Here is a 72089-nt window from a genome sequence, read left to right as displayed (position 1 = left end):
GTTTATGACATCCTAATTGTGTCCCACTTAACACAACGCTCCGCTATACAGGCAGCTCTGCCCTTGCTTTAAGCCACTTGTCAGTAGTAATGGCAGCCTCATCAGGAAGCCTTCAGGAAGAAATGGGTAGTTTGACCAGTGTCTGATGATGAAGCTAATAGCTTCTTGTTCTGCAAGTCAGAAGGAAGGACAGAAGCTTCTGATCTAATGAGGTTACCCATTAACTGATAATACTGGGCCTTGGAATATAGCTGTTACGCATACAGGTTAGCTGATCAAACCACAGAACAAAAGCCACTCGGAGGTTGAGCGTGAAGTCAAGGCTCAGCTTGTTAACTTCATACTAACTAAAAAACAAATCGTGAAGCTGAGGTGGTTCTCCACAAACTTTAGGAGAATCTGAGTTTAGAGTAGAGAATCAGCAGACTACACTATTTTTCAGACACAAACTCAAGTGGCTCTAGTCCATTACATCCAGAAAAGCACAGGAGATATTTGTAATGCAGCAGTTACAGCCATTTAATTATACAGCCCTAAATATTTAGGGCTGTTTCCAATCCTATTTCTCTTTTTTATAAATGTATTATTGTAATACTCATGCCCAAAGACACTCTAATCTTTGAACTGCTCCTCCTCTTGAGACATTTAATATAAAGAGAATAAAAACTCTATCTTTTTGTACCACAGAAGAGTCTGGAAAATACATACAAAATAACAGTGTTATCTTGAGATTAGAGTTTATTTATTCTCTTTAAAGTCCCAAAAACTTTTACTAACCTCCTCTTTTTCTTTAGAGGGAGAAGAAGGAAAACAACATAAAATATCCACATATGGACCTGTCCACAGGTATCTGCATGACATACATTATATATAAAGAGTCTCTATATAACTGTAAACCTTTGCTGTCTTATTCTCTCCCTTTCCGTTTGTTCAACTGAGAACGCAACATTTTCACATGCTGAAGTAGTAAAGAATGACAGAGTTACACATAGTAATCAATTGCATGGTTCATTGCTCATCCATCCACTTACTGGGGCAAGAAGGAATCCTTCCCCGTGAAAGGGGGAACCAACTACCTAAATTATACAAGGTTTTCTTCCCCTCCTAAATCTTTCCTTTACAACATCCATCAGCAAAATCTCAGTAATCCAAAAATCCACTCCAAGTATGACACACAAACTGAAATCAAACACTGCTGCAACAGGCGGCGATAGGTGTAGCATCAGTTCTCGCAGCATCTCAACTGAACACATTACCAGAGCTGTATGGAAAAAAAACAGCCAACAAGAGTTCATACAGATAATTTAATTTGAAGCTCCATACTTCATTTTCCACGTGCAAAAAAGCAGCACATACGGGCCTTGGAGTGTAGATAGCTTCTTTTAAAGAAAAAAAAAAAAAAAACCACGAGTTTTCTTCAGCAGGTATAGGATAGGTGAGATGCTGATCCATTTCTGCCCTCACAATATGCTGGTTCACTTCAGCAGTCAAAAAACAACTAGGAACAAAGAGATAGAACTTGAAATAAAAGTGAACACTAATCATTACAAAACTGAAATTGGAGGAACTTATAACGACAAGCTTCAGTTACATCTCCAGCAAGTTTGAAAGATCAGTTTTAAATAAGACAGCAAGCCTTACCAACAGTTAGTCTGCAATGTTTTATATAAAAATTACACATTCATCTGTTCTTCAGTTCCAAGTCAGAAAAGCATGCTTTTTCAAAATAAAATTCTTTTCACACCTGAATTGCTCAGAATTCAAAAGTGAAAACAAAGTTACCAAAGGAAGTCGGCCACATCTGGACTAAAAGAAAAAGAGTAAAAGTAAAGAAAAAGCATAGAACCACAAAAGCATAAACTGTTCCCTATGTCTTTAATACAAATACTTCCCAGTCCCAGAAGTGAGATAAAGACACTTCAAATATATTTAGAGACTGAAGTGTATAAGTCTCTGAATCATTACAAAACCAGCTATTATTCCGACCTAGTGAGGCAGATTACGCATAAAGATGCTACACGTTATTTACTGTACTGAAGTTAATTTTGCCCTGCATTTACTTTCTTTGTGGTGTTTACCTAGAGATTTAAATAGCCTTATTATTAAACTATCTGAATACCACTCCACGAGGAGGTTCTTGTTCAGCAAAGAAGGGATGCATTACTAATGCCATTTCACAGTTGAGCAATGAAAGTCTTGACAGATTAAGGCAAGACTTCTCAAAAAGTGGGCTGTGAAGCAGAAAAGCTTTTCCTTTTGTTTTTTGGGTTACTAAGTAGCAAAACCCTCGCTGAAGCTTCCAGTACCAGGCAATCTTTAACAGCAGTAGCATTCCAGGTGTTTTAAGACACTCAAGATCCGCTTGATAAGTATAATCGACAATGGAAACCTCTCAGAAAATGCCAGACTTTCAGAACGTTAGGTGAGGTTAACTGGGGATCCCTTCCTCTCTGCCCAGCGATTTCCTGATGCCACGAACACCGTGAACGCCAGTAAAAGCATCACCAAGCCCTGTGTCCCGTCGTCCCCCCGGCCCGGCCGCCGCCGCCCCCGCTCCCCGGGCAGCCCGCAGCCGGCGGCGCAGCGCCACCTAGCGGCCACCCGCCGCTCCCGACCGCTCCCAGCGGGGCCGGGGGCTTCACCCTTCCCGAGGCGGGGCGGGGGAGAGGGGGGTGCAGGAGAGCATCTGGAAAAACCTGTGCTACACATAAATATAACAGAAAACACCTTCAAATCGTGTTCGCGGTGTCCAGCTTTCGCAGCTGTCATGAGCTTTGAGGTACCTGGAATTGCATATTTTAGGTTATATTTAACAGAAAATGAGAAGATCAGTAGGGAGGACCCCCCTATAATTCAGGATAAATCCGATTTACACCCCACAGCGAGTTTCTTTAAATTGTTAATATTTTACTTCAATGTTTAGAACAGGCACTCCTGAGGAAAGATGCCCAATTATTAATCTTAAAGTGGCCCGTCCGGCAGAAGCGGCAGTAAAGACAGGTTTCTGCTGAAGTGAAAATTGCTCTTAAACCTAAACCCTACTGCTCCTCCTGCACCCCAGCTGGGCAGCTGGATCTCTAATCCCGTCACTTTACAGCTGAGCACCCTGAAGTTTGTGACATGAACACCGAGCTCCATCAGAACTGTTTACACGCGGCGGGTTACAGAGCAGCTCCGCAGACAAAAACCAGCATCAGGAGAGGAGTAAAGCCATCACCGGTGCAACCGTCCCGAGGGAACGCTGTCGAGTCAGAAAAGATGTAGCAAACATCTAAAACTCACAATCCCACCAGAAGAGAAGAAAAAATCCAAAGTGCAGATTGTACTCCTTCCCACTGTGAGGATCATCTCTCCGTCCACTGCGGGAACGGATGGATGCTTGCCCTGCTCCATCTGTCGGCAAACTCAAACTCCTGGAGCCAGAGACGAATAATCCATCTTAAATCATCTCTGACTGGGGATACCTTCACCTGAGCTCCATAACTCTAAAGCTATTTGTGACACCTGTATGTCCTTTAACAAGGCCCAAAATGTTATGAGGTGGCACGCAACAATAAGCAAAATTAATTTCAATTTATTTCCCCGCTCTTACAGACATAGCATCTAACTCCATTGTTGAAAAACAGAAATATGAGCCACTTACAAGCCAACAGCTGTGTCACCATATTGGAACGACCTCACTAAAGGCCATGCCTATGAAGCCGAATGCAGTGTTATAATGGTACAGTTATGTGTCTTCCAGATCTCAGTTGGCTTTGTCTCCTTAGAACACGCGGAATATACAAAATGAGCCTGAACCACTGGCGCAACTCTCTGTCTCTGTCAAAAGGAACACGACTGGTACAGAAATTGCAGCCCATTAAAATGGACCAGCAACATGTACACATGAACGTTGTCACTCATTCACGTGGTAGGAGATGCAGTTATGATTCTCTAGTAGACAAAAGCATTGTGTATTATTTACTCTATTCAGACACCAATGGAAGCCCATTAAGTTAATTTCTTTCTCATATTCCCCTCCTTTATCCAGAGACACTGGATTTCTTCACCGAGGCAGGAATTTGTAAATTCTCCAGATTATGTGGGGTGGCAGACCGGGCACTTAGCCTGAATGAGCTAACACGTACCTTAGAATGATCTGCTCTGGGCCTAATCCAACTTTTTTTACACCGAGACGTAGGAAGACCTACATTAGAATATATTAGAACAAGAAAAAAAATCCCTGCAAAACGTAGGGAAAATCATGAGCACCGGAGATCCTGCTGAACTTAATCAGGCAATTGACAGGTGTAAGAACTGTTACTGATAACAGAGGAAGATTAATTCCCCTTCCTCCAATTAAATATGCTTTACCAGTTAAGGTCATATATATCTTCTACAAGACTATGCAGGGCATCATTATTCCCCAGTATTAGTAATCTGACAACTTTTATTGCCTTCACTAGGAAAAAAATATAAATAGTGTCAGAAACACAAGCTAGGATTCCAGCTCATTCCTAAATATCAGAATCTGAAGAGATTAATTGTGTATCATAAATCTCCAGCTGCTGGAAGCCTCTGACATTAGCATCCTGAATTTATTTTAATTTTTTGAAGTTTCTAACCACAGCAGCTGTAGAGCAAAGCTTGAAAACATTATGAATCATTCCACAGGGCCAAAAAGCAAATAGAGATGATGCCACAATTACGTTTTTAAAGTTCCATTAATTTCAAGCTATGTTCATGCATTTTTTGCAGCTTGTCTCGCCAAAAGCCAGTTTGAGCATTCCGTACAGGATCTGAGCATCGCCCCCCCCAAAAAAAAAACCAAACCAAACAGAAACAACAAAAAAAATTAAAAGAACTCAACTCTTAAGTGTCTATACTCCAACGAATGCAAAACCAAAAACGTACATACCCAGCTTTCGTTATGCTTGGGATCCATAGGTTACAAAAACTTTCTCTACTGCAATAATCTGAAATAGAAGCTTTGTACCCGTGGCACGGCCCACAGCATGGATGAGCACCAACTACTATATCCCACTTCTAAGTTACTCTTTCAGCTTTTCTCATTCAGGAAGTCGTTATAATGCTGATCCCAGCTACCATTTGCAGAGTCACTGAAGCTCTGCATCAGCACATCACTATCAAACTCAGAAAAATTGCCAACTCAAAATCATTAAGACCAATATTTACTGAGAAATACGGTCATTATTGCACTACCTGACTACAAACAAAGAGGGATTACTGAAGGTCTTCATCATCCTCAGGTGATCCTAATTCTTTTTCAGACAGTTTATACCCTACCTGTGACTACTTTCAGCCCCTCCCTGCCCCATCCCCACCTAGTGTTTCACCAAGACATTTAGTGTTTTTCTCTCTTTTAAGGCCATCATAGAAATTGTGGTGTGTGAAAATACCCTAAAATACTGATGCATTTCAATGGGGAAAAATCATCCCTGTAGCCAATGACATACTTAATTTTTTACTTAAATCACACTTACAGGATCCAAGGAAACTGTAGGATAGGAAAAAAATACATAAAATAGTTATCAGAGCCCAAATTTCTTTCATTTAATATACTTATTTCCCTGCTTCCACTGCTATGTCATCCTAAAGGTTTGTGAGTTAGAGTTGACCCAATCAACTACAGAAAGTTCATGTTGTAGCCAGCTGAAATTACGGAAAGCATCTCTTCCTTCATCTTTTTATAACAGACTTATCATGAAATAAATGGTCATAAATCATAAGCAGGCTTTACTTCCTGATTTGACACTCGCACCTTGAATGGTCTCCCTTTTCAATTACTGATTTCTCTTTTGTCCTTGAGCCTTCTATTTCTGTCCCATGAGACTTTTTTGGTTAAAAAAGTATGTAAAATTGTCTCTCAAGCATACAAACAGCATGCAGTGAAAATGAAGTCACTTAGTCCTGTATTAGATCATAGGAATTCATGAATGTTAAATTCAGTATAAACTCAACCACAGTTCACTCACACACTGCGTACAAGACCCTCTCACTTTGCAGCTGACACTTGTAACTACAGCTACACCATAAACAGGAGCAGCTAGACCATCAGAGAAAAGCCTTTACAACAAAGCAAATATATTTAAAATAGAAAAGATCTGATACTCTTCCATTATTCTCTCGCTAGACACCTGACCACCATTTCATCAGGACAACAGTCCAGCTTTCCTTCAAGTCTCAGATGTTTGATCAGAGAAATGCCTTTTTAATGGCTTTTAGTAAACTGAACATTGATTTTCACAGCCAAACCAAAGATTAAAAAGCACAACATTCTGCCTGGATTTTACTCCCCTGCTCCCTCCCACATGCTTTTACCACCAGAATCATGTCTGAACACTGCAAGGAGGCCAGCTTGTTAGTGCATCAGGGGTCTGACGCAAGAGAGAAATCTGACAATGAAACCGATGGCAGGAGGAACTTTGTGTAAATCAATAGGACAATATCATTTGGTGGCAAGGTAAGACCGGTGCGGGCTTTGCTGGAAGCAATGAAATACAGCTGCACATCTAGTCAGCAAGCAATGACTTTCACCTTGCCTTCTCCAAAGTCCAGTGGCCCATTCTGCCCTGGGGAAGCAGAACCAGTTACACCACCTCACTCGTAGCAGCTACAGAATCCAGGCATGACCACAGCCTACTCCTGCAACAGGGAAGCTCTCCTCAAAACTCCTCCAAATATCCCTTGGCAAAACTTGTGCTGCCATTCCACTCCTAAGGAGCAGAGCCCAACTCGTACACCTCATTCCCAACCTCCTACTAGTCCCATTTTCTACACCCTAAGTTAGCTCTCCAATGATGCACTTCAAACAATATTGGGTGGGCTGACATCTGTCCTCAATATTGACCTCTTATTCTGTCAAGTGTCAGGTTCTTTCAGATGCAAGTTATTTCTACATACTTGTTTTTAAATACATACAGCTGATCAGTTTTTACCATTTCCTGTTTCTGAATACCCTCAGAAAAAAATTACTCCTCCAAGCATGTTCATTATTTGCAAGTGTTTATTGCATCATATTTCTGAATAAATTACACCCTGCACAAGCACTAAGATTGTTTATTTATGATTGATAGTTTAAACCTTGTGATTGCTTTCTGTTTTTCCAGCTGAATGACTCAAATTTTCTAAGCAAAGCATTATGAATACTAAATAACCATACTTATGAGATAGCTCTGAAAAAGCCCCAGAAATAACAGTGTTGCCACAACGTAAACCAATCAGGTACCCAAAAGTTCACAGAAAGCCAGAGGACAGTCAATATAGCAAAATACGACCTTCTCAGAGATGCTCTCTTCTTCCTCTGGCTGTATGTTCCCCCGACAGTCACAGCTCTGGGGAAGTTTCCCAGTTAATTCCCAACCCTATTCCCATAATGACTATCCTGCATGCGTCTTTGCCTGCTCACCTGATCACCAAGCAGAGCTCTCGCTTTGGTCCTGGACCCTCCGCCAGCACAGGAAGTTTCAGGAAAAGGACTCGCAAGCTGGAAAGGAAAACATCATATTCAGGTCCCACTTACCCCTGAACCCATCTCCATGCTGTACTAGTTATCTTGTCCTATTTTACCTTGAAGGCTTTCAGTCCCTTTGAGCTCTTCAAATTTTTCAATTCAGGTTACACTAGAAATTGTCATTAATATAACTGAAAACACTGCACCCACAAGTGCTAGTAAAGTGCAGTGTATATGAAATTTTTAGGTTAGAGACAGCATTAGTTTTAATTTCCTTCTGCATCTGCACTGTAACTCATGAGACACCTCTGAGGAGTGGAAATCATGTCAAAGACACTCTAATACACCTAAATTCACATGTTTGTGCAGCAGTACAGAAAGAGAACAGACTATCTCTTGCGATTTCCAATTATAGACCCTTAACTGTTAGACTGTGTTTCTTCTAAATAAAACTATTTTCCTCATTTTGTTCAGTTTCTGAAATTTTGGGGCCAGAACAGAACTCTACTGATTTTACACCGCATTACTTCAATAATTAAAATGCCTTTTTAATATATAAATACTATGTTTTCACCAGACTTGTACACAGATCAGCCCGATGTCACTACACTTTCTCTCTAGAGCAGGCTGGCGTTTGTGATGCTGTAACACACTGCAAACTCATTTGTGTTTGCTATTCATTGTCATCTAAAGACAGGACCTTTATCACACAGGCAGACTGGATAAACATTATTTTCAGTGCAAGCCCACCAGCTGTCCTTGCCAGAAGGTTTCCACACTAGGCAGAAAGCTGGAGTTCTTAGCACAATTCAGAGATGTAAGAAATCTATACAAGCAAGCAACTCGTGCCCCTGGGACTGTAACATTACAACTCTGGTAATATGTAATACCCAGGTTTCATTAAATCCTACAGGAAATCTCACTGAGGATAACTGGTGCTCTTCCCTTGAGAAAATGAGCAGTAGAAAAAGCAAGTGATAGCAGTGACTCAATAGCAGAGGTAAAACCAGAATCAATACAAAAAGCAGCACGATTCCAGGGCCTTAACCAAACGAGTATTTTTCTCTATGCGACTGTGAGAGCATCTGGTTCATTAACCAATCTGGCTAAGGACTATTCAGCGTGACAGAAACAGCAAGCAACAAGGAAGGCAATAAAACAATAAAGGAAACAGACACACAAACATTAATGCGCAGGTAATAAGGTAGACAAATATGACAACTCTTCAGTCAGTGATTGACGGGCTGTTAAATGGAACTACCCAGGCATAGCTGGGGGGACGGAGGGGGAAATAAAGAGGAAATCAAGATTTTTGTATGATGGGATATTTGAGGGGGTTTGTGGGAGTGCACCAAAAGCATGGAATAATAGAAGAACTTGCAGGGTTATGTGAAAATTATGGGATCTTTATGGGAAGTGACAAAGGCAAGGAAACTGAGGGATAAGGATGGATAGCAGAAGGAAAAACACGGGACACTTGTCTGAGCCCTGCACTTGATCAACACAGTATATCCTATCTTCTTATTGAATCCTATTACTGACTTTGCCTTTTTAATCTCACTCTATCCCATGTGAGTGCTACAATGTGCAATTGCCAGCAGCTGGAGAACTCACCATAGGTCACCAGGCATGCAGATCCAGGTGCCAACAACCAGAGACCAGAATACAACAACGACCTGGGTGCCAGCAACTGGGAAAGGGATCATGCACCACTGGGAGCAGAGGGTGTGTTGCTGGGGTCTGAGCTTCAGCAACTGGAGCAGGGACTGTGGCTCACAGGGCCCATAGGTCTAACTGCCAGCAGCTGGAGAAAGCAGACTGTTTATATTTCCCTAGGGAATTTAATTGTGTGTGCACACACATAGTTTGGTAGCAAACCTTAAGATGGATTAGCCAGGAAGTAGATCTTTATCCGGAAGACTCCAGGTCTGAGTCAGTAACCAGGTAAGGGACACAAGGCCTATGCATGGCCATTAGATCACTACCTGGTGACCTAATATTCAGGGGATGCAAGAGGAAGAGGTGCACATGAGAACAAGCACATGAGCATGTGCCTCTGTTTTGCTACTAAAGATCAAGCCAGGCTACCTGGTAAATAGGGGAGGCCCCACACACTGCATAGGGGCCAAGGGTCTGGGCACGGATATTAAGAGCCCACAGCGATATTGGAGAGATCTGTGAATGTGGATGTATTTGGGAAGCTAGAGAGCAAGTGCTGATGTCTGCATTAATGAGCTTCAACCCTTACCAGCTGGACAGGAGAAACAGGACTGGGCTATCAGCATTTCATGTGCAAATGCTGATAGCTCACGATGTAGGCTAATTAACCTCTACAGTTTGTTACTGGTCTGGACTGGCTGACAGCTCTTAGAGGTATATCTTTCTTGTTCCTCTCGAGTGGAGTTTTCACAAAAGCCATGCCAACAACTTCTTTTCTAACATAAAATAGAAGACTGTTCCTTCCTCTCTCCATCACTGCTTTACTCTCCCTCATTCCCTGCAACTGGGCACTTGATTATCACAGATCAGGTGATATTAAGCTTGGTACTTTTCACCTTTGCTTGCTCAGGTTGCTTAATTAACATTTGTATTGGGTCTCTTACTTTGCATATGGGCTTTCCTGGAATCATAACTCTCCTACAGCCATTAACGCTGGAGACTTAGGAATATTAGACTCCTATTAATTCTTTCCTCAGAAATATGTGTCCAAAAACTTTAAAAATAAATAGTAAAACAAAGAAAAGCAAAAAAAAAAAAAATCATTAAAAACCTATGGAAATTAGTCTGTCTACAATGATATATTTTGCACTCTAATAAAAATAAAAAGTAAACAAAACATGCCTTTTTTTGTCAGAAAAATCTGTCAGAAAGCCAGTGTATTTTGGGACAGAAATCTTCCCTGAGAGGTGGCTGAAGCTTGCTCCTTTTTACTTTTTTTTAAGCAAGCTGAAAAAATCTTTATGAGAATATTCTGCAAGGATGATTCTTGGGAAAATGTTCTTCAAAATGTACCAAGCTTCATACCTCTCCCAATTCTGCAGTTTTACATCAAAAAAAGAGCAAAGTCATACAAGAAAATTTCCCCAATCAAAATAAGAAACAGTGTTGCTACAAAGGAGAAAGTTCTGTGATCAAACTATAGAGAGAGAAGACAAGCAAGAGAGTATGAGAAACACCCAGAAAATTATCATGCCTATCACTAAACTACTCAAAACTTATCTCACACGCTTCCGTTTTCTTACCTGGAGAATGACTATCACGTCATGCCATACAAGTACTAGGCAGTAATTTAAATAAGTCCAAGTGAAAAAACTTTTGAAAATTTAGATTAGATAACACTCTGAGAAATTAAACTTAAGCGTACCTAAAACACAAAGGATGCGATTTGAGCCCTTACTATTTGTCTGGCCACTTGGACTGGTGCATAAAAGACCACCACATTTTGGCACAGAATAGAGAAGGAACACAGCAAAAATACGTAAGTTTCCATTCAAAGCTTCATAGAAGAAAATGCAAAACTGATTAAGAAAAGTAATGAGAATTTTATGGCTGCTGCACACATAAATGGAAAGGCAGCAATAAATTTACCACACTCTTAGAATACAGCATAGACTAAATTAATTGGAACTAACTCCATCTGCGTTATTATCTGATTTTTTTTATTTAGGTGATTAATTATTTCAGAAAAAAATTATCTCCTTCCCTCATTATATTTTTCCTCATGTTCTTCCATTTCCCTTAACCACACACACAGAACTTTAGATGTACAATAAATTTGTTTAGAAGCAACGCCCAGAGATCACCTAGTCCAACCCCTGCTTGCAGGAGGGCTGATGAGGGCTGACTGGGGAGGGATTTGCTGCCTCAAGTCTTGAGCACCTCCAGGGCTGGGAAGAACACAAGGGCTCCGGGCACTCCACCCTGGCACCTGACACCCTTTGGTTGAAGGAACATGGGCATCACCCTTGCGGGTTTCCCCTGCCCCAGCACCACCGAACTGCTCCGCTCTGCTCTGGCCAGTGACATTCACAACCAGGTGGGCTTTAACATGGTTCTGTTTAGCACAGAGGTTAAACTCGAGCCTGATCCAAGCATAGGGAAGCACCCTGGCTAAACCCCCTCAGGCCCATACTGGAACAATAGCGCTCCCACACCACTGTGCACTTGGTTTTGCCTAAGTGGATGGACACGCTTATAGCTGTACTGTAGATAGAAAGGAAATTGACGAATACTTAGCATTCTCCTAATTAGAATCAGAAGTACTTACTAGATATGTGCAAAATGCTCACACGCTACTCAGAAGCCTCCTACTTGAAGCAGTACAGGAGTCCACCTGCCTTCAGGACCAATCCCAGTAGGCAGAAAAACCCTCAGCCAGGCCCAGCCAGCATGTTCCACTGCTCTCTCCCATGGGAAAAAAAACCATGGCCACTGGTGGCTACTCTTTGCCCTGCAGAGACCGCAACCGTAGAGCTGTAAGGATGAGAGAGGTTAACACTATTGAGGCTGGACTGTGTAATAGCACAGTCCTGTGACGCTGTGACATTTGCTACCCAGTGGTGTTTCAGGCCACTGCAGGTTGGACGCTGGTTCCCTTTCCTCATTTGTTGTTGCTTTTTAACTGACCCTACGGGAAGATGCAATTCTTACAAGAATCAAAGAGTTCTGTCCCACAGTCCACCATCCCTTCCTGGGGCCAACACCCTTCTGAAGGGAAAGTTCAACTAATTACATTATTTTTGAGTTCCACGTGCTTCAGCCACACAGGTTTAGGTGGGTTTCTCATTTACTGCTGCTTCCCCTACAGCTGGTCAAGAAAGTCTCCTCAGCTACCTGCAATTCCGTGGTCTGAAGTGGGGCTCCCCGATGCTTTTAGAAGCAAATTAAAGTCATAAACCCTGCATTTTTCCACTGGGAAAAAAAAAAAAAAAAAAAAGGTTGACATAGAAACCTACTGACAGAGAATAAAGAAGTTGTAAGAAAAGAAAAATAAGGCTGAGTAAATTAAGCTAAACCTTTAACTTCCTTGCCCAGGTGCCCGCTAAGAGAGGCTGGCGCTACGGCTCTGACTAGTGTCGGGCGGCCTGGGGCGGCTGCCGCCCGCGGCCCCTCACGGCCGGGCGGTACCGCCGCTCCCTGCGCAGCTCCCGTGGCCGTGGGTCCCACACCATCCCCACACCGCTGGCGGCGCCATAGCTGCCGCAAGGCACCCTGGGCTTTGTAGGCACGGGCGCGCCAGCCAATCGACGCCGTAACTTCGTAAGAGCTCCCTCGCGCGGCCAGCACCCGCTGAGGCACATCCTTCCCCTCTTGTAATGTCATTGGCTAAGAAGAGGGTGTGACCGACGAGCCGTACGTCCCCTGAGCCAATCGGAGCGGGCCATGTAGAGCAAGCCGTTCCCTGAAGGGAGGGTTGCGTGTGCGGCGGCCAGCGGTCGGCAGTTGGTCGTCAGCGCGTCCGGCGGATTGGTTGGGCGGCGGGGCGGTGGGCGGGGAGAGGCAGCCGGACCTGGAGCCCCTCAGTGGCGGCGGCGGCCCCTCAGGATCCCGGCGGGATGGGGCGACGGGCGCGCCTCGGGCTGGTGCTGTGCCTTGCGGTGCTCTGGGCTGGAGGTCTGGCCGCGGCTGGTTAGTACTGGGCCTCCGCGTCCCGTTGGGCCTGAGCCCTGCGGCGCCCTCGCTCCCCGCTATGGCCTGCTGCGGGGGAAGGGGGCCTTCTACGGGGGAAGGGGGCCCGCTGCGGCCGCCGTGGGGTGGGGTGGGGGTGGGGATGGGATGGGATCCTGTGCCCTCCGCTGGGGCTTTGGAGTGCGTGCGGGCAGCGCCGTTCTCGTCCGGGGGCTGAGGCGGTGGAGGGGAAGGGAGCTGGGCGGCTGTCAGCTGTGTGGCCGGGGGTAGTGGGGGTTGGCGGAGCCGGGCTTGAAGAGGGGCGGGGGGCCCACTGCTCATCCTGTGCCTAGTTGGCTTTGCATCACCGGGAGCGGTTCGGTAGGCCTGATGGGGGTGAGTACATTGCTTAGTCTGGCTTCGGCCTTTAAACAGCTCGTTACGAGCCTACTTTGCAATGTTTGCTCTGCTCAAAACCGAAATGAGACGGGTTTTCCTCCCTAGTACGCATTTTCTTGCTGAGGAGCTGATAATGCTGACGTTAGCGTTATCAGAACAGTTTTCTCATGCAAATACATAGACAGCCTTTCTGGGGCCTGCGTTATGTCACTGTAATACACTTATTTTTTTCTGCTGCTTTTGTTGTTGTGTAGTTTGGGCTTTATGTGCTTCTCATATGTTGTCATCTACTTCCTTTCCTGGGGTTTCTGCCTCCCACACCCTTCTTTGCACCATGGGCGGGTGGGGGAAATATGCAATGCGTTTATTTATATAGTGTTTCTAAAGCCAGAAAGCACTCCTTTAATAGACAGCCTTATCCAGTGCTACTGAGGATGTGCTTTTAGGCTACCAATGATATTTCAGGAAAGTAGTATAATTCAAAAACTGGGTACCTTTCTCTGGCTTCACAGAACTTGTATGTATCTCTTCTACACCTTGGGAAGTGCCCTGCTGGCTTATAACATTACCTACAAAGTTCATAGGCCCGTGCTTGATATCTAATCTGAACTCCAGTAGCATAACTTTAAATCGTAACTTCCTACTACATACATGAAAACGAATCCCAAACCATATGTTTAAAGTCAATTGAACTAATACAATTAGTAGGTCCAAGAAAGCCCACAGTATAGTACATGAAGAATTAAAAGCTGTTGCCAAAGTTAAATTGCTACTGGGAGGTAAAACTGTTCATTAATATCCAGAATTAATTAGGAGAGGGTGCTCAGAGTCCAGCTGTTGGCAGCAGACTATAACCAGAAGACCTTTCTTGTTCCAATTTTTGTCAAGAATCATTCTGAAAGAAAATAAGATGTCGTCACTTCATTGATGTATTGATTTCCTACAGTAAGAGTACCACTTGCTCTAGTAGAGTCTGGTGCAAGCCTAGAGACTGTTAAATGCCTCCTTTAATACTGTTCACTCCTTATGTCTGGTCTGGAAACAGTCATCTGGAATGTGAGTACATTTAAGGGAGAGGTTTTAAGAAGGATGAGTAAAAATAGTTCGCGTATTACATTTCCTGAGTTAAGAAGAGATTTTTAATGAGGATTTTTTTTTTAGTAGTCTTTTAACTATAGCTTTAAACACTAACTCTATAGTCATAAACTTTTGCTTAAATCAATTTATTGAAAACTTCTGCTGAATGCAGGAAAACTAAGGCCTGAAGAAACGGGTGCTGTTTTTTTGAAGATATAATATTAATACAGATTATGAAGAAGTTGAACACTGAGGGCTGGGGAAAGAATATTGGGGAGTCCATGTGGAATTGGCAAAAGCAGCTAAAAAAAATGGAAACTGTGTATTCCAGCCAAAACTGCGTATCACAGCAGCGACAGCCTTCTGCTTCTTCTGTTGATTATTCATTAAGAATGGTGAAAAAACTTATCTTTTTTTTTTTAATGATTATTGATACTATTTGATTCTTGGGTTTTTTTTCCCCTCTTGTTTGCAGACTAAGAGGTAGAAATTGTCTCATTCTGCCTCAAGAAAGGAAGTGATTCTTCCTCTGACTGTCCTGCACCTTCTATGGCTAACTTCAGTGATAGGCAGAGGTTTTGATACTGTCTCATTAAGTGACAGGACAAGTGAACAGAGTCATATACTTCTAGGAAACTTCTGTGCCTGTTCTCTCAAAAGACGGAGCTCACTGGCTTTCCCTGACCCTTCTGTTGTCCCAACACTTCTGATTTTACCTACCTAACTGAAAAACATTCCCTAAACTCTTTGCCTTGTTGCCTGATAGGGAATCTCAGTTCCTAGAGAGGGACTGCTGGAGAGTAGGTTTGGTAAACAGTTACCCAGCAATTGTAAGGAGACTGGAAAAACAATTTGTATTCAGGGTAAGGGTTGGCCTATATCTTAATCTTGTAGTTGCACTAAAGTGAATGCAGTACACAGATTGTAGCTGGGAACAATTTATTTGCTTTGCAAAGGATACTTCGAAACTAGCCTTGCTGAATAGATGCCACTTAAGGTTTTTGCTTAACTCACTGCAGGTTTTAGAAGTTCATGTAATAGGAACAGCATCTATGCTATGGAGTCTGTTTCTGTGCTGAATTTAACAGTTGAAAAATCGATGAGAAGCAATCTGAGGTACTTTTCTTAAGATTTCCTGTTTTCCTGCAAGAATAGGATAAACATGGTTTGCACTCTCTTTCAAAGTCTAACTAGTCAATTGCACAAAAAGAACACTGAAAGAAATAACTAAAAATACCACAGAAAATCTCTGATGGATGCTCTAAAGCAGTCATTGCCAAACCTTTTTTGTTCATGCACCCCTCTCAGTAAAAAAAATTTGAGCATGCATCTTCAATGTTTAACTTATTAAAAAAAAATACCTATTTGTGCTACTGTAGCAAGATATTATGTACATCATAAACATACACAAAAACAGAAATGAAAAAAGAATGAGATAAAGGTGAAATAAACACTGTATTAAGAAAAGTTTTATTTATTAATGGTACAAGAAGTATTTTCTTCCTGCACCCCCAGTGGGTTGGCTAGCGCACCCCCTGGGGTGTACATACCCTGCTTTGGAGATCACTGCTCCCGGGCATGCAAACTCTTACTTAGTTGCTTTGTTGTGATAGTGTTTGAAGAACTTGGTAAAAAATGGAAGGAAACTGACTACAGTGATCAGTCAGGGCATTCCTCAGAGCTTTGGGAGGTTGCCAACTGCTTGGGCTTCTTGGATTTTTGGCTATTTCCTGAACTGAGTGACCATTCTAAAGTTTAAACTAATAGTATTTCTTGACTGGTAGTAGCAGTCCTTTAGCCTTATAGGCTGTCGGTTGATTTCTTTGGAACTGTTGGGCTCCCTCCAGCTAAGGACATTCTTCTTGCTGAATCACATGGCATTAGCTCTTCTTGTTTCTATCCCTCGCTGTGTTCTCTTGAAAAGAGTAATTCTCACAAAATGGTAGGATCTTTATCCAGCATATGGTAGGATCTTTTTATCTAGCATAGGCTGCCAGAGTACTTTTGCTATATTTAAATAGACTGATAGAACACTGGTCTTTCTAATTGAGGGAGGAAAAATTAATACATTTTAAAGCTGAGTTTAATTATATATGAAGTGGTGGATGGTCAAGACAAGTGTTGAGTTGTATGAAGTCTTCTAGAGTCCTGTCTGGGTGTGAGAGCACCCAGCAGTGTCTACAGCTCAGTATTTTAAGTGAAGTGTTCTGTATGTTGTCAGCTGCCCGTTTCAGCCGCAAGTATTTTTGCTTACTTCTTGCTTTTAATACATCATTGCATCTCCCTAATTTGTTTAACGAATGGTAGGGTTAATTTCCAATTGGCCTTTTCAGAAGGGGTTTATAGAATTAGGCAGCCTTGGTAACATATCCAAATTTGAAAACAAAAAAAAAAAAAGTCAGTTACTTTTTTTAATTTAACTGTGGAAAAACAAACTAAACTATCAGCTTTAATCTTGGAAGCAGGTGCACAAACATAACATCTGTGACTTTGTTCAGTAGTAGTTGAGCCTTGACTCACCAGCTGTTCTTAGATCAAACTGTGACCTTCCATAGATCTTTGATTGACACTTTCAGAGTAGTTTTCTTAACTGTTTCTTAGAAGTAGACACACTTCTATGAGTAGTGGGTGCATATTAGTCAGCAGTTCTGTGAAATAACACGGCTGTAAGTGATCCTTCCTCTAGTCACATTATCGGTATCTCTGCAACCTCACCTACTTAACTTGGAAGGAAGTCCCTGAGCTAAGAACAGTTAAACTAATATTTTGTTGTTGCTTTAGTGCTGTTTTGGAACCACTATTTTGAAAACAATTATTCAGCTACAACTTCTTAATAACAAAGCTGCTTCCTTCAGAGAGAATTCAAGTGATGCAATAGAAATGAAATAGATTTATTTACTTTCAAAGAGCAGCAAACATTTAATGAGCTCTGCCTTATGTTGCGCAGATGCCTCTCACCTTTCATTTTATTAAACCTTTTGCTCTGCGTGTGAAGTTACAATAAAATTGTTCTTTGATATGTGTGCATAGAGGGTATACCCTATTTATATTTGACCTTTGGTGGTATTTTGTTGTAAAGTCAACCTTTCACAAGTTGAAATCAGTTAGTAAAGCCTTTACCAAAAAGCTAGAATGGTCTAGTGCTGTAAGGCATATAGGCTGATTTTGAACAGCCAAAACGGAACACCCTCGCTGGTATAGCTGTTAAAAATAACGTTTGTTACTGCAGTAACAGGTACTGTATAAGTGCTTTGTATATATTAATAGCAGCATACAGGCTACTGGGTAGGTTAACTCTTAATTTTCCCCCACTGCAGAAGCACTTCTGAATCTCGTGACATGCTCTGGAGTTTGAAGTTGTAGGGGTAGCATTTAGTTTTAGATAAAAATTAATTGGGATAGTACAATGTAATTTGTCAGAAACATGGTAACTTCAAATGTGTTTCACAGTTTCAAAATAGAAAGGACCGGGAAGTATCCTAAATGCATATGTACTTTTACTATATTTAAAAACCAACTGTTGCATGGTGATCTGAAGTGTTGAAGTTCAGTGGTAGAACTTCTTATGACTTGCCACAATCAGCCTTATCTGTTAGATTCCTCAAGCTGATAAGCACTGTGGTCTCTGACGAAAATGCAGCTAGCCTTTTTTTTCTTATGGCTCTTTTGATGTTTTTTTCCAAATGATGCTGTCTTGATTGCTACTTGCAGGTACTGTTTCATCTGGACTGTTCTTTTCTTTCACCACTAGTCTTTCTGAAGGGCTCATTTTTGGCCCTGTAGGGTACAGCTGCTTACCCACACCCACTGGTATAGATCATTTTTAGTCCTGTGTCAGCTGGCAGTCAAACTTTTTGAGCTTTCCAACCTCTTCAGTCCACTCAACAGACTATTATCTATTTGTCTCCATTTCAGTCAAACTTCTTGTCACCTTAGTTTTTCAGCTTCACTTACACGCTTTAGCATTTTTTTCTTGATTTTCATTATACTGTTACAGCTTAAAGTTGATCCTCATCTTTTTACTTATTTGTTCCAATCAAAGGTTATACTGCAAATAACAATGTAGAAATCGCTTTCTGGAATCTGGCTTCCAAGAATAGTCCCTTCATTGCAAATACCTGCATTTGCTTTATTATAATAATAGTTTTCAAAACGTGGAGTGATAATGTGTCGTGTTTGTGGTTTGTTACTTCAGAGATGATTTGTCGCTGGTAAGGCACTTTATTTGCATGAGGATGAAAAATGCAAGTTTTGTTTGCTGCCAAATGCTTACAGAAAGTCACCAAAGCTCTATAAACTTTTGGAGTTTTGTTGGCATTCAGTATTTGTGCAGGGAGTCTTTAGTAGCTGACCGTAGCATACTGAATGGTGTGTCTCATGTACAGGGCACTAACTTACATCAGTTTAGGTACCGCTTGTAGTCATAGTGCTGGTCTCTCCAGCCTGACAGTGCCCTACCGCTGCTATAGGGCATTACACACCCCAGAATCTCAGAAGGGGGGAATTGCTAAATCTAGCAGGAGTTAGTGGCAGCTTTGCTTAGTCATCTGGTTATATTTTGAGCTTTTATTTTGGTTTAAGTGAGTTGTGTACCACAGAGAGGGAGGCCTGTAGCATCTTCTTGCAAATGCGTGGGGAGTTTGTTTACCTGAACAAGGTGGTATTGGATACTGATGACTGGGAACAGTCACCTTTTGGCTGTGAGAATTTTAGAGGCTTTCAATTGGCATGATAGTGCAAACCAAGTTGTTTGAAGCACAGTGATTAGGCCATTTAAGTTACGGAAAGAAAGAAAATAGGAGGCACAATTCTGCAAAACAATAGTAAAACTGTCATAAAAAAAAAAAAGCTTTTCTGATTATCTTCTCCCTCCTTTTCATCTCTGTTCCTATAGGTTTCTGCCTAGTAGCCTTTCCTCTTTACCATTTCTTCTCTTTTTAATCTTTTTAATCACAGAATGGGTAGAGTGATAATCAAATATCATATCGTAGCTCATTCAGATAAGAAAGATGACAGTTAAACAAGGCTTGCAGCTTTTGAACAGTATCTCAAAGACAAAATAAGTTCTGAAGAGAGATCTCTATATAAAGGTTTGAATATACTGGTCAGGCAAAATTAATTGGCTTTCTGTAAAGAACAATGTTTAAGTGAGGTGGTAGTAACGTCGCTACTGAAGCTGTTTATACTAAAACTGATTTGGTGATTAAAACCTTAGGTTCCAGAAGCCCTTTTCACTTGATGCATACCTTTTAAGTAGTTTAGTTGGACTGGAACAATTCAGACTGTGTAGTAATCTAGAGGATTGATTTGGGTTTAAAAAAAAAAAAAATCCACACTTTTTTCCCAATATTGGTCACACAGTTGTGTTGGTATAATTTAAGGATGAAGAGGATCATCTGTGAAACATTTGATTCTTCCTGAGTACACTAACAAGGTCTTTCTGAAGTGCATTAGTCAACTTAGTACACTAGAATGTCTCAGACCCATGGTGCAATATTATAGTTAAACTTATATTTATTTTTGAGAAAATTACTCATGGAAAAACTTTTCACTGTCTTATCTATTCTAGATGAAGAGGGGAATCAAGATGAATCACTGGAGTCAAAGGTGAGGAAATAAATTTCTAGTCATTCTGTTTTTCTTGTGGAGTGAGAGCAAAGCTATGAAATTCAGAACTATGGTTTGATTCTTGTTTAAAACTCTTCTGTAGCTCTTGCTGTCTCATTAATTCTTCTGATGCACAGAAGAAATTCATGTTGTGCTATATGTTTGGAAAATATTTTTTTTTTTTCAAAGAATTAAAAGGGGTAGAGTCAATTTTGAGCTGAGAGAGGTAGCTTAACTTGCTTTTGATACCACTGGTTAAACTTAGTATGTTAATTGATCATATTGTTAAAAAGCAATGTTGTTTTTGCCAGCTGGTGCTCTTTAGTTTCTAATCTTCTAAATCATGTGTCTGCTTTCCTTCAGGCTTTATCTGCAGAGGACCAGGTAAAGGACCATTCCACAGGAACTCGAGTGGTAGCAGGTCAGATCTTCCTTGAATCAGAGAAAACGGACTCTCAATCGGAAGATGAAGAGAACTTTCCCAATCAAGAGGAGGAGAAAGAGAATTCGCTGGAAGAGTTGAACTCTCTAGAAATGTCAAATCTATTAAATAAGGATTTGGAAGAAGCAGAAATACAGAGTCCAGGTAACAGCTCACAGACTTTTGAACAAGTGGCAAGAAAGATGCATCCCAGTAACTTTAGCATGTGGATGAACACAAATAGTAATTTTGAACGTATGAAATAACTACTGGCTTAAGCTCTCTGGAATAGAATGGTAACTGCTGCCTTTTCCACTAGAAAGTAACATCAAAAAGTTTTCAACTACATTGTCACTGAAATTTGAGTGGTTGTTGTTAGATTCATTTGAAAGGGTTTTCTATAATTACTCTTGTTTTCATCATCTTGGAAAGCTTTAACTAGGCAAATGGAGAAAGCCCTGGTTTCTTCAAATAGGACTCAAATCCACACGCTCTGCTGTATGTATATGTACCAACCATAGAAGGAGAAATCGCGTGAGTGTTTCGGCCTCCTGGCTGTTTGCCTGCAGGGTCACTTGACAGAGAAGGAACAAATTGTGATGTAAAGCAAGCCTCCTAGGACAGCATTGGAAGCCTTAAGGCAACATCTAAATTGCATGTGAACTTCAGTAAGTTTTTAAATATAAGTAAAAACTTATGTGCTTGTGCCTAAATTCCCAGGAAGTTTTAGTGTTTCTTTTTTGCTACTAATAAAAATATAAATTTAATATGATTTTTCAACTTGCAATTAGTAGCGGATGATAACTAGATGGCACAGCTGAGTACACTAGCCTGCGCAGCAAAGACTTTTCCTTTTCACTTGTCCATAAAAAGTACATCTTCAACTTTACTGAAAAAAATATAGTTACAGGGTAATACTAGTATTTGTCTACCTTCTGAACTCCAATTGAAATGTCAAAAGAAAGCAGGAGTTATGAAATGAGCTCTGTTATATACTGACTTTCAGTGTTTTCTAGTAAGCCTTCCTTACTAATGCAGAACTAGTTTACAGTTCATAAAAGCTTAATAATAGGATTAAGTATTGCTGCCAATAGGTGTGGTGTTATACAGGGAAAAGGTATATAAAAGCTGCTAAATAGCTTGCTGACACAAAACAGCGAGCTAAGCACCATATTTAGTGCAGTCTATTTCAAAAGTAAACTTTAAGATACTTTTTATCTCACATCAGACAGGTGTAACCAGATGGCTTGCTCCTTGGCAACTAAGATTTTTAAGTACACATGTCAAAGTACTCCAAGTGAATTTCAAAAACCATAAATTTAAGTCTTGTGCAGTTTTTGGCACCTCTTATGAAGTAAGCGATGTGGATGGAAGGATTACTGGGTTTGTCTAAAAAGCAATTCTGAAGGAAAAGTATTATGGCAGGAAAAAAACCTGCTAAGGGACAGCTTTACTGGCAAACTTTTTAACTGAGCAGGAATTGACCTCGGGTACAGGTGTTACATCTCTTGAATGAGCTACTGGTGACAGGACTGCATTAAGGGAGATTAAAGCTTTTCTAAATACAGTTTGGCTCCTGCGTATGGTCATGAGATTGCATGGAAAAAATAATATTCTACAAGTTTCCACATGTATCTTTCAGGATATTGAGCAGAAAAAAAAATTGTCTTCAGTAATTTAGAATTAATACTACTAAGGCTGTTGACCTTCTAAGAAAGAAGTTGTCCTGCTCTCTTCTGATTAGCGAGGAGGCCCTGTGTGTAAAGAAAATGGGTTTTTTTTAGTTATCTTTTATGTTGTATGTTTTTGTAACAGTCAAGTTCCATACTAAAAGTTTTTGCTGAAAACTGCCTGTGAGTTGTTACAAAGTTGGCAATTCCTGCAGCGTTTGTTTTCCTATTTGGAGGAATCTTACAGTAATGTAACCAATATTTAAAAGTGATCTATATTTGGGTTTCCTGCAGCATAAAGTGAGATGAGATATAAGTAAATAAGGACAAAATATAATGATAAAAGACCATATACTTTACCTGTTTTACTATGTCTGAATAAATTGCTGCTTGCACACTCAATTTGACAAAAAGTAATTTATCCTTGAGTAAATTATTTGCCTCGGTTTGTATTTATCACTCTTTAAGTACCTGATAAATTAACTGTGGTGAGCATTTTATCCTGTGATCGCCTTGCTGTGTTGCTTTAGGGGTTAGTATTTGTTACTGTACAATTAAAGTTGAATTTAGAATGAAAAAAGGCAAGGGGGGGGCTGGGGCAGAGTAATTTCATAACTTTAGTGTTCATAACAGCTAACTCTCAGGCAGAGCACTATGTAAATGGTTTGTGCCCAGTTGCTTTCAGTGCAGGAGACAAGGTACTAAACAATACAAATAAAACTTCAAGTTCTCAGTTAGTGTTAGTATGCTGGACCTGGAGTTTGTTCAAATGATAGGAGATCCCATCAGTTGCAGTTATATGTACCTTTAGCCAGAGTTTGTGTATTACTCTGTGGTTAACAGATGTCTAAAATTATTCCAGGCTAATTGCATCTGCACACGTTATTTTTGAATGCAGTTTCTGAAAATAACGTTTTTCCTTGTGTGTTACGGGATAATTAACTTGGAGTGGGATGGTGGAACGTCTGCCAAGGAATCAAATTATGAAAAGCTATTTGAACAAGCTAACTAATCCTGGAGACTTCCTTGTGCTTCAGAAAATCAACATGAAATTTTTAGATTGGTATGGTCCCTAGGCCTCACAATTATAGACCCTAGAAAAAAAGAACTAGCTTTCTCTATACCCACAAGAATTACAAACTTAACTTGAAAAAACACCATCTAATTGACACTCTCAGTTGCGTGACTTCACAAGTGTTTTCAAATGAAGCTGAACCCAACTGCTTAGTGAAAGAGAAACACCTTTATAAAAGACTAATTGAAATAGTAATTTCAAAAAATCAAGATAATTCTTAGTCTTCATAACAGGTTGATTTTATTTAAGAATATTGCAATATTGGAATTAGTAACCTTTGAAGTTCTAGTGCATGAGAAATTATAAATCCTGCTATTCAAAGTAACTTTGAATGCATCTTAAATATATTGGCGAAGTGAAATAAAGTTTTCAATATGAGTATATGCAACAAGAGAAAATGACTGGACTCATAGTGATTTTATTTAAGTCTTTTCATACAGTTGTATATTCTAAGCATACTCTCTCCTAATATTCAAGGACTTTCAGTATCACATTTGGTGATGTGAGTGGTTCTGTGATGAATATGTCTAACCCTGGGGCTAAAATGCATATGTGTGCTGGAATGCACTTTGAGGGTAGTATTTTGCATAAGGGAGTGCAGAGAAGAGAAAGTGAAAGGAAGGGCTGTTTGTTTTGGTAGGCAATAAAAATGTAACTGTGATTTTGCCTTCTCCAATCTAAACAAAAATATTTTCTTTGCTTAGAACTAAACAATACAAGAAACCATGTACCCTCTGTTTCATCTCCTAATTAAAAATAATACTTTTTCAAGTGCCATTTAGAAAAATAATTGATTTTTCAGGCTTTTGTAAAATAGAAATTTTACTGAAAACTTCATTAAATGCACTACACAGAAATTAAAACCAACACAGGAGTGCTTTCCTATATGTAGTAGGTGACTTTAATTTGTGGAATAAAGGAAAGCAGGCTAATTCCTGGGTGTGTATTTTCAGTCTTGACAGCTATCGGAGGCACCGCGGACGGTGAACCCTGCCACTTCCCCTTTTTGTTTATGGAGAAGGAGTACGCAGAGTGCACTGCGGATGGGAGGGAAGATGGCAGGCTTTGGTGTGCCACAACCTATGATTACAAGAAAGATCAAAAGTGGGGCTTCTGTGAAAGTAAGTAACCTGATGTCTTGTTCTTGTCTGAGGCATGCTTTCTTAAGCTAACGTTTTCAGTCCTCTTAATGCCTTTTATTTCAGGGTCTAGAAGTCTCTGTCTTATATTAATGGCCACTTTATACTGTGATATACAATTATAAAGGCAAAGTTCTCTTGATGGAAAAGATTATAATGAAAATGCCACTTCCCAAAGCTATTTGGGGAAATCTTGCAGTGGAAGCATCTATAAAACTCTTAGTTTCTGAGGCTGTAGGAGCATAGGGGTTTGACAGTGTTTTCCATTATACTCGCTGATTTGTTGCACAAAGGCAACCTTTCTCTAGGAAACGTCCTTCTTTGCACAGCCTGCTTTGGAATAATGAAAAGAATGTTTTAACAGCAGACTTGTACATGAGAAACATCACATGAGAAGAAACTGCCTACCAAGATATCCAGCAGCTCCTTTAGACAGCTTTTTGTAATCACTTGGGTTGTTTCTTGGTCTTCAGAAACGTATTTCTGGCAGCATTTTCCCTTTAGAATGAATAGGAATTTTGAGAGAATAGTCTTGAGCTGTATAAATGTGGCTGTTAACATACTCCTTTTTTTTCTTCAGCTGAAGAGCAGTCTAATAAGAGAAGGCAGATGCAAGAAGCTGAGGATGTATATCAGACTGGAATGAAAATCCTTAATGAAAGTAGTAAAAAGGCTCAGAAGAAAGAGTAAGTCTACCTCTTCCACCCCCACAAGAGAAGGATGACATGACTGATCACTCTGGCTTAACTGAAAAATAACTTAAATGAGTTGCCCTGGGACTTTGTACTTTATTGGACTTAGCATCAAACTATGCAGTGATAGTACTGAAAACTAATAGGAATTTCATGGTATTTAGAAAAAAAAAAAAAATTATGCCTGCTTTCCTCTGAATCTACTAAAAAATGTATAAGATTTTTTCTGAAGAGTGGATGTCACCAAAACATTGACTTGATGCATGGTGGTGCTGCAGTTGTGTAGCCACAATTTATATGTGGCAACTGCCCAGAAAAAAACTGAGAATGTGATAGAAGATAATTGTCCTTTTCAAATGTTTCTTACAGCCTGGTTCTGTTTCTGTTTCAAAGATTGAATGGGAAAAAATCAGCATTTCTTGTCCTGCTCTGTTTCTGTTCCTGCTTCCTGATGTTTTCAGTCACCATAAAAATAGTATTATACTTAATCTCAACAAATTGTTAAAACTTCAGTAGTGAGCATTGTTTGAGAGAAGAGTAATGCTTGTAGGTGAAGCAAGAAAAAAAGAAAAGAATGAAATGAGTGTTTTGTTCATTCTGGTCTGTTTACTTTCTATTCGGTATATGTCCAATTACTGATGAAATAGTTGTCAGCTTACACTATAATTAATAGTAGCTATGATCATTTAGAACTCGCTGGTACTCGTGTTGACAACTTCATCAGGAAGTGGTGACTTCAGTCTGCTGATTATTATGTGAGCGCTATTACCATGTTAAACTTGTTTGTGGAGATAAGGGAGCATGTTTCTACTTTACATATCAGGGAAATTGAAGCACAGCTAGAGGTTGTCCATTGCACCTTGGCAAAGACAAAGGGAGACAGGAACTGTTAGAATCTGACTGGAGTTCTTTTGTATTAAAGAGTGTAGAAATTGTAAAACTGTTTAGATCTTGGTTCTCTTGAACACCTTACACATTCTTAGAAGATTAAATTGTGTGAGGAACCAGGTGTGCCTGAGCCTGTCCTAAAGAAAACAAGTCTGAGAATAGAAAGGAGGAGAGGGAATGAAAAATCTTGGAATGCTATCAAAGGTCCATGAGTAATCAAGCTGAAGCATGCTTGACAGTACTGTATTATGATATTTAAGGTTACAGTTTTTTAAATTGCTGTGAAACCAGCTGCTGTGAAATTACTTTGGCGGAATACCATAAGTTCTGAGGCTGAAATAGAAAGGGGAGTTTACAGAGAAGTTTCTCATTGTTAGCATGATTCTTATATCAGAAAATTGATCATGTGTGCAGTTGTCTTGGACCCAACACTTAGTGTTTTCACTGAAATTATTTTGTACTCAAATCAAAGAGACTCCATAGTCTCTTTCAGGCTTCTTTTTTCCTTCGTGATCTGTGAAGCTGTCAGAATAGTGGCCCTACGAGATGCCTAGTACAGGACTTTAAATTGTTGCTGCAAAGACATTATCATTTGACCTTAAACTTAATGTATATCTTACAGGGGAGGAAATGTATACTGCTTTGCATATGGAGTAGCGTGACCATTAAAATCCAGTTTGTCTGTTAGCTAAATCATGTGGATTGCTGCATAGATCGATGATTCAGAGCTGGAACAAATGGCTATAGGTAGATGCATTTGTAGAAAATAGAGGCTAAAACAGAGTTACGGAACATCTCCCTAGAATCTTCAGATTTATGAATGGAATCTGCTGCTTTGCCTCAAGGTGACTAAGAAATTGTTTTCTTTTAAGAGCATATCAATATCTTCTGAAAGCAGCTGACATGAATCATACCAAGGCAATGGAGAAAGTGTCTTACGCTTTGCTGTTTGGGGATTACCTGAAGCAGAACATCCAGTCGTCAAAAGAACTACTTGAAAAACTAACAGAAGAAGGTTCTCCTAAAGGACAAATGGTATGTATGTCCTTCTATTCTACGGAAGTTTTTATGGGTTTATGAATTGTTTTATAGATTGTACTTATTCTAAGGTGGTTTTATAGATTGTTCTTGCATCCAGAATAGAATGAGAACAGTGAGTGATATCTGCTACCTGGTTAAAAAAGACAGCAGGCAGAGTGCCGCTTTTTAAAATTATTTGAAAACTTGAAGTAAAACATTTGGTTCAGACGCTGATTCGGGAAATGTATTTTGCAATCGTTGCCTAAGCATTTCCTGATCCTGACTGCTCATTGCCTTTACCTTTTTAAATTTCACTAGTGCCTTGCTTTGGCTCAAAGATTGTCCCCCAGATGCTTCTGCTCTACCTGGCTTCTGCATGGTGCCAACATTACTGAGGGTGCAGGAACAAATGGCGCCTGCACCCTCAGGGTAAACGCATGGTAACAGGTCTTCTCTTTGAGTATAAAAAACCAGCATCAAACTACCAGTAATATATTATAATGGTGGTTTTTTCATTTTATTTCTTATGTGTTGCATGACTGACTAGATTGGATGTGTAAGTCAAAAAACCACATAGATACAGGTGACTCCAGGCAACAAATTTTCTCTGAAACTCCATATTTTTTTTTCCTGTGGTTTTTGTGGGATGTTGTGGCTTTTCATCTGCAGTTTTATCTTTGAGACAGGTAGATATACACACAAATTCATAATCTAGAAAGTTAAAAATTCCTAGGAATCTTGAAAACTGTTTAGTGGAATGGGACTTTGTCCATGTGCCTTTCACCATTACAGAATTGTTCATATGCAGTTGTTCACATGTAATGTCATAAAATGTGGGTACTGTCAATTTTAATGTCTCAGTATCTTCATATATTTATTTTTAGTTCTCTTTTGTTTTGGACATGTCGGCTTCTAGGAATTACCCAGTTTCTTTTAGCTCTTTGGCTACCAAGTCTCCTGCTATTCCCTGTTTAATGCTGGAGTGCTGATCTACTGTAGAAATCAAGAACATGTTCTCTCTAGAGAATTTGTATCTTAGTGAAGACCTTGACTTTTATTGATCTAGAATTCAATACTGTCTGCATGAGGTGATTTTTTTTTTTGTGTGTGTGTGCGCTTTCAGAATTGACTAAAATAGTCTTAGAACACCAAGAAATTGATACATCTTTATATATATACACTGTTATCTTCTGTGCTACTAGTTTCTCCTCTAAGCCACACAGCTGTAGCAGGTGTTATAAATAGAGCAGTAATTACGTAAATTTTAAGAATAAAAATAACTTTTGAAAAACCTCAGCCAAGCACCTCTGTGCATTCTAACTGCTTGTATTTATAGTCATAAGTGTAACTAACCCATGACAGAACAGATGCAAAATAGTAAATTCATAGGGTCTGTTAGACAGTAAATCAAAGAGTATGACTCTTCTAGAGAAGGTCATGTTTGTGTATGTTTGCACTGGTGTATGAGACAAATAGGATACATGAATAACCTGACAGATCTTCACTTGAGGGTCTTTAAACTGGGATACTTTTACTGTTCAGGACCTTTGGATCTGCATTTGGCATTCAGGGAAGGAGCAGTTTCTTCCTTGTGTTCGATCAGCTAGACTGAATCCTGGTGAGATGTATTTATGTTAGTGTCCCAGGCAACTGAATAATTTAGAAATTTCATAGTTTAAAAGGGGCAGGCAAGGGCCTAGGTATAGGAGATACCAAAGTGAAGGTAGCGCTTGGCATGTTCTTTGAAGCGTTGAATTGTTGTTAGACCACTTTATACTTATGTATTCCAGGAAAACTCATCCTGAAATTTTCAAAGCATGTGCTAACAAAATTTACTTTATTTCTAGGCTCTTGGATTTCTTTATGCATCTGGTCTAGGAGTCAATTCTAGTCAAGCTAAGGTAACTTAAAAATCTTCAGTGTGTGCTTCTGTATTTTTATCTTGGAGGCGGATGTTAAATAACCAATTATTTTGCTTTAAGGCCCTGGTGTATTACACTTTTGGAGCTTTAGGAGGAAATCTGATCGCCCATATGATCTTGGTAAGTAAAATAGTTAATAACTTTACAAAAAAGTTCTTGCATATGTACTCTTAATTTTTTTAATGTAAGATTTGCATTCATGTGAAGACACCGTCCAAATATTAACTCATTATGCATGCATTGGGTGGGCAATAGTATCTTCCCTGTGGCTCCTTGTTGACTTAAGGAAAAGTCTGCTCGTTTTAAGGTGTATACCACTATGAATTTAGATGGCTGTGTTTTACCTCTCTTGACTTAAAGCAGACGTGTCAGACTTTCAATTATTATAAGCTAATGAGAACTGTGAAAGCCAGAGATCTTTACAGAAGATGCTGTTTTAATCAGTATTGTGAGATTTAAGACAAATAAACTGCAACATGTGTAAATAAAGGGCTTTAGGTTTTCACCCATAAGTATCATCTGAAGTATATTGGCTACGCTTAACATTTAATAGTGTCAGTCAGCTGCTTTTAATGCAGACACAATGGACTTGTCACCTTTGTTTTGTTTATTGCCTCGTCAAATCTTGCTCAAGTAATGGGAAAAAACTTTGTGACCTGGCAAGCTGTATGTTGCCAAACAACCGAGTGCCATGTTTTCACATTTTCCTTTCTAGGGTTACCGATACTGGGCTGGGATAGGAGTCCTTCAAAGTTGTGAATCTGCTCTCACTCACTACCGACTTGTGGCTAATCATGGTAAAAAGTTGTTACTAGGCTAACGTTTTTGACTTTCTATGTATTTTTGCATTATTCACCTAGAAGATACTATAAGTACTATCAATACTAACAGTATAAAAATAGAGAATTCCTGCTATTAAACAAATGATCTGTTTGACTCTGAATCATGATATGCTACTTTTTTCTCTGTCTGTTGAAATGTTTTTAATTCTTAGTGTCAGAGTAATTCATTCTCTCTGAGTAACAGTTTGAAGCTCTATAGAAATCTGGTTTTACTGAATTTTAGTGTAATATTTGTATTGAACAAAACTGTTTGAAAACTTACCTGTTTTCCAGTTGCTAGTGACATTTCTTTGACTGGTGGCACAGTAGTTCAGCGAATTCGCTTACCAGATGAAGTAGAAAATCCAGGAATGGCAAGTGGGATGCTAGAAGAAGACTTGATTCAGTATTATCAGTTTTTAGCAGAGAAAGGAGATGTACAAGCACAGGTAAGATTAAGTTCACCTGATGGCATGCAGAGGTTTTCAAGAATTACAGGAACAACTTTATATAATATGGAAAGACGTTGGAGCTTTAGTTTTCTCTTCCTTCTAAATCAATGTGGTTGCTATTTCCTGATTAGTTTTTATGAAAAGAGGCTTATATTTTTGTATGTTTAAAGTAGAACTTGGACAGAAAGTGCAAATTTTTGTGGAAAATAAGTCCAAAACATTACAACTTTAGTATGTTAGGAAAGAGGTTTCACTAGAAACCAGCCAGACTAGTTTAAGGATAGCTGTAGAGGTTGTGGAGGGAGCCTTGATCAAAAGAACTGGCCCTGACAAGAGACCTTAGTTTCTTGTGCTCTTATATGACTTGTGTGTGCTGCAGGCTGGACCTCTTCTACGCACTATGCAGGAGGGGAGGACGCTAATATAGGCAAATTGTCACAATTCAGCTTGGTCATATATGAATTAAAAATTAGGTAGGCAGAATTCAAATGAACAATTATCATTTTGTATCTGGGACAGTTATGTCACTTTCATCTAGGATAAATTTCTGCTTAGGCTAATGTGAAAAAATAGGACTTTACTAGAGTCATTGAAGCAAATCTGTGCCTTCAGACTTTGTGGCATGTTTTAATACTGATATGGTCTGTCATTGTGCATGTAATTAGTTCACTGGTATCTGTATTACTAGAAACAGAAAGTCCCTAGGGAAAAGTGACTTATTTGCAACGTAAAATTTATTTTTAGGTTGGCCTCGGACAGTTGCACTTGCATGGAGGAAGAGGAGTAGAGCAAAATCATCAGGTACCCTGTCTCTGCGTGTCTCTGATGCATATTGCACTTGGCGGGGGGGGCAGGGGGGGAAGTAGAGCTGAGACCGCAATGAAGCCAAAGTGTTTAAGTACCACTGTAAGGTATTTAATGACTTCAATAGTCTTGTTCAATAAAATTTAATTCATTCAATAAAACTTAATCTTTATGTGACTAGTAAACGGAGCTCACTTTCTTACACAATTAGTTCAAGACTAATCACCTTAGAAATGAGGAAGTCAAAAACAAAGACCAGGTTTTCATCAAGTAGTACTTGAAACTGGCTGAGACTTTATATGTGTAATAGAATCTTCATGATGAGCTGTGCATGCATTAGCAATGATAGTCTAGTTTATGTGGCTTGCAAGAGTATTTTGCTTCTGTAGACAAAACAGCACAACTTTCATTATTAAGGATATTTAAGTGTGCATAGAAAATAGTAGCTAGGTTGGCTTACATCAGTAGAACTTCTGCTTATAGTAATTAAAATAGCTAACTTCTTAAAGTATGCATTGAAAAAATGGAGAGCTGAGGATTATTTCAGACTCAGCTGCTAACAAGAAATTATTGGTCATCACATTTAAAATACCTTAAAAATGACTGCTCTATAAGGGTTTAGAGGTGATATCAGGTGCTCAGAATGAGTATAACCAAGCTCTGTGTAAAACTGGAATAGGAACTGGCAGATCTCCCTTCTTAATAGGGTTTGTAGGTACAATAAGGAAGAAGATTTATCCATGTAGCCTGTGCGTAGTAGCAGTTGTAGGGTTTGTTTTCCTCTGCTTTTTGGAATACGCTGTTGAGAGGGATTGCTCATTATTCCAATTCCAAATTTCCAAAATTCCAATTCTAAGTGGGGAACCCTGTCGCATATATTAAAATAGGTGGGATTGATAACTTTTATCTCCAGAAGAAGGAGGTAACTCAGCAAACAACCTACTTCCACTGGCAAGTAAAGGTAATCAAATCGTAGTCATGGTGGCTAAAATACTTGTTTTCTTCCCTACAGCGAGCATTTGAGTACTTCAATCAAGCAGCTAATGCTGGCAATTCACATGCCATGGCCTTTCTAGGAAAGGTGAGATCTGAACACTCTCAAATTGAGTGAGCAAATTGACTGCCTTTCAATGAAAAATAACAAATATTTCCTACTTTCTGATATCAGGCATTCTAAAAATTGAATGCTGGAATCGAAGTACTTCTGTTTTGCTACTGTTTTGAATTGTCCTGCAAGATTTGAGTGTTGTAGTCTATTCTATGTAGTCTATTTTCTACTTGCTCCTTCACATTAGGAACTTTTGGGTTGTTTTTTTCAAAATAATGCTTGAACTAGAATTTTAGGGGTTTTTAAATTAAATATTTAAATACCTAAATGTTCTTTTTCTGTGGTGGAGTTCAAAACTCAGGATAGACCACTATGCTCTTCCATACAGTGTGTGGGGAAAAGCCAGGCTTCTCAAAAATTTGCCTAGTGGGAAGTGCTGAGTTCAGGAAGGAAAGTGGAAAGATCTCTGTATTCTTATTCTGTGTAGAGAACTGAGGCATCTGAGTCAGAGTTGCTAATAGGTCTGCATCTACTCTGAATCAAAGCCTGAGTCTAACTGCAAGGTGGGCCATTGCATCAGTATTTTCAGATCTAAATCCTTTTTATTAAATCTAAAAAGTGATTGACAAGCTGCTTTTGGTCATGTTAATGTGTTACTGCTTAGAAAGGCATTTAGGTCACTTGCCTGAGACCTGGGTTGCAGGCTGCCTTTGCCCTGTGAAGAGCTAAATCCTTACTACTCCATGTGAGTACCCTCTAAGGTTAGGCTGCAATAAGCAGCAGCTCTAGCTCATCTTTTTCAGGCTGTCACTGCAGTAGAGGATGCAAAATTCATGTCCTTAGAGCGTGAAAAAGTAGCATAATGTGCTGGTCAAGGCATCTGACAGGAGATTGCAGGTTCCTGCTTTGTCTATGGCTTGAGTGTTTTGTATCTAGTAAATGCTGGAAAGAACAGGGGTTAGTAACAAATTTTTCCTTTGTTTTCAAGAAGTATTTTAACTGCCAATATAGTTTGATTTCCACTAGTCTCACAAGACTTTTGCCTGATAATGTGTTCTTCACTGCACACTGATAGAACTCAAAAATGAAATGTATTTTCATAAAAACTTTTTAATTTTATGGGCAGTTCATTTTCCATTAGAAAATTAAACCCTCTGAATTTTACAGCATAGAGATGTGTTTTCTGCTTCTGGGCAAGTTCTCTAATGATTATTCAGTAATGCAATAGTCAGACTAGTCTACTAGTATAATAGACTCCCTCTCATGCAAAGTGAAGATGCTTCATTATCTCCCTGCTAAACTGATTTCTTCAGCTGTTTGTTAATAATGACTTTCTCCTTCAGATGTACTCAGAAGGAAGTGATGTTGTACCTCAGAGCAATGAAACAGCTCTTCAGTATTTCAAGAAAGCTGCTGATATGGTATGATTATCTGTAAACTGGAAATACAGCATATGCACGAAAAACTTCATTAGCTCAGAGATGCTGCTAATGGTTCTTTTTGTGCACTTCCATGTGCATACACCTACTCCCAACTTCTGTCCCAGAGTAGCCCATAATTAAACCATGCTTATCTAAAATGTCAAAAACTCCCTCCAGTTCCGATCATGGTGCTTCATGAAGCTGTGTCCAGCACAGGGAGTCTAACTCTCAGGAATGCTCGCATCAATATGAAATACTGCTCACTTAACAATTCTGTTAAATGTTAATTTTCATTAATCCGAAGTTGTCTTGTCACAGAAATTATTATTTTGGTTCTGTTTTTCGGTCAGTGACTAGATAATGGTTTTGGTTTTATACCTCTCATCTCATTGGACTGTTTGGGTTTTGGCTGTTAATCCCTCATGTCTGTCTTTGACCTATCCCTTACGGTAGCATCTGTACAGTTAAAGCACGAGTTGTCCTCCAGGAAAGGTGTTCCTCTACTGTGTTTCACATGCTAAAGTTTTGAAAGGTCTTCATGGTTCTTGCACTCCACAATTAGATTGCTGTTCTACACCTCTGTCCTAGAGTGAGGGTCTCTCAATTACCTGATTTTCCTACATTCACTGAAGGTTTCTGATGTGCCCCGTTGCCTGTCCTGGCACTGAAGGAACACCATAGTGTATGCTTTTGCCGGGACAGTGGTCAGTAATCCAGCCCACAGAACAGCCACTAATCTGCCCTTAAATTAAGACAGATTCTCAGAGTTCCTGGGGCTGTTTTGGGAGCTTCTGTAGCATCCAAACATCTCAAAAAGTTATTAATGCCCCACCTTTCTATGGGTGTGGGTTTTACATCTCGTACGACATTTTGAAAGTGCACAGTAGAGTTTCATAACAAGTGTTGAAAGCTTTTCTTTTTCTTGTTAATCACCTGTGTAGTTACTGAATAAAAGTTACCGAAGATGCTATTTTCTCCCTAAATAAATATTGCTTATTATGAGCAAAGTTACAAAGAAGATTGGTCTTAGGCACTGTTTGTTTTAGTGATGTTAAAGACACAGCAAAAATGAGAAAGATGTAGCTGTACGTTTTGCCTTTCTTGCAGAAGTGTTTTCCTGTGTTTTCAGGGTAATCCCGTTGGCCAGAGTGGATTAGGAATGGCTTACCTCTATGGAAGAGGTGTTCCAGTGGTAAGCTTTTGACAGTCGTCTTTCTAATCATAGGTGATTGTGTAACTTCTTGTTGTCAACAAACTTTTTCTCTGGTGGGAAGTACTGTAGAAAACTTAATTGTGAATTTAACTGTAACACTAAAAACTCCATGAGGAAAACTGAAATATAAAAAAAAAAAATGTGCTGTGGAGTTAGCAGCTATGAAACTTGCTGAGTTCCTTCTAGTAAGTCTGAAAATGTTGCTGAAGCTATTAGAAATGCATAGCAGAGTGAATTTTTAGTAGGAGTTTTGAACTTGTCTCTAATTTTCTTGTCAAATAAACCATCTCTATTTACGTATCTTGTGAGAGTGGAGGAACACTTCGAAACTTTTAATTAGTTCATTTGCCTTGTTGCTTTTCCCACAAGAAGGTTTCTTATAAAATGTTTTATATTTAGCTATGCAAACAGATATTCAAAAGTTGAATCAGCCAAAAGTTGAAGAAATAAGTTAAATGATTGTTCTAGAAACAGAACAGGGCATCCGTTCCATTAAGCATAACTATTCCTAGCAATGCTGTAGATAGATGCCAGCTTGGAGGTGGCTACAGACTTAAGACATGCTAATATGATTGTAGGCTATTCCATTTGTTGTTTCCAAATTTAGACCAGATGAGTATTTTTTTGCACTAGACCATGTCACCGTCATCTTTCTGTAATATACATCTGTCCATGCACTGATGCATTGCGCACATGCATATTTTCTTTCTTTACTTAAATTGTGGTGTATTGCAAGGCTCTAATGACTGGACTAAATGTTCCTGCAGAACTACGAGCTAGCACTGAAGTATTTCCAGAAGGCTGCAGAACAGGGATGGGTTGATGGACAACTTCAACTAGGTTCCATGTATTACAGTAAGTGGCATCAAAATGATGATTTTCCGGGTCTAAGCATCTGCCCTTTCAGTAACTGTTCACTAGGTGGCATTAGAAGTGTAGATATACTGCATGTAGAGTGCTCTTACTGCATTGAATTTATATTTTATTCTGTTTTTTCCTTACACTTTCACAATGTTTTTCTTTATTTCATACAACTCTGCTTTTCAAGAGCAACGTACAGCAACGACTTATTCTTTCTTTTAGATGGCATTGGAGTCAAGAGAGACTATAAACAAGCTTTGAAATATTTTAACTTGGCCTCCCAGGGTGGCCACATTCTGGCTTTTTATAATCTGGCTCAGATGCATGCTACTGGCACTGGAGTGATGCGATCCTGTCATACTGCTGTGGAGGTGAGGTTATCTGTTTATAAAGGTCAAATAATACAGACTTGCAAAAGGTTGGATATAACCACGTCAGCTTATATTGGAAATTCGTCTTAGCTAAAATCCACTGGTGACTGCAGAGCCAAGGCTATCAAAAGGAAAAGTGAGATGTTATCAAACTCCCTTGTATCTCATGAGAAAAATCTTTATTTTTGTGTTGATATGGGAAGTTTATGCTTCCTTTATTAACTTTGAAGAAAATGAGAAGAATGTAATATAAAGCAAACATTGATATTCTATAAGTACTGAACTCTTCATTCAGACTTGAGTTTAAGTGTAACAAAAAAGCTGATACTAAGAATGATTTTCTGAGTAAGCATCTGAATCTTGGTTCATATTTGCTTAGTAACTTGTATCTTAAAGTCTTAAGCAGCAAGTTGTCTATCAAGTTTTTCCTGTGAAATGTAAATATTTTGAGCAGGCATTTGAATGTTAAAGGTTTACCTCTTGCAAAAGCTAAATTTCTGAAGTTCCTGACAACCGGTCTTCTCCCCCTGTTTCCCCCCCTCCTCTGCAGTTGTTTAAGAATGTGTGCGAACGGGGGCGTTGGTCTGAAAGGCTGATGACTGCCTACAACAGCTATAAAGATGGTGATTCAAATTCTGCTGTGGTTCAATATCTTCTCCTGGCAGAACAAGGCTACGAAGTTGCACAGAGCAATGCTGCTTTCATACTTGATCAGAGTAAGGACCTGAATTTGTACTGCAAGTTTTGTTTGGAGCTGGTCTGTGGTAGCCTGTTTAGTAGAATGCTAGTGTGCTTGGAGGTATAATTACATAGCTCTTGTTCAGTTAGAACTTCAGTGAGGCTCCTCTCCTCTTTCTTGCTAGTCACACTGGAAAGCAGTCAGTTTTATTTTTTACCTCTAAGGATAGCTTTAGAATACACTTAAATTCTTAAGTTACAGGATTTGAAAAATGGGATAGGGAGAGAATGCTTTAGAAAGTTGTACAGTGCTGGAAATTTTCTTCCCTGGGTTTCCTAAACACAGACTTAACATTTAATTTTTAAATCTATAAAGTAGGAATTGCATTAGTTTTACTTTTGGCCTTTACTAGGCATACAAGCTTCAATTTCCTTTGTTCTTTATCTTGTAATGTCTTTTCTCATTTTTTCCAGATTTTTTTGTAACTTTACTCTTACTACTATTGACGCAGGGATGAAGAGCTGGGCAGTTGGTTCTGTTAGATTTGAAAAAAGCTTGTCCCGGGTCTCTTATTGCAACTAGGTGGCTAGAACTCTGATTTCTTAGTTTGATGTCATAGGCAAACAATGGGAGTACAAGTGACAAATCTTTCTAGAAACTACAAAACCCAGTATTTTAAATTTTCTGGATCTCAAACCCAGAAATCTAGGTGTTAGGGCTTTGTATCTTAATATAAAAATCAGCTATAGGTGGCTAATAGGCTAATCTAACATGTTAATTTCCAGTTAATGTTTTTCAAAGCTGCCTCAGTGACTCATCTTTAGATAAGCTACAGCAATGACAGTCTTGGCTGGGAGTACCTTCTTGCAAAGAAATAGCATCTTTCCTTGTCCTAAAATTTTGATTGTCGTTACTCAGATGTATCTGCATCTCAACTGGAGATGAATTTAAAATTCTTTTATGAACTTTATACAGAAAGTCTGTATGTCAGCTGTGAGATCATATAGCTGAAACCATGCTTAGACTAGAAGTGAAAAAAGTTAAAAATCCTTTGAACTGTCTGAACTCTGGTACTTCAGCGACCCTCAGTTTATGCCATGGACAAGTAAAATAGCTTGTGTTCTGAAGTAGCTGTAGCACTGCTGTGTAACATACGCCATCTCTGGCTGTTAAGGAATTCAAGCCTTCATTTTACTTGAATAGTCTTGGTTTTTAGATGGTCAAACTAAAATAGCTTATACTTTAGCCTGTATTTGAGTGCGCTTTTGTCAGAGCCCAAATTGTGTGCATCTTCTGGCATTCCTCAAGGATGCTTCAGTATCTCCTAGAGCAGGAATGGAAGGGACAATTGATAAGCAATATTTCAGGGTGAAGTGATAGTGTTTATTCCTAGCTCTTATGTGAGCAGATAGATGGGAAGGCCATATAAATGAAAGAGGTTTTTTTTAAGTTTCAGATGGGTTAAATCTTGTTTGTGCTGTAGCACAGATTACTTCAAGTTTTTAATTCATTTAGCAGGCTGAATATAAGCATGGGGTCTTGTGTGGTGTTGTGTGCATGTACCATGCTCCTATTTAACTGAGTGACTTTCTTCTCTAGAAGAAGCCAGCATAGTAGGAGAAAATGAAACCTATCCTCGAGCTTTGCTTCACTGGAATAGAGCAGCTGCTCAAGGTATGTCCGTACCTCGCAATTCCAATTAGTTTATTTTCAGTAGAACCGTTAATGTTTGATTTCATGTTTTTTATGAAAGAGGGAAGGAGGGAGATCTTACCTCCTCCTGTTCAACATCAGTTATATTCCACATAAAGTAGTTGCTGGTCTTTGTTCCACTGTTAGCTGTAATGTCATTGCAATGTGCTTGCAGTTCTGAGCCATTCTGAAATCCTGAAGGTTAAAAGGACTAAAACACAAATGTACAATATGTTTCTTTTGCCATTCTATATGGAATTACAGAGCAGTGTGAAACAGCATTAGGAATGTTTACACTGACTTTTCTAAAAATAAATTCACTGGGAAAAATAGATACAAAGTACCCTTTAGGATTTTGCTACTTGTCATCATTTATAAGAATGCAATTTTCCTATTCAAAGCACGCAAAGCTCAGTGATGAAGAATGCAGTCTTGATGTCCAACCAACTCAAGTTTAAACTCTGGTGCTTGTGATCGTATCCTAAAATAAGCAAAACTAAACTTAGTCATTAAATATCTCAGTGTGAGGTCTCCAAGTTTCATATAGGTGCACCTACACTAATGTCTATGGCAGCTTTTTACTTAAGAGCATGTGTATCCTGTGAATGGAGCCTCAGAGTTTCGTCTGAAAATCTTCAAACCTACTTGGCTTTTAGTAGAAATTGAGAAGATGGAATGGTTAAGTATTCAACTGTTAAATGATGATGAGAAACTTTTATTTTTCAAGTTTTCGGTGTCTCTGTTTTAAAAGCAAAGCTGAAGCCCTTAATGACCGTATAACAAGTGAAAAGTTTTTCTGTAATAAGTGACTATGAACAACATGATACAGATTTTCAACTGATGCCACTAAATAGCAATAAAAATGTTGGTTGGATTACTGGGAAAAGGACTTTTCTGAAACCAGAAATCGGTTTGTTTTGGTTAGCTAAACCCAATATTAAAAAAAAAAAAAAGCTGTTTATGTGACAGAGGGAAAAAGGGAAACAGTCTGTGCAAACTGTGGAAAGTAATATTAAAACCCTTACTGCATCTTCATATGAAACTGAAAGGCTTTCTTTGCCTAACTATTGTATCTTTTTGTGTTGTTTCTTGATATATAGGATATACTGTTGCAAGAATTAAACTTGGAGATTACCATTTTTATGGTTTTGGTACTGATGTTGATTATGAAACTGCATTTATTCACTATCGACTGGCATCAGAGCAACAGCACAGTGCCCAAGCAATGTTTAATCTGGGCTACATGCATGAGAAGGGATTGGGCATCAAGCAGGTGAGCTGTAGGCTGATGGTCTGCTTCATTACAGTGCATTTACTAATATTAGATTAAATCCATAACCACTACTGGGCTTTGGGCACTATACAACCACTTAGTAGGAGTTAGCATGTCTCCCAATACATTCTCCAATAGCAAGTGGATTAGTATATCCAGTTCACACTTACCAATGTGAGGAAATAAGGTATAGATAGGGAAAAAACTATTTGCCAAAAATTGTGAAAATTGGCAAAAAAGATAGCTATATGCTTGCATAACGCTTTCAAGACTTTGAAATGTAATGAAGCGAATGCAAATCAATTCCAGGTTCAAGTTAGAATGACCCAATAAGGTGGCCTGCACAACCTCAGTTTAGGTCACTGTTCATTCTGGATAATCCTGAATAAATATGGTATTTCTTACTGAGTTCCCCCCCCCCCCCCAAACGGCTTTTGCCTTATTTTCTCTTTACTTGTCAAATAAATAGTCTTTCTTACATATAGGATTCTATGCTATACTTCCTGTACATAGATAGTTTTCAGGCTTATACCAGGTCAATGTGAAATACTAAGCCCCTTCAGAAATCTCACACATATACACTGTTAAATGCTTTTCATAGATTTAATGTTGTCCAGTTCCTGAGCCTGCAGGTCAGAATGAAGACTGTTTTCATATACTGCTCAAAATAAGAATGAATAATTTTCTCAAATTAATTTTCTCATGGTCTTCTCTTAAGACTTGGCTTGCTATTTTGCTGCTATTTGTGTGTTAAAGCTCAGAGTCCTACAGGTCTCGCTTGTCTGTTGAGTGAGAGTAAAGAATGTATAAGCAGAATGAAGTGCTTGCTAATTAGAAATTAAAATAAGCCATGATTTAGGATCTGCTTCTACACTGAAACTAGCACAGTACAAAGGAGGTAAGGAAACTCCTTTAAATAGTTACACAAAAGAAAGACTTTGCAGGCTCAAGGAGTATTCAGAGTTGTTCTATTGAATTAAAATACTAAAATGTGAGCTTAGTGCATCTCATTCACATAATGTGTTGATATTCATACTGTTATTTCCATGTGTGTAATGGAACTAAGCTTTGCTGTATCAGTAAGAAGAAAATCTTTATGGTATTTCAGTCAGGATAAAATTATAAAATGAACATGTGGCATGAAATCCTGGAGGTTTCTCTTATTTTAAGTGTCCAACTTGAAACACTTCCAGAGGTAAGTCTTACACAGGCCTGTCCTTCACATCACTGAGTGAACATAGGCAGCTTGTACCCAAGTATCCTCACATTGCACAGTATCTGTCTGAAATGGAACCAAAAATGCCCCAAGCAAACAAGGAAAGTTACACTTTTCTGGTATATGTATCCTCTGTTCTTCCTGCTACAGTTGCCTGCTCGTTCCAGCTACCACAGAAGAGAACACTAATTTAAAGGTCTTCCTAAAGTTGCCGGCTGTTTGGGCTCATACTTTTGCCAGGCTGCCCTCACTAATGCAACTTATGTCTCGTTTGGATAAGGTGTAGAATCTAATTTGGGAGTATGTGCAGAAATGGTTAGAAGCCACACTGTGCAGCAGGCATAGTGCAGTGTAACAGGGAGGAGCTGCTGCTGTGTCCTCCTCCACGACTTGTGTGTTCGTAGTCTTTCGTGTTTGGTGTGGTATTGGAGATTTTTAGATTGTACTGGAGTTACCTAAATATGTGCCTTAGTTTGCAGTGCATGGGTTGAATACGACAATATGAATCTCTTTGGTGCTAGAATTGAAGCTCACAGTTACGATAGCTTCATCTTCAGGTTGAAGCTTCCCTTTACTTCTCTATTCAAAGGTGAACATCCTTCAGAAAAAAAAATGGGGAAATTTTACTGAACGGTTTGCTTTTAACTTGACCGAAACCATTGTATTCATATGACAGTATACAATAGCTTACAGAAGAAGCTCTACATTTTATGGTTAATTTTTCAAGTTCTTCAAAATTGAGCTCTGTATTTTCCTAATTTTAGGATATTCATCTTGCAAAACGATTCTATGACATGGCAGCTGAAGCAAGCCCAGATGCTCAGGTTCCAGTCTTCCTAGCACTTTGCAAGCTTGGAGTGATTTATTCCTTGCAGTATGTACGAGAAATCAATGTAAGTAATGCACAATTAAAAGGAAGAACAACAAATGTGTTTTCCATTTTTAAAAGAAGCTTGAGTTGTAATCTCGCTTAAGTAGAAGTCTTACTTGAGCCTTCTGAAAACTTAGGACTGTTGTGTGTTTTGTGTTGTCGCGTATTAAGAAAGTTACTGAAGCTGTGATTCCTATTTCTTATTCGTGCAATTGTGCAAAACTGAAGTGTGCGCAGCCAGTGCTCTTCTGTGCTGCTCCTCCCTTAAAGAGACTTTCCCTGACCTCTTTGACTGTTCTTATCCCTGACTGTCTGCTATAAAAGTTAAGCAGATGATTACAGTGTCATAATTGCTGTTCAGGAAAAAATACTTTTTTTAGTCCTAATTCTCATGCTATTTTATATTCAGCTGTAACAATCCCACTTGAGTTGTGTTTGATCTCTATGGGTTATATTAGATAGTTTAGCTACTGTGCAGAGTTTCTGCTGAGTGATGGCACTGAAAAAAAATATTTGCCTGGAATTTAGGTGAATTGTTTCCATATAGTGTCTGAAATATTTCCAGTATTCTGACATCTTACTGCCTGTTGGATTATTTCATACATTCAAAAGGTATGGAAATTATTACCAGTTAGAGCAAACGCAATTCAGGCAATCCAGCTAAATTTGACAAAATTTAACAGTCTTGAGACTGGCGACTTTCAGGAGCGGACAGTCAAAATACTCTAAATCAATTGAGCAGATACCCATGTAGCACTTGCAGAAGCTAGTGCTCAGAACACGGATATTCCGGGTTTTAAGTCTGTTGATGCAGACTTAAATTGACAAAGACTCTGTAGTACCATCAGATATGGTAGGGAAGCATAAAGTGTGTGTTGGCTAATGCTTATGTGAATGGAAATCTGATAAAAAGGCAGTTCAATCAAAACTAACAGTAAGTCACTTTAACTTCCCTGTACCTTATCTGCACAAATCTTAGTCTTATTGGCACTTAGTTCCTGGAAATTGAGAATGTCACTGATGTGATACTACTTTTTCAGAGAGGAAAAGAGCTACTGAAATTTTAAAACTGGTACTTCTACATGAAAATGTTACAAATCAAATTTAAAATTAAAGTAACTTCCCATTCTTGCCCTTTGACATGATGATGTGGACTTCTTGTTTCTTAGATAAGAGAGGTGTTCTCGCATATTGATATGGACCAGCTGCTGGGGCCTGAGTGGGACCTTTACCTTATGACCATCATCGCCTTGCTTCTGGGAACAATTATAGCTTACAGACAAAGGCAACACCAGGCAATTCCCAGACCAGCAGGACTGCGGCCAGCTGTGCCTCAACAAGAACCACCACCAGAGCATCAACCACCGCAATAGCAACAAGAGCCTCAGTGAAAGAACTGGATTTTTCCAAAAAGAACAATTTTCATTGTGATTTAGGACTTTGGATCAACAGTCCCTCCCCCAAAAGAGGCGCAAAGAAGTTTAAAAAACAAACAAACAAACAAAAAAAGTCTGAAAGCTGCTTAGAATGATGCCTTTTTTCAGGGATAAGAAAATTCTTTTGAAACTGATTTGAATGTTATTTCAGTGCCAATGGAATAACACTATGGCTTTTTTCATGGAAACACATGAGTGCTACTACAAAAATGTTGCCTGCTGTATGTAGTTCCTCTTATTCAGAGTCCTTTTCATCTCCCAGAGCGAGCAGAAGGCTAGCATTGGAAGGCTTTTGCCTGCTTGATAGCAGTTGCCCTATATAAAAGTAATAATAGTTTTATGGCCAATTTAAATCCAAGAAGCAGAACTATACTCAAAATCTAAAAAGACTAGAGCTGTATGAACTTATATTCTGATCTGCATCCCAAGTATTTCTACGATCCTTATTTCATTATTTCTTAGTATTTCTGAAACTTTGGTCTTTTATGCTATCTTGGATGATTTAACATTGATTATTTATAAACTCTGTAAGACTAAGCCACCAAACATGCCACTCTGTTATTTTTTGTTTTCAGTATTTTCCTCCATTCCCCTTAAAATAGACAGTTCTCAGCAGATGGTGTGTAGCCCAGGAGGTGGATTGGGACAGATTGGGTCTAATAAAGCTCATCAGTTGAAAACTGTCCACATAGTACCCAGGTCTTGTATCCTTCTAAAACTTTTTTGGAGCCTATATACTTTGCAATACTTCATGACATAAAAACAGATTGGTAGCGTTCCTAAATTATTTAAACTTTGCTCTTACAAAGAGGCTGAGTCTAGATTGCAGAAAGCACCAGTATTATTGTGGACACTGAAGGAAGGACCGAGCCAGAAGTCTCAGTGAGTTAGCTTACTACTTTTCTTTTTTTCCCGTTTCTAGAGATGAAAGTTGTGTCTTTAATTTTCAACCATCCTTTAAGTGATCTGCACTGCAAGAAGGAAATGTACGTGGTATCTCATGCATGCATCTGTTTATTGCATCTACAAAAAGGGCCCGAAGATGCATGCTCTCTACAGAAGGCCATGGGATTATGCCAGGGATGCTACTCCAAAGTTTGGCTGACTGATAAAAATTGAATGCTGGATTACAGCAGTGCTCTGGCTCTCATCAACCTCTCTGGTACCTGGCATATATGAGAAAGTCAAAGTAAAGTCTCTGGCTGTGCCATCTTGAGGATCCCTTGTAACAAGAAAATCCAAAGAGAAAGAAGACTAATGGTTTATGCCTTCTTGATACCACCAGGTCAGTGCAAAGGCTTTTTAGTGAGTGTAAAGAGTATGACCTGTGGATTGATGTTTTCAGACTGCAAGAGGAATCTTCACTTAGTAATGATTTTCATTGAACTATAATTTCTGGGGTTGGGGGTGGGAAGCAGCAGGGGAGTTGCTTAGAGGGAAGAAATGCAGAAGTTTCTCATCTTATTTACCAATGGTTGTTAAATATTTGTTTCTGTACTAGCATTAAACCCTCTGAATATACTGTCTTAAAGCTGAATGAAATACAAATGAGGAGGCTTTAGCTGCTTTCTGACAAAAGCTGTTAAGTTTAAAGGGTTAAGGGCTTCCTTTCATGCAAATATCTTTTCCAGTGGATTTGCAGCAACATATCAATATGCTTTATTTAGAATTGAGATTTTGGTATGGTTTCATACTTAGTACATTTGTAAGGATACCGTTGCACAATAGATCTGTAGTTTGGGAAGGAAGATAAGCAATCCACTCTTTTGTAAACTGAAATGTCATGGATGCTTAGTATTAAAATATAGGTAGAACTTCTCAGTACTTCAAAATGCATATGCTGGTTATGTGACGACAAATCTTTCATTTTACTTTGGAGGGTTGAAGCATGTGATAGAGGAACGTCTTGTTCAGTCTTAATCATCATTAGCAGATGGAACAGTATTGAATTTAAGTGTACTGTCTAAAATGTACAGCACTCCCCAGCTGCATTTCTTAAGATATCTGTGACTTCTGAACACTCCCTCTGAAGTATTTTTGCCTCTGTCACTTAATAGCTCTTCTTAGCTTGGCATGAATAAATTAAAGATTATATGGAAAATGCTTTTCAGTTAAATACCATTGGTTCGTTGGTATTGGTCTCTTAGGATGTTTAACAATTTTGTTACTGCATTATTAAAATGTTTTGGTTGTCTGATCTGTTAGAACTAAATTCTAAAAGCTCTACCCTATTTGCATGAGAATCTCTCATCATTGCTGCTATGTGACAGTCTTATCGCTGACTTTCAATGAACCTGATGCATTTTTACATCCAAGAAATCAGCAGAAGAAAAGGTTTGAAGATCAGCAAGTTATTTCACTTTAAAGAACTGCTTTTTGAAGAAGCAATAAGGAAGTCTTTCTCCTGCTTTTTTCCCTTCCACCAAATTACTACCACTAACTTTTTTGGATGACATTCATTTGAATGAAGTGGTAGTAGTAAAAAGGCACTTACCATAAGTAATGGCAAGTTAACTCAGGGATTAAAGAAATGAATACATTTTCTAAATCAGTTGTCTACAACATGACCTAAGTTTTTGTGACAATCCCTTGCTACTCTGTGCTGAAACTTGCATTTTGAGGGAAGTATATTTAACTCTTACTAGCAATATATTTCTTGGCTTGCACTCAATTTATCAAGCAGCTTTTTTCCTAAAGGAGCTGGGTTGCTCAGTTTCCTGCGGTGAAGTACTATTCCCTTTTAGTAGCGCACAGGTTGTCTTACAGTTTATACGCAGGAGTATTTTAGAAGGGAAGCTTGATTTAAGAGAAGCATTTCTGGGTAAGTTCAGCATGCTTTGAATGGAAAAATGGTATTCTTTGTAGTAACGTAGGCAAGCACCTGCCTATTTGACCTTCCTGGACACATGCTCTTCTCTCCCTGCACGGAGAATGGAACTACAGAGCAGTAACTGCTGTCGGTGGGAGTTTTATGTGTAGGAAAACTGTGGAAGGATACAGGGGAAAACATTTGTTCCACATCTCAAAGTATTAATCAAACACACTAGCTCTTCTTGCTGATGGAAAGAAATGCTGAACTGTTGAGAAAACAGGATTCTGGTTCATCACTCTGAAACTTGTCCCAGAGCTGTCTTGAAATAATTTTCCTTGCTTTATATTGTCCATCATGGGACAGTGTAATAGAAGATAAGGCCTTTGATCCAAACATCCCAATGAGACTCTTATGAGATAGTTTTACTCACACTTTAGTCATCTTCCATAAGTCAGCTGCTCTGATTAAAGAAAAAAAAAAAAACCCTATCAAATGTTACTCTTTTTAGAGAAGAACATTAAAACATGGATTGTGAAAGGACTTTTAAGACTATGCATTATCTAGTTTCCACCTATTATATGCTAGTTTTGGCCTACAAAAGGGGATCACTTTGCAAGTTGCTTCCTTTTTAGATAGGCAACAATGAACTGAAATTCTATTTTTGTTTTGGAGAATATTAAACTAAAAAGATTTAGTTTGATTTGAACTACTGCAAATGCATATGGCAAATAGGGACTATTGGGGGGAACCCTTTGTTTTTATCAGCTGCAGTTCTTTAAAGGGTCTTGTAGGAGTTTTGTAAATTTATTTTGTATTTAAAATCATTATAAAGGCTGGTCAAATGTAATATAATTGTATAAACAAATTCTGTTAATAGAAAGATGTACAGATTCATTTTGTACTGTATCTCTAATCTTGTGAAATAAAGATACCACCTGTGTGGTTACCCTCAGTGTTCACAGTGGTTATGATAACAGAGCATGTCAATCATTAGTTGTATGCACTGATGTGCGCCACTGCTAAATACATCCCTTCCTATAAGGATGTTCGCACTTCTTTCACTTCTACTCCTCTTAAACAAAAAAAAAAAAAAAATCAGTTAATTTAGGAGGGGCATAGTAAGGGGAATAGAAAATTACGCATCATAGCTTCAGCTGCGCTAGAAACTTGCCCTCTGTGTGCGTATGTGTGTGTGACCCTCTCCAGTGGATACAGTGTCTGTCCTGTGCGTCACAGACACAACTGCTGTGTGATTCGAGAACAGTGACCGGTAACTTCAGGATTATATTGTATTTTCATAGTAATAAAGGGATAAACAGTGACTGGGAACAGATACTGGGGGAGGGACTACTCCAAGCTGACAAGTCTGTTTGCTTTTTGTGCCTTTTTTGACCCACTCATCCCTTCAGGCTCCACCTGTTGAGACTCCCTCATCATGTTACGTTGGTTTGCTTTTCAGTGCGCCTATTAATTTGGAAGAAAACAATCAGGGAGAAGGAAAGTAAGGGAGCAATGATAACTACTGACTGCTATGGAAGGCATCGATAGGTGAACTGTCTCAGGCCTCAGCCCGAGTAACATAGTTCTCTGAAGCGTTTGGAGGCTTCCCACAGTGTCTGCGGCTGCCAGTAGCGCTTCTTGCAGGTACGAAACAGAACTGCAGGTACCAAAAGCAGCTTGAGCCTGACCCATGTAGCTTGGGCTTAGTGGGGTCATCCCTCACCTTCCAGACCAGCCCTTGCCTTGAGATGCAATTGATGATGTGCTCAAGTGAGACAGGGTAGGAAGTGTTAGACACCTGATTTCACTTGTAACCTGTAGTCACCCGGGAGTTGTTTTCTGTGGTGGTTACAGAGTACCAGGTATATAAATGACTGGGGGGTGAGGGTTGGGTTTGGAGTTTTCAGTTTTGTTGTTTGCTTTTTTAAAGAAAGAGCCGTTGAATAATGTTTATCAAAAACTAGTATATTTGTTTTGGTTTCCTGGCTTGGTTGGTTTTGTTTGTTTTTTATGTTGCTTTATTTGCCTCAGTTTAAGACTAAAACACTTCATTTAAAATTAAAATATTAATAGAAAGTATAGTTTGTAAACCTGCAACACCTGTTTCATTAGCATGTGTTATTTGGTATAATGCCAAATGTTCTTCCTCATCTCTAAATGTTTATGATCTCGATGGCATTTCTGAAACCTGACTTTAATTCCTATTTTTATAAAGAGCTATTCGGAGAAAGAAAAAGTCACTCTAGCCTACTTGGTGCAAAAAAAGTTCAGAAGGCAGTAAATGACGTCTTCCAAAGCTAAGCTGAGGGAGGGCTGTGTACTCTCTATCCAAGTGATGAATGCTTTAACATCTAGTCTTAATTTTCATTTTCAGAAAGAAAAATAAGTGGAGGTGGAGCACCACTGTAGTTGCATTTCAGGTAGCAAGAGGTAAATGTGATGTAACATCCACAGCGCAGTCATTGAATTCTGTAGTGAGTCTCAGACAGAATGTTTTTACCCCGAAAGGTATCGGTGCCACTGCTGCTAATTCTGGTAAGCTTTTCCGAGTGCAGCAGCATTTCGGGCAGACCTCCACTTAAAAATGTGAGCAGCCTATCCCTTATTTCTTTGCTACCCAACTTTTTGGGCTTTCCACGTAACACAGGTTGCAATTCCAGATTTTTGAAAATAACTTGGAAAACCATTATTTTTTATGTTGCAAAACACTTAAATTATATTTCTGCAATTCTGCCATCAGGCATTTTCTGTATTTCCTTCCTTAGGTTTTTTTTCTATGCTTGTTTTTTTTTCATACTCATCCTTCCTTCTAAACACAGGCATGAACTAGATGTTCCAGTTGCCATCTGTTATTTATGAATGTCACTCCATTTTTGTACAAGAGTCATACTAAAATTTTTCTCTTTTTATTGCTTGTAATTAATTGGGTTTGCTGCCAAAAAAAATTGTACCTGGGGTGTGTGTTTGCAGCCACAAGGGGGCATCAGATATTAAGTGGTGACTCGGACTTGTTAAAAAATATTTTGGGTCTCAAAGGTTTCGAAAGACAATGACGCTTCCAGTCATTGTCACATCACAGGAGGATGTGTATGTATATCTACACATATATGTGAGTGTGTGTATGTACATATATATATATATACACATGCATCTATATTGAGAGAGAAAAGAGTTTTTGGTTGCAGGAACTTCAGAAACTTACTTACGAAAATGAAATAATTCAGTGCTCTAATTTCTCTCATATTTGTAGACCAAAAATCCAAAATTAAAAATTGCTGTAGCTTCTGGAAAGACCAGGTAAAGAATTACCTTCCCTGGACTGTTAAAGCTTTTCTAAATATGTATATCCATCAACTTGCTCTCCTATTAGCCTGTCTTGCAACTTCTTTGGGAATGTTATGTAGAGATAAAATGTGGACTGTTGGGCACAGCTTCCAGGGCAGTGGCTATTTTTGCGAAGTTAAATCCAGATTTTGTTAAAGTACTAATTCTTTCCCACTAAAGCAAGTGAAAATGCTTAGCAACAGGTGATGAAGATATCTTTTAATAATCACTGTTTCACTGAGACCATCTGGTGAAATATTTGAGCTATCCAGATAGCTTGAAATCTATATTTTACAATATTTTGCAGTATTTGTTTCTGTCCAATCTTACTTTAACATTAGGTAGGCTCTGGATTTTGCTGTATACTGAAATTACATCAATTAATGGCATTTTGGGTGCTTCTAAATAAGATTTTTTTTTTTATTATTATTTGGAAAGCTTTCCCCAATCTATTCAACAACAATTTCAAAGGAAAAGCTTGCTTGCATTACTAGTATTAAAAATGGATATGCGAAAAGAAAAAAAAAAAAACCACAAAAACCCACTTCTTAAACTTTAAAGTCATTATCACAGCTGATGTTAAAACCACCAAAGAAGTATGTGGCGTGTTCCAATTTAAGGTTTATAACTTTGGATTATAGAAAGGATACATCTTGGAGAGTCATCCAGCTTTGAATTCAAAGGCTAAAGGCCTGAAAAATCTACATTTGGTGAGTTTTCCAGTAGCTGATTACTTTTGTTACTGATGCTGTGAGACGAAGAGGACTTGAGTTAATTATTTTCAGGTTGTATTTAGTTTTCATCTCTGGTTGTTATCAAATTGATTGTAGGACTGGGAAGTCCCATAGGAAGAACAGCCACACCAAAATATGTATACATTTTATTGTGGAATCCAGAGTGTAATGTTAAATGTTCTCTGTAATCGGATAACTAAAGGATTTCACAGCTTTTACAAATAATTTTGAGTCTGATTTGATTGTTGCAATCTGGGAAACATTGCATGGAAGGGAGGTGACTGTAGTGAGGGAATTGAGACCCAGTGAGATAAATGTGGTGATCTCACTGCACGCAGCTGTGTTGGCTTTTTCTGTCCCTTTGCTGAACAAACAGCCTTACTGGGCTTCCTACGAGGAGCCCAGCCTTTTACTCCATGGAAGGCGAAGGGTGCAAGTAGGTAGGAACTTGGAGCAAGAAAGAGGGGTTTCTTCATTAGTGTATTCTCTCTCCACTAAGAAACATTTTAGCAAATGCTGTATAGTAACCATGTTTGCCTACTCTGGTAATCTTGCCTACTCAGTGAAAAGCTCCACAGAGATACAAAAAAAATATTCAATTTTTTTTGCACATGTACAAATTTCTTTCTGTTACTGTTTTGGGGGCTAATTATTACGTTTGAGTTTACAAGCCCCCAAAAGTTTGCTCTTCTCGCTACATTGTCGTTCTTACTTCAGCTCCAGAAGATAGATGGGTAGGAAATACTTTTAAATGTTTCTGGTGATACTAATTCAGCATCATAAAACACAGCTGTCATATTTAGAGTAAACAGTATGCAAATATCCTTTGCCTGAAAACTGAAAAACTCTATGGTAAATACTGAAAATGAACAGAAAAATAAACTAAAAATAAATCCCCTTTTTTAACATTTCAAATCTAGTGTCTCATTAGTCTTCTCTCTGGTACTGTGAAAGGTGCTAGAACAAAAGATAGACTGTGTCAACTTAAAATACTATTTCTTATCTAAACACAAAAAATAAAATATTCATTTCCACTGTCTCCTCAGGATTTCTAGATGCCAAATCATAAAGGATTTCTTGCAGCCACAGAAAAGGAAGCCTTCAAATTACTTAAATGAACATGTTTGATAAGTCTTTAACTCTCCCTGTGCTTCTTTGTTATAAGCACTTGATGTTTCCAGCCTCTTCCGCTGGCCTCGGCACTCCTGGCACTGCTGGGCTACAGACTCCTGGCGTGCTGGGGTCGCGGGCAGAACACAGAATCACAGAATCTTCTTGATTGGAAGGGACCTTTGAGATCATCGAGTCCAACCACAAAAAAAAAAAAAAACCAAAACCAAAAAAACCCACAAACAAACAAAAAACCCAAAAAACCCCAAACCCTGCAGCCACTGATCCCTTTGGTTTGCCGTTACCTGGCAAAATGAAGGTGCCTGGGCACCTGAGCAATGCCTTTCCTTGGGGAAAATGCCCGGTCCGTGAATGGGAAATGAAGGCGATGGGCTGCCACGCTGGAAACAGCGCCTCTGTCCCCGAGTCGTTGGTTTTAAACTCATCTTGCTGTAACCAAGACAGACAATTAACACAAACCTCTCCTGAAGTGTGATGTTTCAGGCTTCCCCATGTCGGCTGAAGCAAAGACCGTTCCCGTGCATCCACGCGGGTGCGAGGTAAGGATGCGAAGGATCTTTCGGCACAACACGTTTATTTTCTCTTACTGCTCTTAGTGTGGTGTCAGTATCCACCCAGGGCCGGAGGAGCGTGCATGGGCAAACGCTCCTGCCGGGCTGCGCTCCGTGATACGGTACAAAGGAGTATGTGAAGCACGGACCGAGTGACTCGTGGCGGCGGCTCCAGATGGGTAAACGGTCCTGGAAGTGCTTCTGTGCGCTCCTGAATCGAGTCTCTGTTGGGATACCACTGAGGGTTAAATCACACTTCCTCACTTCATTTATTACAATGAAATATATTTAATTCTGTTAACTGATTAATTCAGTTAGATCTGCAGTAAAGCTTGCGTGAGAATCATTGTTGGTTTATATTGGAATATAATAGCATAATTAAGAGTTTCCCAAGATGTAATGAATTATTTATATAGTCTTTCTAATGAAATCTTAACATTAAAAATCCTCATTATCTGTCAATTTGAAAGGACAAAAAGTCAGGTGATGTGTATATTCAAAGTAAATTAGAATCAGGATTGTTCTAGCCTTTAGTTACTCGGGACATGTGTTTATAGTTCCGATCTCACGTGCTCCAGCCCTGTAGAGACTCATCAAAAATACATTTTCAACGTAGGTCAGAATACCAGCAGTGGAATGTTGTATTCTTACAGTTAGTATGCAGCATTGTGTCATGTTATAGAAAATGGAAGGACATAATCTTTGGTCTTCAAACCCAAACTATTTGAAATAGGCAAACCAGACTATCTGGAGTGTGTTTGATTTTTTTTTTTTTATCATTATTATTTTTTTCTTCTTACTTTTGGGGTTAAAAAAGTTCAGGTATGTTCTAACTTCTCTTTCCGTTGTATGAATAGCAGTTTTCAACCAGAATTTTAACGTGTAATTATTCAAATGGAGCAATTTCATTTCTGATTTTCTGATATAATAGACTATTTCAGCGGAAGGGACCTACAATGACCATCTAGTCCAAGTGCCCGACCGCTTCAGGCCTGCTGAAAAGTGTTCTCGGTGGTTTTAATTGTGTGAAGACTCAGGGAAACGTAAGAACCTGGAACAGGTATGTTAACCTGCTAGTCCTCCCATTCTAGATCTTACAAGTAAAAGTGTTTTGGAAACAAAACAAAACAAAAAAGTAAAAATTTCTTTAAACTACTCCAAATAGAGTAATGGTATTAAACAGAGCTGTCTGATGCTGTGGTAATGGTGTAATAACTTTGATGGAATAAATAGTTTAAGGGAATCGACTGTTCTAAATCATGTTCTCCACTCCTTCCCCACCCGCTATTTTAAAAGGATGTTGAATGCAGGAACTTCAATTTACTTAATATCAGAAAAAGTAATCAGGGCTACAGCCAGCTTAAGCCTATTAATCAATCTACAGGAAAGAGGGAAAAGTGCTAAAAAAGCGATACGTTATATGGAAGCCTTTTTCCTTTAATGACTTTTTTAAATGAAGAAACATCCCTTTCCTCAACCGTTAAACCATCTAATGGCTCTCAGTAAATACGCTTGGGGCTGAAAAGGACAGCAAAGATGGAAAACATAACTTACATTTCTGGTGCCGAGTCTTAATTGCAACCCGATTGATGGAATTTCATGCCGTGCTTTAACGATGCAAGCTACGGCAGCGACTGCCACAGTCGGACTGTTCGCGACAGCGTTTGGAGCTGCCTTTGTAACTACAGGCCCGTAGGACTGGAGGGAAAAGTTATTCTGTGATGGCTGATCCCCATGCCGCTGTTTAGAAAAAAAAAAGAAAAAAATAACAAGGAAAAAAAGAGAAAAGGAGAAGTGTAGTTCAGGGCTTTGCCAAAACTGGGAAAAGATTGATGGCCTTGGAGTCTTTTTCTAGTTGGGATCTCTCCTGGGCCAGTACATCAAAGGTTAATGATGTTATTTTAGATCCTGGATTTATTAAAGATGGGGGAGATAGCGGGAAACCATTGGAAAACTAATCTGTAGTTCTTTTGGCTCATAAAATAATTATGAGAAGAAACAAAGACACCAGTTGTACCTGAGCAGACCTATCCTGTGCCCTTGTTGTAGTTAACCATTACATATGTAAACGAGCTTGGCTACCAGCCCAAATCCGCCTTAGCCCATGGGCAGCCTGCGCAACTAAACATATTTTTTTATGACTAGTTTTGTTTGGGAAATCAACATTTTATGCTGCTGGATAAAGCTACGCATGATCTACAAATACTGCTTGGAAATGTTTGAGTTGTGTGTTGTTTTCTCTCACCCACCTCCTGTTGGCTGACACTCGTGTCAACGTTCTGTGCCAGAGGATCTCCCCACTTGTACCACAGGGGGTTTGGTTTTTCCATTCGCGTGGTGGTGTCCTTCTCAACGCATGTCCCCAGGTTAGTATGTACCAATAGCGAACCTTCACACCTCTCTGAAAGCTCCTTCAAGACATGGGGTGAACCAGATATGCTAACCGACGTTACTCTTGGCAGTTTAGTGTAATTGCGTGGTTATCTTCCACTTTTCATTTGCGATTTTCCCAGTGTTTAGTTCAAAATAGAATCGTAGAATGGTTTGGGTTGGAAGGGACTTTAAAGATGATCTGGTTCCAACCCCCATAGTTGGGGGTCATTTAGTTCCAACTGCCATAGTTCACCTGGAGAAGAGTTCAACTTGTATAATTTTTTTTTTTTTTTTTTTTTTTTACAGTCAGTCCCCACTACTAATTAAGGCTGTTATGATAATGTTTAATGCAAATGTTCAGGTTATTAACATTTCTTGGCTTGCAAGGTTCAATTTTCTAGGAAGCTCTTTGGTGATTTGATGCTCCCTCAGCTCTCAGGAGTCGTTCCCTTAATCTGCTAATTGGTGTAAATGCGCGCGTCTGCGCTCACGTTTGTAGGTGTGATGGGCGTGTTCAATTTCCATAACTTGCCTTTCAGCAGCAAGCTTAGAAATTAAAGCCTCCGTGAAGACATTTGCATATGCAAATTCATAGAGTCATAGAATGGTTTAGGTCAAGAAGGGACCTTAAAGATCATCTAGTTCCAACCCCCCTGCCCTGGGCAGAGACACCTCCCTCTAGACCAGGTGGGGCTGTAATCTGAAGTCTTTAAAGATAAAGGTGGAAATAAGATTAATATTTTAGATTTATATTATTAGTTCTGAAATACCACTACAGTTTAACGGCTTAAGAAGACGTCATTGCTGGTAACTTTATCAGTCCCGACTAACGCTTAACGCGGGGATATTTGCTGATCTGTGACATTCATGGTGGTCTAAAGCAAGGACTGAGCCACCTGTGGATTTGCGGTAGCAGCAGGTACGCGAAAGGATCGGCTGCAAGTACTGTCACGTTTCACTGAATTTCACTGAATTTTTTTAGAGTTGGGAGGGACCATATAGATCATCTAGTCCAACTCCCCTGCCGAAGCAGGATTGCTTAGAGGACACTACCCAGGGCTGCATCCAGGCGGGTCTTGAAAATCTCCAAAGGGGACTCCACAACCTCCCTGGGCAGCCTGTTCCAGGGCTCTGTCACCCTCACCGTGAAGAAATTCTTTCTCATATTCGAGTGGAACCTCTTATGTTTAAGAATGCCCCTTGAATGACTTTTTTTTGTTTGTTTGTTTTGTATTTTTTATTTACGCGTTTATATTTATTTTCGCGTTTCTGTCAGAGGATGGAAGAGGCGGGAACGTGCGTTGGCTTTGAACCGTATTTAAAAAAACACGAAGGTATTTAAATGGGCTAATTGCGTGAGCTGAGGAGACACCGCGCACCCGGCGGCCGCCGCGGGGACCGGCCCGACCCCGGGCGGGGGCGCCTCCGGCCAATGCGGGGCCGCGGCCGCCGCGCAGCGCCCAATGGCGGCGGCCGCGGGGAGGGGCGGGGGGCGGGACGGGGTCCGCGCCGCCGCTGCCACCGCTTCCCCTCAGCGCGCTGTCCGCCAGCGCGGGCGGCGGCAGCGCGGCCCCGCGGAGCGACCGGAGCTCCGGCGGCAGGTAGGTCCGCCGGGAGACGGAGCGGGGCAGCGGCCGCGGAGTCCGCGGGGCGGGGCGGGGAGGGGAGGGGAGGGGAGGGGAGGACAGGGCTGCGCGTCCCGGCCGGTGCCCGCCGGGGAATAAGGGTGCGCGCCCCCCTGCTCTCCCTTCCCCACAGCCCAGGAAGGGGGAGCGCGGCTCCGGGGAGCGGGCTGCGCTGGGGGAGGCGGGGGACGTCCAGAAACCTAAGGAGCGGAGAAAACCTAAGCCCGAAGATGGGTGGCCCCGCCGGGGCTGCCGCCGTCCCCCGGGTGCGTTCGCAGGAGGGGGGCGGCCCCTGTGGAGCCGGAGTTCCCCCCTCCGCGCCCCGTTCCCTGTCCCTGGCCGTCGGGGCCGCCTTCCAGCCGGTGTCCCCCCCCCCCTCCCCGGGTCCCCCCGCAGGCTCCGGCGTGGCTGTTGCGGCGGGGGCTGTTTATGGCAGGCAGCCTAGCGACCCGCCAGCCATCTTCTCCTCCCGGCTGAAATCGCGCACCCCCGGGTTCCCTGTCAGTGCCGGCAGCTTATTGCCCCGCGTCTGCGGAAGGGTTAATGAGTCATTAACGGCAGCGTGTGGAAGCTGCTCGTATCCACCTACCCCTCAGCTGCTCCCTGCCATTACTCAGGGTTTGGATTTTTCCTTTCCCGAGTCTGCCGAATTTGTGCTGCTTTTCAAACGTTTGGGTTTTTTTGTTTTGTTTTTGGTTTTTTTTTTTTTTTTCCTGTGGTTAAGATACTGCAAGGCAAAGAGAAATCGCCACTCGTCTTTCTGTCATCTCGTTGGAATACACTATGTAAATTACAGGTTTAAAAAGCTCAAATTACAGATTTCCGAGCGAAGTGGATTTTTATGTTGATATACAACCAGACAGCCCCTTCCCTGCGCGTTTCCCTAGGTCATGTGTTAAAAACGCTTTCTCTACTGCACCTCCACTTCTCTGCGTTCATTTTTGCTAATTTTTGGTTGACTAATTGCCTGTAATCAGGCTAAACTTTTCCGATTTTTTTTTTTCCCATGGTTAAATCCTTTTTGAGACTTGAGTTTTTCAGAGAGAAGCAAGTTTAAAAACGCTCGACTGCGTGACTCCATCAGGTGATTCTTTGCAGCTCACCTCTTCTCATACTTAGTTGCACCTTTCGCTGGGAATTATCCTTAGAATAAGTTGACTGTATTGGTTTGAGGGCATTTTTAGTATTGTCAAGGTAAAAATTTGGCAAACATTGGCATTACTGTACTTGTGAATCCGCCATGAGTCATTCTTGTCTCCTGTGAAATGTGCATTTTGTAAACTTACTAGTTTGGGCAAGGAAATTTCAAACTACAGGTTGATTGCAAAATGCTTGTGTTCCCTAATTGTGGTACGTGACTGATTTCTTTGTTTTTCTTTTCTCCGTCGAGATGAGTTGGGATACCTTGTGTTGCACAGACGAGTGAGCTCTGGACTTTGCCTTAATAGTTTCTAGATAAACAGGTTTATGTTAGTAAACGAAGTTTGTGTTATCATTAAAAAGCTTGAAGAGCAGTTTCCTCCATCTCCAGGGAGTCGTATTACGTGGCATTATGCAATGCATATGATTTTCCTCAATACTTAGTTTCCAAGTGGCTAGGTTCTCTCTTCTCCAAGAATTTTCAGATTTGATTGATTATAATGTAAAGCAGTATTTGCTATTAATTACATATAACCTGTTATATTGTGCTTTTGTCAGGTAAATCTTTGACTTTTTCTGTTTAAAAGCGTAACATGATAAAGGCTTTTCACTATATTCCTATGGAGATCTGAAGTCCAAAGCAAGTGGCAATAACTCCCAAACAAGTCTCACATACCATTTTCCTTAGATATAGGAATAAAGCAACTTTAGTGATTGCCGCTCTTTTATAGTTCTACGTTTTAAATTGTTTTTAAAATATGAATGCCATCAAGAACGTGACCATTAAAATTTTCAATAAGAGGTCAGTTGTTTTTTTTTTTCTCTCATGGATTGCACTGTATCTCAGTTCTGCACTCTCTTATGATTCATTTCCTTAATTACCATTAAGGACTTAACAGCATACCTTGGTCTTTAACTGCAGGTCTCTGCTTTCGGTGAGTTCCTTGTATCCCTCGTTACATCAGTGGGGTAATTAATAATCTGCTGTGTGGTTGGTTTGGGTAACAAGGGTTAAGGGGTAACAAGGGGAAGGGATGCGAGGTAAAAAAGCAACAGCTACATCTCAGTTGTGGCCAGCTCCCCATCTCCAGTCGTGTTTGTGCTCCCTCGCCAGCTCCCTTGTTAAGAACTGGCAGCTGGTACCAGTTCCCTGGTTGAAAACCCAGACTGTGTGGGGGTTAAAACCATATTGTGAGTGGGCTAAACATGTCATGTTTATAGAGTCCTTAATTTTCAGAGATCTCGAGTCTGTCATCAGCAAACGGCGATGAGAAATGTGTGTTACAAATCTCTCAAGATGTTCTGCTCTGGAAGGCTTCTGTTGCCCCTGTTGTAGAAGTGGTGACTTTTCCAGTCGGCGCGGCAGTTGCCAAGGTGGCATCAGCTGCAGGGTGATGGTTTGCGGAGTCTCCTGCTCTGATGCTTTCCTCCTCGTGGTACCCTTTCTTTGTGCAGCTTTTAACCCAAGTATTGCACCGTGGCTTTGTGCAAAGCACCCGTCGTGATCTTTGCCAATAAACTAACAGAATACGTGAATTTTGAATCGTTGAAAAGCCGTATTCTTAAAGGCAGACTGAAAGTAAAGGTTTTAGGCTCGGAAGCTTTGCGGCAACGTTAGCTTTCTCTTTGAAAGTTGGAAAGCTAAATAAAAATCGTCAGGAAATAACTATCAGGGAGGATCTACAGTAACACAGCGTATCAGTGAAAGGGGAAATCGAGTACTGGTACCACGTTATTTTTGGCTGTGATTCAGTTGCCTTAGTTTAGGTGTGAAAGAGACCGTGGAAGCCTAAGTTAGTTGCTGTAGTCTTTCTGGAAGGGGATTCACCTCCTTTGAAAATAGATCGCAGGAAGGATCCTCTGGAGGTGTTGTGTTCCTTCTATTGACTATAAACAGAGCATCAGATGACTATCTCAGATGTCTAACTGGGTGTCTGGAGTTCAATGAGCTGTGATTCATCTTGCTTTTATTAAGGTAACCGAACTAAACGTCCCTCGGCACAATTCCTTCGGCGTGTGCTCCGGAGCTGAGATTCAGAGCGGAGCTCCTGGTCCACGGCAGCAGACCTGCTTGGTGAGCTGGAGAGAAAGGAGGTCTTTTTGCTGAGCTGTGCTGTTTCTTTCAAGTTTTAGTTGGCATTTATAGACATGAATATTTATAGAAACTAATTCTCTCTGTGGGCTCTTGGGTTTGCCAGCTGTGAAATGAAATGAAAGAATTATCTCTGGTTTACTTCTGAAAATGGGGGTGGCCATACGATACAGTAATTTTGTTCTCTTGCTATCTGAATCAGGGGCCTCTTGTGAACAGAAGGTACCATTTTGCAGAACTGCATGGTGGTTTTGTGGTTGTGGGGATGATGGAAACGTATGGAAAAGGCACTACTAAGCATTTTTGAAAAGAAAAAGTATTACTAGCTGCATAACTGACACTTTAGCTGGTCAAGCTCCACAGCACAAGGCCAGTTTATTTTCTAATGAAGTAGTTTCAATGGAACAGCTGTAGGGAAGAATCTGGCCTATGAAGTTTAATGATTAGTTGCTGTTTAATTGCTTGCTGCTCCTGCGGACAGAAACTTGCCACCAGGAATGCTCCTTTCTCTCTCATCCTTGCTATGCTGTTTCCAGTTCACCCGAGTTCAAATATTTACCGGGCTAAAAATTATATCCAATATATAAAAATTACATATGGTGGAAACATCAGGTGTGTGTTCTTAAATATCGTTCCAAATTATAAGGTACGTGAATTCAGCATGAGGAATAAGATCTCAGCTGATAGGTGTGTGGATTTTTTTGGGGGGTATTCACTGCCAGAATCTCAAATGTCACTGAAGGGGAGGAATATTCTCCTCTCACTGAGGAGAATAGATTGGGCAGATCTTGGGCTTTCCTCTTCTAAATAACTCATCTCTGACCTCTGCAACTTAATTATCCAAGTCTCTCTGAATGGAGGCAGCTGTATTAGGTTAGCACACTGCATGTGTGCTCGGCGTTTGGCACCAGCATTCACTGTTTTCCAGAAAAGACGGCAAATTCTCCCTGTGTTCAATCCAGGCTATTGATACGTAAGTGCTTGGAGCTAAGAGTGATTGAGGGTGGCCACAGAACCTTTGGGAGCTGCAACCCCAAACAGCTGCAATAAGTTATTCAGTGACACTGAAACAAGCAGTAACTTTCAGGCGAACAATCCCTTCTTTTCAGGAAGTTTGTCTTGAAAAAAAAAAAATAAATTCTTCTAATTGTGCTAATTTTCAGTAGTTTGCAACTTGCTTTTGTTCAAGTCTGTGTGAATTATGCTGGTGTCAAATCTATAGCTCTGCCACAGTGAATCACTGCCGGTCCTGGTGACAGAAACAGAGTCCCGGTCCCTTTGTGGGTCTGTGCCTTTATGAGAGAGGGAGGTAAATATCTCAAATATCTTAAAATCTACTTGTCTACGTCCCATTTCCAAAACTTGTCCACTGGGTAGGGCAGTCTTTGCCAAAGGCGAGCTGGACTTGGCTTCCCCGGAGCTGGCAGGAGAGCTGGAGTGCTGCATTAACATTGCCGGGAACTGGTATTTCCACATATCATAATGCTGCGCCGCTGGGACGTATGGTGGGCTGAGGAGCAGAACAACCGTGGTCACTGATGGTTGCGTGAGGTGGGGTGACCCAACCGCATCACTTCCATCTCCAGGGTGGGCTCAGCAAGCAGCCCTGCTGCCCAACACGCAGCGCTGCCGGCAGTGGTGCCCGAGAGGGTGTTGTGCATTGCAGAAGGGAGGGTAGTCAGATTCCAAACCTTTTAACAAAAAAAGGCCTTGCCGGCGTTGTCAGCGTGCCCAGCATCCATCTCCACGTCTGCAGCGCTTTGTATTGATTTCTCAATGAAGTGAGTGAAGTCTCCATAAAGTTTTTTCGGCTTTGTTTTCCTCACTAGACTCAAGAGTCTTCAAGGCAACAGTAGCCTTGTCTTAAACTTCTGGGGGTTTGGGTGGGAAGGGAGTGTTGGGGTTTTTTTGGTGGGTTTTGGTTTTGTTGGGTTGGTTTTTTTTTCCGCTATCGCTCTACTAAAGCACACGGACAACACAAAACAGATCATGCATAAAGCAGACCCGATGCCTTCCTTTAAAGAAAATTACTTTGGGTTACACGATGTCTGACAGCACCCAGACGTGTAACGTTAATGAAATTCTTCTCTAAAAATTTGGGAGGCAAGATATTGCATTGCCCAAGTCCAGCTGAGTATGTTCATGCTTCACTTGTCTTGGCATGTGACTTTCATCTCACTCTTTCAGTTTCCGTGTGCATAACTGGAAAGTTCAGGTAGGGAGAGCATACTTCTAGATACATAGGATGGCTGCTCACCTAATGCAGTTAAACTTTACACGATTTAATGAGAAAACAAATGTCTGCTGTTTGAAACTGAAGGTTGTCTGACTAGGAAAGAATTGTGAAATGTCTCACTGTAAGTTTTGGGTTTGTTTTTTTGGTTTGTTTTTTTTTAGAGCATTGATTTGGTATAGCCATCTAAATTATTCTGTATCCTCAAAACATGGAATTTTGAAAGATCAAATCACATTGCTGTTTCTGTTTGAAAATGGGACGTTTTTTCATGCACCTGTAAGTAGCAGTCTGTTTAGTTTTAGATTCTGTGACCTACGGGCAAGTGCATGTACCTACAGCGCTTGCATACCGCTGGCTCAAGCCAGGTGTACGAGGAGCTGCCGTCACAGAAGCTTCCCCAGCAAACAGCTTGGTCTACAGGGAACCTTCTCCCCAGCTCCATCACCGTTCCCCATGTGTAGTGCTCCTTCCCATTCCAGTTTTCACAGTTTACTCTGACAGTAATGCCCCAACCATTGTGTGATTAGCCATTGTGCATGTCTTTTTTTTTTATTCTTTATCACTCTGTATCTGCTGGTTGATGGCCTCGCAAATGCCTTGGTGCGATGACTCTTTGTCTGAGCCATTCCAAGCACCGTGAAACCAGGGACTGCGCCACACAGTGGGACCTGAGTCATATGAATTTCAATGTATAATACTGCATATTATGCTTCCTAACTGAATACTTCCTAGCTGGGCATTTGTGTCAGATTAGCATCTGGTGGAAGCCATACAATAATGTTGGTATTAACTGTTTGATGCTATTGAGCGTGAGGTGCAACTGGTCCTTCTTTCTGCTGTTGATACTGAGACTCACAGTGGCTCCTCTTGTACCTTCCTCAGCAAAATACTGCGTAAAATAAAATATGAGTGATTTGCCATAGCCATGTGCCATAGAGGTCTGCCTCTCGCTGTGTCCCCCTGCAGCTCTTACATGATCTCATGTAGATAGATGGCACCGTATCTTGGATTCCTCTTCTGGAACGCACAAGGCTGCCTTCTGTCTCACAGGCATCAGATGATGCCAAAGCGTTGGTAGTTAGAAAGCAGAGTATTCTGAACTTCATTTTCAGCAAAGGGCTCTACCCCTTTGCACCAGAGTAAAGCCACTTCTTGTTTTCTGTTCCCTGTGAACTTCCAGAGATGAGTGAGCGACATTCAGGAACGAATATTACCTTTCCTGTCATCTTACTAAACCTACTCTCTAGGTATGGGCCTGCTGACAGAGATACTACAAAACAGATTAGGGTGTTTTTTCTCCCCTGAAAAACATTTTATTTTTACTAAGACCACTTATTAATGTGTGATAGTAAGAACAAAACAAAACCAATAAACCCAAAACCAAACAACAAAAAGTGAAGGATTTTCTCATACCCTCGGTTCTACATCATGCTGGTATACCATGCATTCCTATTTCATGTTTTGACAATTAACCAAATACAATTAGACACAATTGTAGTAGAGTTGCAAACATACTATTTTGTACTGTGTATGAATTTGACTTGTCAAGATCTTTGTTTCTACTTTGTAGTAGTTTTTTTGGTAATAGTATATAAAATACTGGGTCCCTTTAATCTTTGCTCAAGTGTGGTTTTTTTTCTAGAGTCGGTTTTGGATCTTTTGAAACAGGAGTAGTCACGCTAAACAAGCAGCACCATTAAGTCTCATGGGCCTATATTTAGAATGTCTAAAATAGAGTGTGACAACAAACGTGGTATTTGTGGGTTGCCCTGAAGGGCTGCAGTGTCCCGACATCACACGAAGTTGCATAATCTCAGTTGACTCTCCAGACACTGGAAACGAGGAAAGACTAGTTGGATCACCCAAGGAATTTTCTGCCAGGGCAGGCTCCTTCCCTGGGATGCCTCTTCCAGAGGATTGGTTTTTGTTGGGCTTTAAATAATGAAGCAGGACTTCCTTAAACTGGGAGACAGCCTCACATTTTAAGGTTGCCTTTAGATATAACCATCAAACAGGATCTCCCTTAAAATGAAAATTGCTTTTTAAACTCTTTTCTTGGAAGGGTGCTGCTGATACAGCTTGGAAGTTACAGAAGATGTTACATAGAAGTACAACAATGTAGACGTTATTTTTATACATATAATTTTTAGATATATGGAAATTACAGAGAAGCCTTGAACAGATGATGGCTTTCTCACTCGGTGCTCCTAATCTCCCTTGCCAGCCAACATTCAGTGCAGGAAAACTTCTTTGCTTTCTTTCAGGGCTGCATCACTTCCTCAATGGTCCTTGTTTTCCTGATGCTTTCGCGGTTGGATTCTGTGTTTTCCCCTCGTTCTGAATCTGTTCTCCTGTTCTGTGCGTACTCGCAGCTCAGCTAGATGAATGCCCGTCGTCTCTGCGGGCACAGCCTCCGGTGAAGCATCTGTCTCTACAGAACCCAATTTCTCCCTTGTCTTGAATGTGGCTAGTGTTTGAGGGCTTGACTTCTTTCTTTCTTGGTGGTTTTTTTTTTTTTCCTTCTCCCAGCTTTCTTAGTCCAAAATGAGTTCTAACTGATACTGATTGATGGCAACTAATTATACTCAGCGTTTTCAGTGGAGATTTTTTGCCTAACTTCTAGCGTGAATTGAGTTGTAATTCAGAAGATAAAGCCCTGATTTCACTTGTGCAATTGGAACCAGCCCTGAGACACAGGAAGAATTATTCTGGCTCTCCTTTTACGAATGGAGGCAGGGTCGGGTTTTGAGTTGTACAGTGGATACTGGAAAAGCAGTAATTAGCTGCAAGGCATGTAAGCAGTGCTGGAATGTTAGTACCTGGCAGAACAGGATGGCATTTCCTACAAGCCCGGATGTGTGTTTACTAGAAGATTGTTTATCGTCCAGCACAATATTCCAGTAAATTTATGATCACTTACTCATTCCCTGTTTCTTTTGTCATTAGTCCCGGTTCGGAAGAAGGATAGGTACAGACAGGGCTCTGTGATCTGTGTTCGCCTCTTGATGGCCATCTGCAGTGATGTCAGGCTGCAATGACATACTTGGTTCAAGGGTGATTAATTGCAGAACGTTATGCTTTTTACATCAGTAAGATAACTTAAAAAACACACCTTGATAATCATCGCAACAGCAAGTAAAGTAGAATAGCTTTTGGAGGGTTTGGTAAGTGGAATACATCTGGCTAGCTTGTCTGTGCACAATTTAGACAAGAACATATGAGAACATCCGTATCTGGTGTGCAAACCAGGGTGTTTGGTGGGAGCTTTCTCCTGAAAAACATGTTCCTTATATGATTCACTTTTTCAGGTTTGAAAGAAGAAACGGGTTGTTAAACCCAGTTCCCTCCCCGTACTACGGGTTGGAACGTCACTTACTGTAGCATTACATTGTGCAATAGTTGTGACTGTTGCAGATGTCAGAAGGGAAAGTCTGTGGCACACGTAATGGCCAGGTGTGGAAGTCTGGGATCGAGGTGCTGCTTTGGAGTTCTGCCTTGTTGGAGGCCTTGAGAAGACAAGGAAGAGTGGCAAAGACCATGCATCTGCCATGCATTGCCTACTGTTATTGCCAAGAGAATTTTGTTGAACACAGCAAAAACTGGTCTGTAAAGTGATCCTGAATTAATCCCTTCCCTTTGACTTCCCTTAGGAAATCAACCCTCAAATAAGTGTTTTGCTTATTTTTTCTCTTACTAGTACAGTACTGACTGGGAAAAAAAAATCCCAGATTTTAGAGATGCAGATGTTCTCCTAACCAAACTGATATGTTGCCTCTTTTCTGTGATCTTTTCCCAGTCTAGTTTTAAGGCGCCGTTGCTCTTTGTGGTAAGAGAAGCATTTGACTGATCTTTGCCTCAGATTCTAGTTTGAGTTGAAAGGCTGGCAGTTTGGGAAATTATCCTTCAAGTTTTAATGCAATTACATGACTGGAGGCTTCAGTTGCACTTTGAATGCATCATGGACCCACAGCGAGCTATATTTAAAATCCTGAAAAGCAGAGCTTCTGCTTTCCCGATGTGACTGGGGATGTGAATTATCACTGCCAAACATTTTGTCTGGTACCCTCTCTTGGTTTTTGCCTGTTATATATCTAATTGTAAATAAAAATTAAAAAATTAGATTCCCATTCTTTTTCTGTATTGCTGCTCTTCTACAATGCCTTTCTACGTTTCTCAAGTTCCTGGGAATGCACTGAATAGAGGAAGAGGTTGTACAATTTTCCTCCAATATCAGGTTTTGAACGCCTCTAGGCAGTATCTTGTCTGACTGGCTCTTGTTATGAGGCATCCAGAGCCTGTGAAGTATTTCTAAGGCATGGCCTTCTGAACTGCCTAAGTATCCTGCTATTGCCTGCAGGAGAGCATCTTCGGTGTTTTCTCTCTCTCTGGACAACAAAGGAGCTTCTGTGGCAGATATATTGTGGTGTAGAGAAACAGCTGCTGTTGACCTTTCAGATATTAGCCTTGACGCAAATATTCCTGAGGGAGATGCTTATGACTTTCTTACCAGTGCATCCCCAGAGCTTCTCTTATGGTTAGAAAATGTGAGCTTCCAGCAAAGCCCGGGTGTTTATTTGTAGGACATGGTGTTACGTGTGGTAGTTGGGTTCTTGTGGTCTAGAGGAAATAAAGGCATTCCAGGTCACCTCAGCTTTGAGACTGCTGCTGCCACTGACTTGTACTGTGGATTTAGAGGGATTGCTTCATATCCATTGGAATAATTGGATATGGCCACTAATTAGTGCGGCTGCACAGGGCCCTCTGCTCAGGGAGATCCCTATCGCTTTTCTGCCATCCAACGTGCCAGATGGCTCTAGTCATCTTCAGTACCACACTCTGCCTCACTCCATCTCTGTCTGAAATTGCCAAGGGAGAGTGATAACGACCAACCTTGTAATGGCGAAGAGCGGGTTTGACCGGGCTCTGAGGACAGAGCACTGCCAAGGCTCTTGTGACCCTCCTCTTAAGTGCATTCTGTAATGGGCAAAGCCAGCCTTGCTTCCAGAAGCTGCAGGGGTTTCACAAGGGATGTCCATTTGACTCCCGTTGAACCCTAATTCTTCCTGACGCATCGAGAACTCTTACACGAGTGAGTGTTTCACACAGCAGGTAGTGACTGAGCTTCTCAAGCTACGTTTGAAGTCATGGAGCTCACGTAACAGCACATATGGATCAGAGTAAGTAAAACTGGTGTAAGTAAGTTCTAAAACCTCCTGTTACCAGAGATTTTCTCGGGGCAATTTATAAGCTGGGGGAGCTGAATACATGGAGAAAATGGGATTGTCAATATTAAGAAGGCAATAATCAAATAACTAAATATGACTTTATTCCTGTCATCATCTACGTCATTCATAAGGTAATCTTAGCGCAGGCATTTAGGCAGAGGCTGGGGCAACGATTTTTTCAGTATTAATAAAATCCACATCCAGTTCCTTTATTTCATTTGGTTTCTCAAGTTTTGGGGATTTTTTTTTTTTTTTTTTTCCTGTCATTTATCACTGTGTTTTGTTTTTGCGGCGGCACCCTGAAGTACTTGGGACTTTTTTTTAGTGCTTGAGAACAGATTTCCAATCTGGAGTTTGTTTATTATTCAGGTCATGATGTGCTGACGGCGGGCAGGGCTTGTTACAGGCGGAGTTGAGAGGAAGAGCCGTGAGCTCTCTCTCGCTTGGAAGTGTGCCCAAGGCAGCAATCACTCCTCAGTCCATGCTACTAGAATTGTTTCGTCTGTACAGGTTTGCCAAACACGTGGTCAAGATAAAATTACATATTTTTCCTTGAGACTTTCCTGGTGTTAGTGAAACTTGATTGTTACAACGAAAGCCGTGGTCATTCCTTTTTTTTTTTTTTTTTTTTTACTGTCCCTTTGGCTTAGTTTCTTTTTCTGCTGCGAGAAACTTAACAGCTTGTCTAGTTGTTTTCCCTTCCGTGGTCTCCTACAATAAACAAATGCAAAGTACAGTAACCAATTAATGTTTAGATCCCTGGGATTGTAAGGGAATGTATATGGCAAGAAAAACAGTATCGCTGTTTGGATTATGGGATAATTTTTTTTCAGTGGTGCAAAACAAAACCTGAATTTAATCCTCTCAATTTTTATTCTTTTTTTTTTTTTTTTTTTCTCTCTCCTTCTGTTCTTCCATGTAACTGTAATCTCTGGGTAAGAACTGGGTAGTGGTGGTAAAGCCGACTGCAGCGTGCATCCTATGGATGTAACTTAAAGCAATTGGAGAAGTGACCCTTAGTGCTTAAAATGGTTAACTGCCCTGTTTCTTCTGCGCGGAGTTGAAATGCGCTGAGAAGCAGTGTTGGAGTTTGCTGTCCGAACGCGTGAGTAATTAAATGCTTCGAATGGTATGTTTACAAAAGCACCATTCCGTTGCGGATACTTCTGAGATGTCTCAATAGCGCTGTGAACCGTTACTGCTGCTGGTGTTTGTACTCAACGTAGGGCGTAGAAATCCCACTAAAGTTAGGGCTCGTTGTACAAGGTGCTGGGTGTGGGACTTCTGGCACAAGATAATTATGTCAGTTGCTCAAAATCTGTGTTTTTGGCTTAGTAAAATAAAGGAAGAAGGAGGATGATATTTCTTTTCGTCTGTTGCTAGATTGGAGTTGTACGAAAGGGCAGGTACGCAAGCGTGTCGCGAAAAGAAATGGCTATAAACTGTGATTCTACATGGATTGGAAATGAGAGAAGGTTTCTAGTTACCAAAGCAGTTTTGTCATTTTAGAATGAACCTTCATCACTTTTAGAAAGGGGTTCTGTAATGTGATTGATCAAAACGTTAGGAGGACTAAACAGGCAAGGAGTTTTGTTCCAGCTGTATCATCTCTACCCTTTGGAGAACTGGAAATAAGAGTCACCCACTTGTCACTCAGATTTACATGTCCCACTGCGAAACTGTAATGGGAAAAAGGGACACCTGAAGCAGAAATTTCAGCTTCTTAAAGTTTTGTTACCTCATGGTCAAAACACTGCACTGGAACTGATGGTGAGGATCATTGGGGTCGGCATGTATAATACCTGCTTTACTTTGTATTTACTGTGTAATAGCAACGAACTTTTGATTCGCAATTTTTTTACCAAAAAATCTGATAAGTGACTTCGCTTTTTTTTTAACCGATTCAGCACCAAAAAACTTAACGCACATAATAGCACAAATCTAGAAGTAACAAATCCCGTTGATGTAGAGAGATGTAATGCTGGCCTGGCCTTGAGAATATCTTATTCTAAGAAATGTGTTTCCATCTCCTTTTGCTTGGGCTGTACGGCATAAACTTTTGCTTTAACTGCAGGTTGCTTGGACTACAGAGGATCCACTTCTTCCCTTAGTCCTTGTAGGCTCCAGGATCAGGATTTGTCCTATTCAGGTTGATCCACGGTGTCAAATGGTTCCTCCGGAGACGTGGACCTCTGTGGTGGTTCTGCAGATTGCAGCATCGTGGTGTTAAATGAACGCGCAACGGCATCGGTATTGTGCTTCCTGAGGCTCCTCGGTTCGCAGTGGGGTTGGCTTAAGTTTTCTTCCAAGTAGGATTTTGGAAAGTGAAGAGAGGTGAAAAATAATTCAGGGATGAAGTTGTATCTTTCCCACACAGTCTGCACAGGAGTAAGCTGTACGCGATCCATAATTCTGTGCAGGCAGTTAGGTCAGGGGGTGGGATTGATGCTTTATTGTGAAAGCTGAGAGAATGCAAAATTCTGTCTTTTTAATACTTTTATTCATCCTAACATATGCATCCTCGGAGTGCCTCTATCCTGAGAATCTTTGACATTACGATCTCCTCAGGCCGACTTCCCTCTCTTTCAAGCTGCTTGTCTGAAAGTGGTGATAACCCTGATAAGTCAACGCTGTCTCCTTTATTTACCGAACTGGGAAGTTCCATAGGAAATTCTAGCCACGGGGAAGCTGTACGGCTGGAGCTCGTGCTTCTTGCTGCACTGCACGGTACTCTGGTACTTTTCTGGGCTCAGAGCACTCGCTGTCCATTTTAAGATGTTTAAGTTTTACTGTCTGGTACTGAGTGAATTTAGAAAAGTATGCTTGTCACGGAGCAGTAGGGTAAAAGAGCACATCCATCCTAAAATAATGGTATAATTCTCTCACATATCTGCACACCTGAAACAGTCCATTTTATTGCCGCCTTTCACAGCTTTTTCCCCTTGACATTTTAAAAAAAAAAAAAAAAAAAGGAGCTCTACTAGAGTCTCTGTGCATTAAGGGCAAGATAAACTGTTTTCTTTTTTCATTTCCTGCCGTTTCATGCTTCCGTCAGGACTTTTCCAGAACAAATGAGAGGTCAGTGTCCAGTTGTTTGGGAAAAGAAGACTTGGTTACAGATTTTTAAACAAGCCCAAAACAAACAGCTTAATTGCACACACGAGGAAAGCAAAATACCAAGGTCTTCCTCTCCTTCCCTCATACGGCGTCCAAGTGACCCTAAACATCTGAGTATTCTTTTTCTCTCGGCTTGCTTCTATGTTTAGCTTCGTAATTTCTATTAATAGCACCCAAAATGGATGCGGAGCGAGGCAGAGGTCCTGCCATGGGAGTGGAGGGAAGGGGCTGGGGCTGAAGTGCAGCTGCTGCTCCAGCACCGGGGCCCTGGTGGTGTGACGAGGGAGAGGTGCCCAGCGTGACTGGCAGCGGGTGGCCATGGACACTGGGGATCAACCTTCTGGCAAACTGCGCTTAACCATCAGGATTGTCTGCGGGAATCCTAGTTCTTGCGTTTGCAGGAAACTGTACATTTTTGTGTTCAGTCTTGAAAAGGTTCATCTTCAATGAACACGGACCCATGAATTCTTTCTGTCGGGTGTCAGGCTGGTTCGTGACTTCCAAATTTTTGCAGTTTTCAGCACTTTAGTGCAGCTCTTATTTGCTGACCTGCCTTCAGCAGACTGATAACTGTAGCCCTGCAGAGAATAATCATGCTTAAAGAGTGAATGCATTTATATCTCTGTCTGCTCATTGGACCTGAATGTTGTTAACGTGGGGTAAAGAGAAATCTAGTAAAGTATCTGTTTTTGTACACCAATATGAAGTTTCACCCCAAAAAACCCTTTAGCAGGTGAGAGACAGCACCCCAAGAGATGCTACTTAAAGCTTTTTAAAATAGCCAAGTCTGAGTTTTAGTGTTTTCAAGTACTTGAATACCATGGCAACAAGACCTTCAGTGCTTGAGATAATTAGGGACAGGCTTCCCTAGGAGGAGGCGGTAGTTCTCTGAGAGTTTTAAAGTGGTCTGCAATCTGAGGCGGTCATGGGTGCTCTTCGAAGAGAATTTCTCTCCCCAGACCTGACCTTCCCAGTTAGTACCAGCACCCAGAGCCCTTTGCAGTGCCCCATTCACTCTATCGGGATCCCAGATCTGTGTGGGGTATGTTCCGTTGGAGTGCATCCTAATTAAAGTTGCCGTGTCTGTGAAAACGTTTGCTGGGTTACAGCAAAATCCTGCTTAACTCCAGATGAGATTTAAGACGTCGGTTTTTAAAATCAAAACGTGAGTTCCAGTCAAGTAGCAGAGCTGAAAGGCTGAGAGGGCAGCTCTTCATACCCAGACTATTAGGAGAGTCATGGGCAACCCATCCTGATCCCAGAACCAGCTACGTAAATGTTATTGATAATGAGATATGCAGTTTATTGCTTGTCCTTGAGAGGGAACAGACGTGGTAAGCAGCAAGATGAGCAAGAATATGCTGACATCTTGGAATTGGGATTAAGTTACATCATAATCAAAATTTGCTAAACCCGGGAGAATCCCCTTATCACCTCTCTTGCTGGGGTTATGAGAGGCATGGCTCCCTGAGTAAGGAATAAAACATTGGTTTTGGTGACTGACTGTTTTAACATGAGGATGTTTGGAGACTCTCCGGTGCTTTAATCAAGGAGTTGCTAAAGCGTAGCCCTCCTCTAGACACAGGTGACATTCCTGTCTCTAAGGTGGCAGCACTTTAACGGTATTGTGCCTGTGGTGCATAAACTGGTTTAAAATTCTGTATTATTAAAATGGTGGCACTCATTTCTCCCATTTAATTTTCTAAAAGACATAATTTACTCCTTTCTTATCTTAACAGGACTTGAAAAGAAAAGAGAGTGCAAAGGAGGTGTTTCCCTCTATTGGCTCATCTCCACCGTACCTCTCTCCCATTCTGCTTCCTCCTTATGCTCCCCGAGTGAAGATGAGCAGCCTCCTGCGAATATGACATCTCTGACTAGTGTCATTGCCTCCCACCAGTCCGAGTGGGTGTCCTTCACTGATGAACTGCTCCTCCCCGTTAACCCGCGAGGTAAGCTATCTCTGATTTTCCTTTGACCCTTGTGAACTTTCTTTGTCTGAATTAGACCAACTACTGTCATATATCTAGTATCACAGACCTTGCCTTCTAAGTGGAAGCAGCATGTGTAGAGATTGAATTATCTTCTGTTACCTCAATGTAATAAGAGAATTTGGGCCAAAAATGCAAAGTAGTCTCCTAATGCGAGATTTCCTTAATGTAGGTCTATTACAGGGTTTGGATCTGTCCTTTGAGATTCAAGGCAGTATCCAACTGACCACAGAGGAAGTCTCACCTATTATAATCAAGTGCAAAACTGTGCCCAGTGTTAGTCTAAAAACTGCACCAGGTGAAGGAAGATTTTTCTACCTACGTTTAGTGGCAAATCTTAGATATTTCAAGAAAAAACAATGAAGTAATGGTGAGTCCTGCCAATCTTTTTATTTTGTCTCTATTTCAGGTAGAACCGAGGAGCCTCTGGAGAAATGTTTTTCTTCCTCAGACACCTCCTCAGAAGAGCACCACAACACGGATGGAGAATTTCAAGACCTCTCCCACACAGAGCTGGAAGATGCAGCTGACCGACCCAAGGTGGATTCTGCTGTGCTTGGGAACCATGTGTGTCCCAGCGCTGATCTGCCGTCATCCATCAGTGCTTGGG

General features: G+C 40.4%; 2 protein-coding genes across 2 annotated transcripts in view; both read left to right on the top strand.

Moving 5' to 3' along the window:
* Positions 1-13008: 13008 nt before the first annotated feature.
* On the top strand, positions 13009-43065 carry SEL1L (SEL1L adaptor subunit of SYVN1 ubiquitin ligase). The gene is made up of 21 exons (XM_074149145.1): positions 13009-13081; positions 20106-20143; positions 20507-20729; positions 24263-24430; positions 25029-25134; positions 26901-27063; positions 28896-28949; positions 29031-29090; positions 29686-29767; positions 30086-30240; positions 30988-31044; positions 32060-32128; positions 33439-33516; positions 34646-34708; positions 35497-35584; positions 35813-35961; positions 36512-36677; positions 38240-38314; positions 39433-39605; positions 41586-41714; positions 42862-43065. Exons 1-21 carry the CDS (start codon positions 13009-13011, stop codon positions 43063-43065), a joined length of 2373 nt encoding a protein of 790 aa, XP_074005246.1.
* A 12520-nt stretch (positions 43066-55585) lies between these two features.
* Positions 55586-72089, top strand: part of STON2 (stonin 2) — an 87454-nt gene continuing 70950 nt past the window's right edge. Inside the window, exons 1-3 of the mRNA XM_074149990.1 lie at positions 55586-55654; positions 71228-71440; positions 71889-72089. The exon at positions 71889-72089 is cut by the window's right edge and continues 54 nt beyond it. Of these exons, the coding sequence (XP_074006091.1) occupies positions 71353-71440; positions 71889-72089 (289 nt within the window). The 5' untranslated portion in view covers positions 55586-55654; positions 71228-71352. The remainder of the gene's footprint in view (positions 55655-71227; positions 71441-71888) is intronic.

This window comes from Numenius arquata, chromosome 6, assembly GCF_964106895.1.
Source record: "Numenius arquata chromosome 6, bNumArq3.hap1.1, whole genome shotgun sequence".
NCBI lineage: Eukaryota > Metazoa > Chordata > Aves > Charadriiformes > Scolopacidae > Numenius > Numenius arquata.
The sequence above is the reverse complement of the archived record's forward strand: the minus strand, read 5'-3'. Positions and strand labels throughout refer to the sequence as shown.

What these genes read in the sequence shown, in the direction of transcription:
- SEL1L (XM_074149145.1), top strand. Translation starts at nt 13,009, where the DNA reads ATGGGGCGACGGGCGCGCCTCGGGCTGGTGCTGTGCCTTGCGGTGCTC. An exon ending in ATGGAAGAGGTGTTCCAGTG is followed by an intron (nt 34,709 to 35,496) that starts GTAAGCTTTTGA and finishes ATGTTCCTGCAG; the next exon opens with AACTACGAGCTAGCACTGAA. An exon ending in AGTATGTACGAGAAATCAAT is followed by an intron (nt 41,715 to 42,861) that starts GTAAGTAATGCA and finishes CTTGTTTCTTAG; the next exon opens with ATAAGAGAGGTGTTCTCGCA.